The 72,089-nt window shown below is 45.1% G+C and overlaps 1 protein-coding gene across 3 annotated transcripts; it reads right to left on the minus strand.

The window, feature by feature from the left end:
* Positions 1-23,432: 23,432 nt before the first annotated feature.
* On the minus strand, positions 23,433-26,713 carry LOC119278166 (4-sulfomuconolactone hydrolase-like). Of its 3 annotated transcripts, none has more exons than XM_037559515.1 (11): positions 26,442-26,712; positions 26,289-26,360; positions 25,560-25,639; positions 25,345-25,444; positions 25,210-25,263; positions 25,023-25,100; positions 24,541-24,638; positions 24,360-24,448; positions 24,228-24,250; positions 23,943-24,064; positions 23,433-23,834 (listed from the first exon to the last, which is right to left on the minus strand). In XM_037559515.1, exons 1-11 carry the CDS (start codon positions 26,670-26,672, stop codon positions 23,678-23,680), a joined length of 1,104 nt encoding a protein of 367 aa, XP_037415412.1. In that variant the 5' UTR covers positions 26,673-26,712; the 3' UTR covers positions 23,433-23,677. The 3 variants fall into 3 exon arrangements, with proteins under 3 accessions (XP_037415412.1, XP_037415413.1, XP_037415414.1); XM_037559517.1 differs by having other exon boundaries at positions 23,693-23,834; positions 24,391-24,448; positions 26,442-26,713; XM_037559516.1 differs by lacking the exon at positions 24,228-24,250 and having other exon boundaries at positions 24,391-24,448; positions 26,442-26,711.
* Positions 26,714-72,089: the final 45,376 nt, after the last annotated feature.

Below are 72,089 nucleotides of genomic sequence, written 5' to 3' on the forward strand. Positions count from 1 at the left end.
TACAAAAAGAAAAAAAAAGAAAAAAAGAGAAAGGCCAAAAAAAAAAGGCCAAAGAAAAAAAAGAAAAAAAGAAAAAAAAATAAAATGAGAGAAAAAGAGAGAAGGGACAATGCTACTATCTCTTTATACACACTTGTGCTTCAAAATAGCACCATGATCTTCATGTTAGAGAGTCTCATATGTTGTCACTTTCATATACTAATGGGAATTTTTCATTATAGAACTTGGCTTGTATATTCCAATTATGGGCTTCCTCAAAAGTTCCCTAGGTCTTCGTGAGCAAGCAAGTTGGATGCACCCCACTTAGTTTCTTTTGTTGAGCTTTCATATATTTATAGATCTAGTGCATCCGTTGCATGGAAATCCCTACTCACTCACATTGATATCTATTAATGGGCATCTCCATAGCCCGTTGATACGCCTAGTTGATGTGAGACTATCTTCTCCTTTTTTTTGTCTTCTCCACAACCACCATTCTATTCCACATATAGTGCTATGTCCATGGCTCACGCTCATGTATTGCGTGAAAGTTGAAAAAGTTTGAGATTATTAAAGTATGAAATAATTGCTTGGCTTGTCATCGGGGTTGTGCATGATTCAATACTTTGTGTGATGAAGATAGAGCAACAGCCAGACTATATGATTTTGTAGGGATAACTTTCTTTAGCCATGTTATTTTGAGAAGACATGATTACTTTTATTATATGCTTGAAGTATTACTATTTCTTATGTCAATATGAACTTTTATTTGGTATTCATTTGGATCTGAACATTCATGCCACAATAAAGAAAATTACATTATGAATTATACTAGGTAGCATTCCACATCAAAAAATTCTTTTTATCATTTACCTACTCGAGGACGAGCAGGAATTAAGCTTGTGGATGCTTGATACGTCTCCAACGTATCTATAATTTTTGATTGTTCCATGCTATTATATCACCCCTTTTGGATGTTTATGGGCTTTATTTTACACATTTATATCATTTTTGGGACTAACCTACTAACCGGAGGCCCAACCCATATTGTTGTTTTTTTGCCTATTTCAGTATTTCGAAGAAAAGGAATATCAAACGGAGTCCAAACGGAATGAAACCTTCGGGAGCGTGATTTTTGGAATGAACGTGATCCGGAGAGCTTGGAGTGCAAGTCAAGAAGCTCCCGAGGACCCCACAAGATAGCCCCCCCTCGTAGGGCGCGCCCCCCTGTCTCGTGGGCCCCTCGGGCAACCACCGACGTACTTCTTCCTCCTATATATACCTACGTACCCCGAAAACATCCAGGAACACCACGAAACACAATTTCCACCGCCGTAACCTTCTGTATCCGTGAGATCCCATCTTGGAGCCTTCGCCGGCACTCTGCCGGAGGGGAAATCGACCGCGGAGGGCCTCTACATCGACATCCTTGCCCCTCCGATGAGTTGTGAGTAGTTTACCATAGACCTACGGGTCCATAGTTATTATCTAGATGGCTTCTTCTCTCTTTTTGGATCTCAATACAATGTTCTCCCCCTCTCTTGTGGAGATCTATTCGATGTAAACTCTTTTTGCGGTGTGTTTGTCGAGATCAGATGAATTGTGGGTTTATGATCAAGTTTATCTATGAATAATATTTGAATCCTCTCTGAATTCTTTTATGTGTGATTGAGTTATCTTTGCAAGTATCTTCGAATTATCAGTTTGGTTTGGCCTACTAGATTGGTCTTTCCTGCCATGGGAGAAGTGCTTAGCTTTGGGTTCAATCTTGCGGTGTCCTTACCCAGTGACAAAAAGGGTTGCAAGGCACATATTGTATTGTTGCCATCGAGGATAACAAGATGGGTTTTATATCATATTGCATGAGTTTATCCCTCTACATCATGTAATCTTGCTTAATGTGTTACTCTGTTCTTATGAACTTAATACTCTAGATGCAGGCAGGAGTCGGTCGATGTGTGGAGTAATAGTAGTAGATGCAGGCAGGAGTCGGTCTACTTGTTATGGACGTGATGCCTATATACATGATCATGCCTAGATAATCTCATAACTATGCGCTTTTCTATCAATTGCTCGTCAGTAATTTGTTCACCCACCGTAATACTTATCTATCTTGAGAGAAGCCTCTAGTGAAACCTAAGGCCCCCGGGTCTATCTCTTATCATATTTGCTTTCAATCTACCTTTATTTGCATCTTTACTTTTTGCATTTATATTACAAAATACCAAAAATATATTTATATTATCATACTATCTTTATTGGATCTCACTTTCGCAAGTGGTCGTGAAGGGATTGACAACCCCTTTATTACGTTGGTTGCGAGTTCTCAGTTTGTTTGTCTAGGTGCGTGGGACTTTTGAGGAGCCTCCTACTGGATTGATACCTTGGTTCTCAAAACTGATGAAAATAGTTACGCTACACTTGCTGCATCACCCTCTCCTCTTCGAGGAAAACCTACACAAGCTCAAGATGTAGCACTGCACACGGAAGTTTCTAGCATGAATAATATTATGATCCCTTTAAGCCTGGGTGGCATTCCATAGGAAAAATCACACGGGTACTCCGGGATTTCCCAAAAACAGACAAATTGGGTTCCCCAGGTGCCTCAACCAATCCACCCGGATGTAAATTAAAGTTGCCACCTTAATGTTATCCATGATTAAATAACTCTCAACTTCCATGTGTGAATCACGATCCAATCCCCGTCTACGAGCATGGCTAAGCAATAAATAAGCATAACGTATATTCCCGGGGTGATCAAACGGTATTAGGTTCCTACCTCAAGTACTACAACCAAATCACATGTTCCCAATCCTACTCATGCAAATATTTGAGGGGCAGAACTAATGCATGGTAAAAACTAGGTATAAAATAGTATGATATAAGTATAACTTGCCTTGCTGACGACCTGCAAACTCTAGAGATTCGTAGTAACAAGATTCGCACTCCGAGTAATCTAGCATAGATAAACAATAGCATACACCCTACAAAAAAAGACACATCCGTGACATTTTGGGCTGAACGAAAAAAAAAACTGTCATGCTTATGACACATCTATGACGATAATTGTGACAAAACTCGGTATCAAAATAGATGTGGTGGGCTCCTACTTCTATGACAAAAAATCATGACAGAAAATGGGCTTTTCGTCTTGGGCGAGCCGGAGACGCAGCTGCATGACATTCTTTGGGCCGTCCATGATGAAAAAAACCGTGGTAGAAGCGAGGGCGAGGAAAATTTCGGGGAGTTCCCGGTTACGGTGGGTGGTAGGGGCCGAGCGATGCGCGTTTCTCTTGTACACGTACGCGCGTGTGTGCGAGGCGTTGGCTCTAACTGAACCCGAGCGAGGCGTTGGGCTCTAACTGAACCCGAGCGATTGCACTGCAGGCTATGCGTTACTGAACCCGAGCGATTGACCGATGGCTGTTAACTGAACCCGATCGAGCGATTCCTTCGCTACTGCTGCTAACTGAAGCCGATCGATGCTGCCTCTGGATAAACAGTGAGCGTTGTGGGGGGGGTTGGATGAACAGTGAGCGGTGGGGGTGGATGAACAGGACCCCGATCGATCGAGCCGGTTGGGGCTGGATGAACAGGACCTCGTGGAGGGCTGGATGAACAGGACGACCCCGTGGAGGGCTGGATGAACAGTAGACCATAGAGGGGTGCCCGTGGAGGGGTGGTTGAACAGTAGCTGGTGGAGTAGCGCATGGTGGAGGCTGGATGAACAGGAGCCCGTGGAGGCTGGAGGAGGTCGACGGTAGCCCGTGGAGGCTGGAGGAGGTCGACGGTGGAGATGAACAATATCCCGTGGAGTCCCGTTTTGCGGTACGCCACACCCCTCCCAATGAACAGGACCCCCGTTTCGACCGTAGCGCTCCAACACAAGTCCGTTTCGTCTGTTTTGCGGTACGCCACACCCCTCTCGATCAGCAGGACCCCCGTTTCGACCGTAGGAGGTCCGTTTCCTCTGTTTTGCGGTACGCCAGACCCCTCCCGACGAACAGGATCTCGTTTCGAACGTGGCCGGTCGAACACAAGGCCAATTCCTCCGTTCTGCGGTACGCCAGGCCTCGTTTCCATCGTCTGTTTCGTCCAAGCCGGTTGGCTCCCACGCGTTCCATTGCCTCCCGATGAACACGACGGATTCCGTTGCCTCCCCATGAACACGACGCATTCCGTTGCCTCCCCATGAACACGATGATGATGCGGTTTCTCTGTTCCGACCCAGCCATGTACACGAGCCTTGGCCATACGTATGCGCGAGTAGGCATTCGAGACCCCGCCCGTATGTATGTACGTGGCCGTATTTTCTTTCTTGCACCCTGGCAGTTGTACGTACGTGTACATGCGACGTGCGCGCCTCTACTATGACACGTGCGCGCCTCTACTACGACACGTGCGCGCCTCTACATCGACCAGTATGTATGTACACGTTCGCGACCAGAATGACAACGCTACGTACGCTTCGACCAGGTGGGTCCCGACTGTCAGGCACTTCCTTGCGTGCGAAGATGTAGCTGGTGGGTCCCAGCAGTCAGGGGGGTGAATCGTTTTTTTTTTGCTCGGACGCACTTCCTTGCATGAGAAGATGTAGCTGGTGGGTCCCAGCAGTCAGGGGAAAACATTTTTTCACGAAATACGGTGGCCTGTCCGGTGGGTCCCCGCTGTCAGGTGGAGGAATAATTATTTTGCGCTTAATAAGGAGGCACTTCCTTGCTGCGGCTGTGGACCCAGCCGTCAGCCTCTCCACGTACAGTCCACGTCCGATGGAAGCCGTTTCTTGACCACGTTGACCACGCCGCACCGAGAGCACCAGGGCGGTGGACGACGGTGAGGCCTAGGAAGAGGACGACGCGGAGCCGGGGATGACGTGGCAGTGGATGCCCACGCGTAGAGAAGTATGAGGGTTCACTGGTTCGTTGCGGTGTGAGGCTGCCGTCGCCGCAGAATAACAGGGGGTGTGGGTGAGTAGAGGGATAGCTTGGTCAGCAGTGGGAGTAGTAGGGGCGGTGAGGCCTCTGTGGCATCACAGCCGGCCACGGGAGGCAGGAGCACGCGGCACGACCGGCGCTGGTTTGGGCGGCTGGAGCAAGAAGACCAGAGGTTGAAGAAGCACTACGGCCGTTGGATGGACATCGTACGGTCACTGGAGCTAGAATCGTTCATATTGACTAAGTTGACAAAGCCCTCCGTCCCCGTCAACTTAGTTGGCCCACAAGTCATCCTCCCACTATGGTGGGTCCCAGGTAGCAGGGGGTATTCATTTTTTTGTGCGTAATAAGGAGACACTTCCTTGCGTGCGAAGATATAGCTGGTGGGTCCGACCTGTCAGCGGGGGGAACATTTTTTCGTGAAATACAGAGGCCCTTCCGGTGGGTCCCAGCTGTCAGGTGGAGGAATCATTATTTTGCGTGTAATAAGGAGGCATTTCCTTGTGTGGGGACATGGACACAGCTGTCAGCCTCTCCACGTATAGTCCACGTCCGATGGATGTCGTTCGTTGACCACGTTGACCAGGCCACGCAGAGAGCACCATGGCGGTGGACGACGGAGAGGCCTAGGAAGGGAATGACACGGAGCCGGGGAAGACTCGGCAATGGTTGCCCACGCGGTGGGGAGTACGAGGGTTTACTAGTCCGGCTGCCGTCACCGGAAAATAACAAGAGGTGTGGGTGAGTAGAGGAATGGCCTGGCCAGCAATGAAGTAGGGTGGGGCGGTGCGGCCTATGCGGCAGCACAGCCGGCCACGGGAGGCGGGAGCAGGCAGTCCCACTGGAGCTGGTTTGGGCGGCTGGAGCAAGAAGATCACATATTGAAGAAGCAGCACGGCCATTGGATTAACATCCAACGGTCACTGCTGCTAGAATCGTTTGTGGACTAAGTTGACAAAGCCAAAGTACACGTCAACCTAGTAGACCCACAAGTCAGCCTCCAAATCTATCCCAAACAGCATACAGTCCAAAATTTCTAGCCAGATTCAAATTAATTTTAAATCTAAATATACCTTGATTTAAATTCAATGAAATTTTACTAGCACAAAAACAATGAAATTTAAAATATCAAAATCCGAAAGAAAACTGTATTTTGGAACTAATTGCCTGTTTGCTGTGTTTTTTTCATTTTACAGCCCATTTATTATTACTTGTAGCCCATTTCTTATTACTTATAGCCCATTTTCTGGGCAAAATGCATCCCTCCTCGTCTTGAAAGATTCCCGGCCCAGCAGGGCGTAGAAAAGCAAGTAGGCCTACGTTGGTTATTCTGCAAAAAACAAAATAGTTGGCTAGCCATTTTCAGAAAGGAAAGAAACAAACTGGGCTGGTCATGTGCTAAACATTTGAAATAAAAGCCTGGACTAGACGGGCCACGGGTCCCGCACAACCCAGTTGATACCCTTCTCCGTCCCAAAAAAACAAAATTACTGCGCGCGCTGCTGATACGTCTCCAACGTATCTATAATTTTTTATTGTTCCATGCTATTATATTACCCCTTTTGGATGTTTATGAGCTTTATTTTACACATTTATATCATTTTTGGGACTAACCTACTACCGGAGGCCCAGCCCATATTGCTGTTTTTTCCCTATTTTAGTATTTCGAATAAAAGGAATATCAAACGGAGTCCAAACGGAATGAAACCTTCGGGAGCGTTATTTTTGGAACAAATCTGATCCGGAGAGCCTGGAGTGTAAGTCAAGAAAGCTCCGAGGGCCCCACGAGATAGGAGGGCCCCCCCCCTGTAGGGCGCGCCCCCCTGTCTCGTGGGTCCCTTGGGCGGCCACCGACGTACTTCTTCCTCCTATATATACCTACGTACCCCGAAAACATCCAGGAGCACCACAAAACACAATTTCCACCGCCGTAACCTTCTATATCCGTGAGATCCCATCTTGGAGCCCTTGTCGGCACTCTGCCGGAGGGGGAAGCAACCATGGAGGGCCTCTACATCAACATCCTTGCCCCTCCGATGAGTTGTGAGTAGTTTACCACAGACCTATGGGTCCATAGTTATTAGCTAGATGGCTTCTTCTCTCTTTTTGGATCTCAATAAAATGTTCTCCCCCTCTCTTGTGGAGATCTATTTGATGTAAACTCTTTTTGCGATGTGTTTGTCGAGATCCGATGAATTGTGGGTTTATGATCAAGTTTATCTATGAATAATATTTGAATCTTCTCTGAATTCTTTTATGTATGATTGAGTTATCTTTGCAAGTCTCTTCGAATTATCAGTTTGGTTTGGCCTACTAGATTGGTCTTTCTTGCCATGGGAGAAGTGCTTAGCTTTGGGTTCAATCTTGCGGTGTTCTTACCCAGTGACAGAAAGGGTTGCAAGACACGTATTGTATTGTTGCCATCGAGGATAACAAGATGGGGTTCATATCATATTGCATGTGTTAATCCCTCTACATCATCTCATCTTGCTTAATGCATTGCTCTGTTCTTATGAACTTAATACTCTAGATGCATGTTGGATAGCGGTCGATGTGTGGAGTAATAGTAGTAGATGCAGGCAGGAGTCGGTCTACTTGTTATGGACGTGATGCCTATATACATGATCATGCCTAGATAATCTCATAACTATGCGCTTTTCTATCAATTGCTCGACAGTAATTTGTTCTCCCACCGTAATACTTATGCTATCTTGAGAGAAGCCTCTAGTGAAACCTATGCCCCCCGGGTCTATCTCTTATCATATTTGCTTTCAATCTACTTTATTTGCATCTTTACTTTTTGCATATATCTTATAAAATACCAAAAATATATTTATCTTACCATACTATCTTTATTAGATCTCACTTTCGCAAGTGGCCGTGAAGGGATTGACAACCCCTTTATTGCGTTGGTTGCGAGTTCTCAGTTTGTTTGTGTAGGTGCGTGGGACTTTTGAGGAGCCTCCTACTGGATTGATACCTTGGTTCTCAAAACTAAGGGAAATACTTACGCTACACTTTGCTGCATCACCCTCTTCTCTTCGAGGAAAACCGACGCAAGCTCAAACGTAGCAACTGCTGGGTCCCTACTGTCATCCTTAGCATGTACAGTCATCTCCTTATTCCTCTCGGTTGTTGACCATGTTGACAACACCGGAGGGCAGCGCCTAGGCGAGCGAACCGAGGCGGAGGAAGATGGTGAGGCCTCGGACAGGAACGAACAGGAGACGGGGAAGATGCGTAGAGTTTTAGGGTGCGATGTGGCCATGATGCGTGCGTGGCAGCACAGCCAGCCATGGGAGGCGGGAGCAGGCGGTCCCGCCGGCGCTGGTTTGGCTTTGGCGGCTCAAGGAAGAAGAGACTAAAGAAACACGATAGACATTGAATGTCAATCCAACGATCAAGGTTGGCACAATCGTTTGTTGACTAAGCCGACACCAACTAGCATACTTTTTTATATATAGGGAGAAAAGATAAATTGGGCTCGTTGGCCTGATAACATTCCCGAAACTGCGACCGTTCGATCTTGTGTTGCAACTAAAACTGCGAGGAAAATGTGTTTGTCTACCGTCCTCCTCACATGGAATGTTCACCACATAAGTGACTAGCACCCTTGGTTTTTTCAACCGAGAGGTCTTGGGTTCGAGTCCCAGGAACTCTCAATTTTGTCCTCCATCCTTCCTTGCAAAAAAAGGGAAAGAAAATCAAAGACTTGGGAAGGCGTATAGAACAAGCTAGTGTACCAGTAAAGAGATGTTGCCGAGTTTTATAAAAAAAGAGAGATGTGCTCATGTAGCTGGTTCGAATCCAAACCTAGACTATGACTATATATGGTGCTATGCTACTCTGCAAGTAATGAAACTGACATATCCAACATTCGCTTCTCCTCTTATCTACTTACTCTGCCTAGCATCAGAAGCTCTGGCCGCAGCAACCATGTCCGCTGGCTGCTCGTCCACCTTCTCTTCAGCAGGCAACAACCAGATATGCGCCAAGTCGCCACCCGTACCATCGCCTGTGGGTCTCATCACACCCCTGCCGGCACGCACAGCGCAGCCGATTGCTCATCGCAACCTATTGCCGTTGGTGTGGTGCCACTGCTGCAAATCACGCAGAGTCATCCGTCGCGTCTCAACCACAATCCTCAACCCTGGCCGAGTCTTCTACAAATGCCCGAATCACGGGGTAATAATATGTTTAAGTGTTGTTCTGCTGCTTTTAGTTGCTGATTTTTTTAATAGTTTGGTTGATGATCTTCCAATTTGATTCGTGTAGAAAAGGGAAGATTCATGTGATTTGTATTTCTGGGAAGTTACTGATGTGGGGGAATGCAACTACGCTGATTATTTGGTTAGCCAAGGAATCCCAATACCAGCAGGTTGGGGTGTTGGACAAGTAACTGAAGGAACGACGAAAGAGGAAGATGTAGAGTAGAAGGTTAAAGATGCAGTTCGTCTGGTCATGGCCAAGCAACAGCTGCTCAATGGCCTTGACAGCAATGAGGAGATGAAAGAGCTTGTGAAGATAATGGGCAAAATCGATGTGCTCTGTAGGATGATTGTCTCTTTATTTGCAGTGTATGTAGCACTCGTGAAGTATTCAGTGGCTATGACATGAGCACTTTGCTTAAACTAGTAATGAATGAAACTTGTATAGCAGGCTGGGCGTAGTGTTGTGAACATCTAATGATTTCTATTAATGGAAATCAGGGGGTATCCCCTTTTGCTCATAAATAAATAAATAGCAGAGGCCCTGTCGGGTCAGCTTTGTTCTCATTCGAAGACGTCGAGCAAATTGCAGTCCAAAAACAAACTATGCCATCAAATTCAAGTTTCACAGCCAAATATGAGTACAACTAAACAACAATGTCATCATGTTTTAGTTGTCATACAATCACCAAACACAAATCAGCATACATAACAAGTGATGTTCTCATAGCAAAATACTAAACCACATGTTCATCAGGTTTCAGTTGTCAGAGCAAACACAATTTCACATAGTAGATAAAAAACGTCTTCTGACAGGCAAATACGACAAAAGCAAGGTAATCATCATCCGCAGCAGCAGCGTCAACATCTTTGCCATGTGTATCAGTCTGAATTGTAATTCCCCACGGTGTCATCTTCTTCTTCGTCCTCGACGTCCTCGAACATTGGCTTCTTCTTGATCAACTCTTGTATGTCCATAGCATGACAGGCAATCTTTTCGCCGGCATCATTGACGTGATGGTTCTCAAAGATATTAGGAACATCTATGTTATCTTGTACATCAGGAGTAGTGTAAGCATCATCTTGTTGTGCAACTTCATTAAACGAATTCCTCTGCTCAAACCTTTGCAATACTCTCCAGTCATCGCTACGTGCAAATGTGTCTTCCAAGAAAAATATTTGTGTTGCTTGATTTGCCAAAATAAAAGGCTTGTTGGTCTGGTACGCCACCTTGACATTGATGGATTTGAAATAATCATCAGCTCTGGGTTTTGCGATCCTGGAAAACATGTTATACCAATGACAGCACAATAGAACCACACACCGATGATCCTTGAAACTGGACATATACTGCAACTGAACAATGTCTGTTATGTTAGCATACATTTCAGTTGTCTCTTTGTCATACGTATCCATGCTCATGATGGCACTGTTTTGTGTCTTCCTGCCTTCGTCTCGTGCAAGGGTGTTGTAGCACACATCTCCAACAACGCAAGATTCATAATGTCTTACCCGAGTATCAGGACCCATTCCTAGTGAGTAAAGGGCATCATCAACTGCCTGCCCATCCTCCCGCATCTTCTTAACCTATGGTTAGAAAATAGACAAGTTGATCATCTTATGTACTCAATATATTAAAAAAACTAATAGTGCAATTCAAAAGCTTACATGTCTCTTGAACCATTTCGCGAATCCTGCCATAACCAATTTGTCAATGTTTCTTGGATTTTGCAGCAGTAACTCCTTTTTGTAGATGCTGCACAACATAGTGATCGCATCAAACATCTAAATATATAAGAATGCGCTGCAAGTTTAGTAGATTACGATGTATAAGCTGCAGTACCGCACTTACTTGATATAAGGTAGTATCTCGGGACGGTTATTCAACACATACCAAACCATTTTGTCCAAATCTTTAGGTTTGTCCTCTTGTCGACTCTCTCCTGTAACTCGAACAGAATAAACGAAAATATTGAGCCCGGGGATTGTCTTCACCCACCTCTTTGCTAAGCTGATCAGCTGTTTCAATGTATTTTGAGCGGAATGTCAATGCTTCTATAGCAATGTAGGCCTCTGCAATGGAACCCTCCGGCCTAGCTCTGTTCCTAACATAGCCCATGAAAGTGCCTAGCCGCCTTTCAATAGGGTACATCAAGCCATACTGTACTAGACCTCTAAGTAGTGCCTCATCAGGTAGATGAATAGCCAAATGCACCATCACATCAAAGAAGGCTGGAGGATATATCTTCTCAAGGTCGCATAGGATAGTTGGTATCTTGTCTCTAAGATGCTCCAAAGCATCTATCCTGATATTTCTACTGTGGAGTTCCCTGAAGAATTGTCCCAACTCTGCAACTGCTCTGTATAAGTCAGGGCGGCCCAATCCTCTAAGGATAACAGGTAAAACCCTTTGAAGTAGGACGTGGCAGTCATGAGTTTTCAACCCTTGTACCTTGTTTCCATCTGCACTGACTCTCCTTTCAGGGTTGGAAGCAAATCCATGTGGGAATCTCACACGTGACAGGACCTCGCAGAATTCTTTTCTTTTTACCTTGTCCAAGACGTACACAGCTGGTGCCATATCCCGTGGTTTACCTTCATCTTGCACCTGCAAATCCTGTCTGATACCCAGATGAAATGAGCTACTTTTTTCAAACGATCGACTACAACCCAGATAGAGTCATAGACTAAACGAGTCATGGGTAATCAGTGAAAAAATCCATGCCAAGCTTATCCCACTTCCATCCGGGTATCAGCAATGGTTGTAGCAATCCTGCTAGCTTCTGATGCTCTGCCTTGACTCTCTGACATACATCACATACTGCTACATACTCAGCAATATCCTTCTTCATTCCTGTCCACCAGAAACTTTCCTTCAAATCCCGATACATCTTAGTGCTGCATGGGTGAATCGAGTATGGTGAATCATGGGCCTCCTGCAAAATCAACTTCCTGATCTCGGGGTCATTAGGCACATATATGTGATCCTCAAACCATAAAGTGTCATGCTCATCCTCATGAAATCCTTTTGCCTTTCCTTTACTCATCCTTTCCTTTATCTCGGCGATCTCCTTGTCGGTCTTTTGGGCTTCTCTGATCTTACCCAAAGAGTAGAGTGAATTTCCAATGCTGCAACATAACCTCTCGAAACTATCTCCAAGCATAACTCTCGAAGATCATCTACTAGATCCTTAGGTAATCCTCTCGTTATGAGCGTGTTAACATAACTCTTGCGGCTCAACGCATCTGCTACGACATTGGCCTTTCCGAGATGATAGTGCAATTTTATATCATAATCCTTGATGAGCTCCAACCATCTCCTTTGCCTGAGGTTCAACTCCTTCTGCGTGAAGATGTATTTCAAACTCTTATGATCAGAGTATACATCACAATGGTTTCCAATGAGAAAGTGTATCCATGTCTTCAGCGCATGCACTACGGCTGCTAACTCCAAATCATGTGTAGCACAATTCAGCTCATGAGGTTTAAGCTGTCGTGAGGCATATGAAACAACTCTTCCTTCCTACATAAGTACAGCTCCAAGTCCTCGTCATGAAGCGTCGCAATATATTCGGTAATCCTTATGTTGGTCTGGGAGAATCAGCACTGGGGCTGTAACCAAGCGTTTCTTCAACTCCTGAAAACTGGCTTCACACTCCTCAGTCCATTTAAACTTGGTGTCTTTCTTCAATAACTCCGTCATGGGCTTTGCAATCCTGGAGAAATTCTTAATAAACCTTCGATAATAACCTGCGAGTCCAAGAAAACTCCTGATCTCCCCAACTGATGTGGGTGCCACCCATTTAGTGACAGAAGTAACCTTGGTAGGGTCTACTGCTATTCCTTCTCCGGATATTACATGTCTGAGAAATCCAACTTCCTTTAGCCAAAACTCACATTTGCTGAACTTGGCATACAACTGATGTTCTCTGAGCTTCTCAAGAACTAAACGCAAATGCTCCTTATGCTCCTCTTCATTCTTTGAGTAGACCAATATATCATCAATTAACACCACGACGAACTTATCCAAAAACTCCATAAACACTTTGTTCATCATATTGATGAAATAGGCAGGTGTGTTAGTCAGACCAAATGACATAACGGTATACTCATATAGCCCGTACTTTGTGGTAAAAGTTGTCTTAGGTATATCCTACTCTCGGATCTTCAACTGGTGATAACCTGATCGAAGATCGATCTTAGAGAGAACTTTAGCTCCTTGCAACTGGTCAAACAAATCATTGATCATCGATAGTGGATATTTGTTCTTGGTCGTCACTTCATTCAGCGCATTATAATCAACAACCATCCTTAAAGATCCATCCTTTTTCTCCACTGGAAGCACTGGGGCTCCCCGAGGTGATGAACTTGGTCGAATGTAACCTTTCTCCAGTAACTCCTTTATCTGCATTTTAATTTCCTCCAGATCCTTTGCGGGCATCCGATACGGTCTCTTTGATATTGGTCTGGTGCCTGGCAATAGCTCAATCAAAACTCAATGCCTCGATCCAGTGGCATGACTGGTAACTCCTCCGGAAATACGTCGGGGTAATCCTTCACCATTGGTATTTCCTCCTGTACAACTCCTAATAAGGAATTCACCTGAGTCCCCCTCGGCGCATGCCGGGATACATACTTGATCCTCTTTCCTTCTGGGGTGGTGAGAAAAATTGATTTACTAGCGCAATCGATGTTTCCTTCAAAATTGGATAGCCAATCCATTCCTAGTATCACATCCAATCCTTGTGACTCCAGAACAATTAGGTCGGTGGGGAAAACATGTCTACCTATGGTTAATGGCAACTGGTAGCATCCCCTACTAGCCATATACTCCGCTCCTGGGGAACTTACTAACATAGGTGACTTAAGGGCTACGGTTGGCGGGTTATACTTATCCACAAATCCCCTTGATATGTATGAATGCGATGCACCAGTATCAAAAAGAACAAGTGCGGTAAATGAATTAATCAAAATCTTACCGACAACGGTGTCGGGTTGATCCTCAATCTCCTCCATGCTGACGTGGTTCACCTGACCTTTGGTGAAGGGGTTGGGCTTCTTGGCAGAACCTCCATTGCCATTTCCATTCTTAGCTTCAAGACATTCAGTGGCATAAAGTCCGGTCTTCTGGCACTTGAAATAGGTAATGTGGCTCAGATCCCTCTTGGCTGGCATTGAAGGGATGGAACGGTTTTGGCTGCTGCTTCCTCCATTCCCATTGCCATTCTTGGGGCCACTGTGGTTGTGCGTACTTGCTCCATTGTGCGTATGTCCTCCATGGTTATGGCCTCCATCATTGTGGTTATGTCCTCCTGAGTACGGGGATTAGCAGGGCTTCTGCTGAGCTCCTGAAGTGTACCTCCCCTGTCCATACATTCGCTTGCAATTATCAATCTGTTGCTGCTTGCCTTCAATCATGAGAGCCCTATCTACCAACTCTTGGTAGTTGTTGACTGTTGCCACCATAAACTGCATGCTCAGCTCATCATTCAGTCCCTCTAGAAACTTCTCCTGCTTAGCGGCATCTGTGGCTACGTCATTAGGGGCATAGCGTGCTAACTTGCTAAACTCATCCACATACTAGCCCACTGTACGTCCTCCTTGGTGCAAGTTGCGAAACTCGCGCTTCTTCATGTTCATAGCTCCTGCTGAGACATGGGCAGTGCGGAAAACTTGCTGAAAGCCTGAAACTGATCCCATGTAACAGTGTCAATGGGGTAAGTGGCTGTGAAATTCTCGTACCAAGATGTTGTGGGTCCATCAAGATGATGTGTGGCAAAACGCACTCTCTCCGCATTTGTGCATCCTGAAGTGGTCAGCTCTCTTCCAATCTTGTGGAGCCAATCTGCAACAATCGGCTCGGTGCTACTAGAGAACATCGGCGGATTTAACCTTAGAAAGCGGGCTAGGTGATCAACAGGGGGTGGTGGTGGTGGGTTGTTTTTGTTGTTGTTGTTGCCTTGGTTCTGGTTCTGAACTAGTATCTGCATCAAGGCATTCTGCTGCTGGATCAACTGAGTGAGCTCCGGTGGGAAGGCAAATCCATTGTCACGTCTCAGAGGCATCTGATGGGTTAGAAGGGGTGAGAAAATAGAATAGAATGAGGTCTAAGAGATATTCACTACCCATATGCTCATGAGACAAACACAATCAATTTCACTCCATTCAATAGCACACAAGATCACACAATCGGTCTAACCTATGATTACAAACTCGATCGTTGCTAACTACTTGGAGGGAAATACTACTAATTACAATGGTGGTCATCTAGAAATTTTCATCAGAGGAAGACTCCATGATATCTGCTCCAGCTTCGTCAACGTAGTCGTCATCGTTGTCATCATTTGCATCACTATCCGTGTCGATGTCGTCCAGGATGATGTATTCCTCTAAACGGATCCCCATTGCTCACTTGATATTCTCCACTGATATTCCCATCTTCCTCTTCAGGTCTTCATGCTTCTCCAGTAGTACGGCAATATCTTCCTTGTATCCATCGCGTGTAGACTTGAGTTCCTCTTCTAGATTGCTGTTTCTCTTCACCAGTTTCTTGATCTTCTTCATCTGGATAATTTGTTGATTCTCCTGTCGACAAAATGATCTCCCATCTCTTGAATGTAGGCTGCAATTGATCCATCCCTCCTGGTACGAATCATCTCCCGTTTGTCATCTCGGCGTCCACATATCTGGTAAATGGTATTCTCCAGCTCCTTGTGATACACCTCACATATGCGTTCAAAGGTGATATGTGCTGCCATGCTCTTTCCTATACTACAGCTTGGTGCATCCAGGTAGAAATCAATAGGCTCCGTTGTTGGCGCAAATGTCCTCCCAAGTACCCAAACTTTGATCTTCCAGCACTCCTCTTCCGGTACCGATGTAGAGAAAGTCCCCGTGAAGCTTGGTAGTCCGATGTTCAAATACTTAGTGACTTCCTTCAAGTGTTTTCCGAAAGGGGTGTCGTCATCCGGCTGAGTGAACTTGTTCCTGGGTTCTGCCATCTATAGAGTGGAAAGAGATGAGAATTAGAAATGAGTAGAGAAGAGAAATCATGTGGCTCATTCTAGTGGTTGCGTCCTACAGTCAGTGTGTGCTCTGATACCATCTTGTAGCGACCAGACCTCAAACGGTCAAGTCTCTGTGCATCAGTGTCATCCCTAGATCGGTAATGCTGACACGCACAGTACTTGAGGAATTATAACAGAGTTTCAATCACACACTTATTACATCGAGTCCTCATAAACAGTATGATTACACAAAAATATCATGGCTGAAGGCCATCTAAACTAGATAACTGCGGAAGCTTCGAAGGTAAATGAGTCCACCAACTCCAACGGCATAGCCGAGTGCAAAACAACGACTTATTGCACCTTATTCGTCGTCTGAGTAGTCTGCAACATGAGACGTTGCAGCCATGTAGGTCAGCACATTGAATATGCTGGCAGAGTTACACTATAAAGCAATGAAATGCAAGAACTATATCTACATGCAATATTTGGCTGGTGGAGGTTGTAAGTTTATGATTTTTGCTTAAAGCTAATTTTTTCCTACATCAAAGGAATAAATTTATTTAACTAGTCCCAAGTTGCCCATTATTTGAGAAGGTAACCCCAACTCCAATCCCAATTAAAAATATCATTATTAACCCAAATCAAATTAATTAAAGTAACATGTTGAGATCACATCAATAGATTCGAGTACTAGATACTCAAGATGTGCATAACCGGGGACACAGCTAACCATGATTAGTTTATACACTCTGCAGAGGTTTGCGCACTTTTCCCCACAAGACTCGACCGCATCCATGATCGGATGATCGAGACATAGTCTTTCTGAAGCATTAACTCTCTACTCCGGGCGGACCGGTTGATACGTCTCCAATGTATCTACTTTTCCAAAGACTTTTGCCTTGTTTTGGACTCTAACTTGCATGATTTGAATGAAACTAACCTGGACTGACGCTGTTTTCAGCAGAACCGCCATGATGTTGTTTTATGTGTAGAAAAGAAAAGTTCTCGGAATGTCCTGGAAATCCACTGATGCACTTTTTGGAATTAATAAGAATTTTTGGCGAAAGAATTAATGCCAGGGGGCCCACAGCATGTCCATGAGACAGGGGGGCGCCCCCCTCCCTAGGGCATGGCCTCCTATCTCGTGGGCCCCCTGGACCTCCACCGACGTCAACTCCAACTCCATATATTCACGTTCGGGGAGAAAAAAATTAGAGAGAAAGTTTCATCGCGTTTTACGACACGGAGCCGCCGCCAAGCCCTAATCTCTCTTGAGAGGGCTGATCTGGAGTCCGTTCGAGGCTCCGGAGAGGGTGATTCGTCGCCGTCGTCATCATCAACCATCCTCCATCACCAATTTCATGATGCTCACCGTCGTGCGTGAGTAATTCCATCGTAGGCTTGCTGGACGGTGATGGGTTGGATGAGATCTACCATGTAATCAAGTTAGTTTTGTTAGGGTTTGATCCCTAGTATCCACTATGTTCTGAGATTGATGTTGCTATGACTTTGTTATGCTTAATGCTTGTCACTAGGGCCCGAGTGCCATGATTTCAGATCTAAACCTATTATGTTTTCATGAATATATTTGTGTTCTTGATCCTATCTTGCAAGTCTATAGTCACCTATTATGTGTTATGATCCGACAACCCCGAAGTGACAATAATCGGGATACTTCTCGGTGATGACCGTAGTTTGAGGAGTTCATGTATTCACTATGTGCTAATGCTTTGTTCCGGTTCTCTATTAAAAGGAGGCCTTAATATCCCTTAGTTTCCGCTAGGACCCCGCTTCCACGGGAGGGTAGGACAAAAGATGGCATGCAAGTTCTTTTCCATAAGCACGTATGACTATTTACGGAATACATGCCTACATTACATTGATGAATTGGAGCTAGTTCTATATCACCCTATGTTATAGCTGTTATATGAGGAATCGCATCCGGCATAATTATCCATCACTGGTCCATTGCCTACGAGCTTTTCACATATTGTTCTTCGCTTATTTACTTTTCCGTTGTTACTGTTACAACTACTACAAAAACCCAAAAACATTTATCTTTACTTTTGCTACCGTTACCTTTATTATCATACCACTTTTGCTACTAAACACTTTGCTGCAGATACTAAGTTATCCAGGTGTGGTTGAATTGACAACTCAACTGCTAATACTCAAGAATATTCTTTGGTTCCCCTTGTGTCGAATCAATAAATTTGGGTTGAATACTCTACCCTCGAAAGCTGTTGCGATCCCCTATACTTGTGGGTTATCAGGACTAATTTCTGGCGCCGTTGCCGGGGAGCATAGATCTACTCTCTGAGTCACTTGGGATTTATATCTTCTGATCACTATGAAGAACTTGAAAGATGCTAAGACCAAGATTTTGCCCTCAACTACGAGGGGAGGTAAGGAACTGTCATCTTGCTCTGCACTAGATTCTCCTTCCGTTATTAGTAGGCTTGCGACACCTAAACCTACTACTGCTATGAATTCTGATATGTCGCATGTTATTGATGATGCCACTTCTGCTATGCATGATGAAACTACTTCTGTGCGTGATACTACTTTGCCATTAGGTGAATTTCTAGATGAACAACTTGCTAGAGTTAGGGGGAATGAAAATATTGAAGAACCTATCATTGATGATGGTAATGATGAAGGTTCCCCCAATGATTATGTATTACCTGTTGTTCCTAAGGGTTATGTTATGAATGAAGCAGCTGCTATGGAAATTCTTGCTTGCAATGATAGAAATGATCTTAAGAAATTATTAGCTAAATGGAAGCAACAGTCTCTTAATGCTAGAATGAAACCCGATCCTGCTTTTGCTACTTCACCTATCTGTGTTACTGATAAGGATTACGAATTCTCTGTTGATCCTGATATTATTACTTTAGTTGAATCTGATCCTTTTTATGGCATTGAATCTGAAACTGTTGTGGCACATCTTACCAAGTTGAATGATATAGCCACCCTTTTTACCAATGATGAGAAGTCTCGCTATTTATATATCCTTAAGATATTTCCGTTCTCATTAAAGGGTGATGCTAAGACTTGGTATAATTCTCTTGCTCCTGGTTGTGTGCGTAGTCCCCAGGATATGATTTTTTACTTCTCTGCTAAATATTTCCTTGCTCATAAGAAACAAGCTGTCTTGCAGGAAATATATAATTTTGTGCAAATCAAAGAAGAGAGTCTCCCACAAGCTTTGGGGAGGCTTCTTCGGTTACTTAATGCTTTGCCTGATCATCCTCTTAAGAAAAATGAAATACTTGATATCTTTTATAATGGACTAACCGATACTTCCAAGGACTACTTGGATAGTTGTGCTGGTTGTGTTTTCAGGGAAAGAACAATCGATGAAGCTGAAATATTATTGAATAATATGTTGACTAATGAAAATAATTGGACTCTTCCCGAGCCAGTTCCTGAAGTAATTCCTGAACCAATTGGGCCAACTCCTGAGCCTATTCCTAAACCCACTTCAAAGAAGAGAGGTGTTTTATTTTTCAGTCCTGAAGATATGCAAGAGGCAAAGAAATCAATGAAAGAAAAAGGTATTAAAGCTGAAGATGTTAAGAATTTACCTCCTATTGAAGAAATACATGGTCTTAATTTACCGCCTGAAGAACCACATTGTCTTGATAACCCGACACAGGTAGTAAAGGTAAATTCTCTCTATAGATATGATAAAGTTGAAATACCCTCTACTAAATTTCATAGCCCATGCTTAGATGAATTTGACGACTTTATGGCTAGACAAGAAAGTTTTAATGCTTATGTTGGTAGAGAGTTAAAGAATAATGCTTTCGAGATAGGACTCGTAGGTGATAATCTGGCTAGAGTTAAAGATGAACTTCACCGCGTTAGCAAATATGCTTCTATGGTTGCTACTCAAGATGAGCAAGTACTTCAAGCTCAAAATGATTTGCTTGATGAATTAAATAATAAAAATGACTTTGCTATTAGAGTGGCTACTAGAACTGGTAGAATGACTCAGGAACCTCTGTATCCTGAAGGCCACCCTAAGAGAATCGAGCAAGATTCTCAGAGAAATAATTTAGAGGCACCTAGTTCTTCTGAAAAGAAGAAAAAGAAAAACGATAGGACTTTGCATGCTTCTAGTGAACCTGTCGTAGACACACCTGAGAATCTCAATGATATTTCTATTTCTGATGCTGAAATACAATCAGGTGATGAACATGAACCTAGTGATAACGTTAATGATAATGTTCATATTGATGATCAACCTAGCAAAGACAATGATGTAGAGATTGAACCTGCTGTTGATCTTGATAACCCACAACCAAAGAATCAATGTTATGATAAGAGAGATTTTGTTGCTAGGAAGCACGGTAAAGAAAGAGAACCATGGGTTCAGAAACCCATGCCCTTTCCTCCTAAACCATCCAAGTTAAAGGATGATGAGGATTTTGAGCGCTTTGCTGAAATGATTAGACCTATTTTCTTACGTATGCGCTTAACTGATATGCTTAAAGTAAATCCTTATGCTAAGTATATGAAGGATATCATCACAAATAAAAGAAAGATACCGGAAGCTGAAATTTCCACCATGCTTGCTAATTACACTTTTAAAGGTGGAGATCCGACGCTTTGCTGGATCCAGGCTGCGTGTGGGCCGTGGCCGCCGGGTGGATTCATCATCCCCACGCGAGCCGCCTTGGCTTGTTCGGCAGCCGCGCGCTCCGCCGGCTCCGCCGCCGCGAGCGCCGCCCTCTCCCTGGCCTTCTTGGCCCTGTTGCACCTATCGGCGGTGACGGCCTCCGGGCGCTACACTTCCGCCTTCCAGTCGACGTCGGTCATGCCCGGGGGATTGGACGGTGGCGCCCTCTACTTCATCTGCTTCGGCTGGGCGACGGCGGCGGCTGTGGGATCCATTATGGCGCGGGGATCACGTACTTCTTCGACGGCATGGCGGACGGCTTGGAAGGGAGGAGGCGGAAATTAGCGGGAGGAATGGAGAATGAGAGGGAAGCCGAGGGGGGAAGCGGGAGGAAACGGTGGGAAAAGGGCCTTCTCTCGCCGACAGAGCGGCCCCACGCCCCTTTTCGCTTCTACCGACGCCCCCAGGCGACACCCGGGCACATGGGTTCGGGGCGGGATCGTCGGCTCTGGATTTGGCCCAAACCAGCGCTAACTGAGGTCCTGGGGGCGTGACTGAGCCGATTTCAGCCACCGGCGCTAAAAATTCGCCTGGGGGGCTGCTGGGGGCGCGGCTGGAGATGCTCTAATATGAGCGGAGATCAAGGGGGGCAGCCCCTCGATGCGATAACCATTCAACCACGTGGTGGTGCCTGGGGTGCATGGTCATTTTCAATGTTGTAAACACTAGTGTAGAAATAACTATCTCCAATGTTGTATCCGAGGCGCAGGGTCATTGTTAAATTTTACTTCCTTAGAGCTCTAAACCGGGCACCCCGGCAGACCGCCCGATTACTGTCCGGTCACGAAATTCCGACCCAGCCGTGCACCTCAAACAGGCCTCAAACGCCTGAGATGACTGACACCCCTCATATCTAGACCAACATGGGGCGGATATGGGCCGCCCAGGCGCGCCCGCCAAGTCAGACTCGGCCCATGATGGCCCACTCGAACCCACATATATTCGTCCCCATTCGCTCGCCGGACCAAACACTAGCCACTTCACACTCCTCTCCCCTCCACTCCTTCCACCACTCGAGCTCACCTCCGGCGATTTCTGACCGTCTCCTATATGGCGGGCAGCGGATTTGACTCCGACCAATCCGGATCCGTCGACTAGGGTGTCATCCCGTGTGGGTTGGAGGAGGCAATGGCGGTCCGCATTGCACTCCGCTTCTCTCGGGAGAACAGCGGTCGGCCGACAGAAGGATCTGTCCGGCATGACTCCATGACGTCGGTTCAATGGGCGCTCGGGTCGGTTCGATCATCGTTGTCCCGGCAACCGGAAAATCTCTCCTTCCCCATCACGAGTTGGGCAGACTATGAGTCCCACTGGGAACGGGCGTACCGCCGTGGGAAGGAGAGGATAAGGGCCGTCGAGGCCCATATAGTGGCGGAAATGGCGGTGACACGGGCGGCCGCAGAGGAGAAAGCCATCCGCGCCCGCATTGTGAAGAAACGGCAGCAGAGGAACACGCGCACCCTCGCCCTAGAGCAGAATCGGGCGGTCTGTGCCATGGCCGGATTGCCACAGAAGGAGGAGAAGGGCAACATCAACAACGAGGACATATCCGGCTCGATCCCTACTGCGTCTTCGACCGGTACTTCCGCGAGAAGGATGGCAAGGGCGCCGGGAAGGGCAAGGGCAGCATGGATGATCGCCACCATAGCCAAACATGCCAAATTTTGGTAGTCCGATGGCGTGTTAGTAGTGATGGAGTAGTGGGACGATGTGTGTAAATTCATCGACGTAGTTGCATGAGTTTGTATGGATTGAAGATATGATAATTAAGGTGTTCGGGTGTGAGAAGGCAAATTTGAGACTTGACTGGTCAGTGTCCGTGGACATGACTGGGGTCGTCCACACGCGTTTGAGAGGCCGGATATGCAAAGCTCGGCCATAGATGCTCTTAGTATCGAAGTCTTGTCGAGACCAAGTCAACTGTAAAGATGGATCATAACAACATTTTAGGTGTAGATGTTTGCTGTTTGCCGCCCCTAGTCATACACTTGATCATCCACATGTGGTGAGTTAGTCGTTATAAGTGAAGCAAATATTAAAGAGTATTCCCAAAAAAGAATATTAAAGAGTAAAGTGTATTTATCGTGAAGTGTGACCTTTTTTTTTATATAATCTTACTCCTGAACTCTTAAGTCCAAATGGCAAATGACAAATTAAGGCATTGCTTCTTGGCCGTGCGTAGGCAGTGCATGGCACGAGCCAATGATTTGGCTAGCCGTTTGAGTTAACTGAAAATATCTCCAGAGTAAAGAAAACGTACGTTTGCACCTGAAAAGTTAATTAAATTGTGTCCAGAAAAAGTGGAACCATGGAGAACACATGCTAAGCTGCAACAGGAATTGTGCCATAAAATTTGCAATTAGGGTCGCAATACTAATCATCCATCTCATCAACGTACTAATAATGCTGTAATGGAAACATGATATTCATGTAGCAGTAGCACACGTACGTCTTTACACGAACCATGCCAGACTTATCACGGCAAAACCAGCAGTGTTCAGACACAAGTACTCGGCACTAAAACTAACGTTTCCCACAGCTTCTTCCATGGGTTTTAAAAAAAGTAAACTATTACCCATTACCGGTTTCATTTTAAAAAAAGGAAAATTCTGGTCTATTTTTGTGATACAAGTCTTTATTTTTCATATACTATGTACTCTTGTGGGGGAGCAGAAAAGGTTCGCAGTAGGAAGAACTATTGAATTTATTAAACCTCTGGAGAAGGGGTACACACTTGAACATGACTGTCAAACTGCACAATACCAACCAGATAGATCCTTCCCCCTTTCAAACAAGGATGTCTAAACTGAACAATACCAAACTGAGCCGCAACACTGTCATGCCTGCCATGCCACATCTCCCTCATGGAGTAACCCATGCACCTTGAAACAGTTGGCTTACTGTTTTGCCTAAAATCCACTCCAGATCTGAAGACGAAACGGCGACCTTGCCAGCAACATGAGAGATTGCCTCCTTTGCTCCTTTGTAGCCACATTCAGGAACGACGTAGGGGAAGTCACTGCAAAAAAGAATCCCAGGACATACCATCACGCTCATGGGGGTATAGACGTATAGTGAAAATAGTCTGATGCAATGAAACTCCCATTGATGCGCTGATTGAGCTCACCTTCCCCACATTATTCGGTTAGCTCCATAGCTGGAGATCACCCGAGAAAGAAGCTGAGACGTGTCCTCATACGGATAAGCTTCTCTTGTGATCCGGAAAAGAGCACTGTATTTGACGTAAACCTGTTGAAGTCAAGTAATGCGTCATTGCATCAGTGTTAACAGGGTGACACTGAACAGAAGAACCGAACACAGTACTGTAGCCAAGCAACTTCTGTTCATTCAGGCACCAGACATCATTCTATCTCTTTGGCTTAATTCTTAGTACTAGAAACTGAATACTAGCCTTGACATATAATGGAAATATTCCTGCATAAAAGAAGATGAATACTTGAAATAGCCAACTTACGCAAGATTTCTTTTTCAGAAACTATTCATAATCATGCAAGAATATAAACTAGAGTAGTAGTTGAGTTACCTGTACAAGGGAACAGAATTAAGAAAGGTACCTGTGGGAATCTGGATAAGTTTAGAAATGAAGAGAATGCCTTTTCTTCATCATCATTCCTGCATGTAGATGCAGAAGAAGTTAATATAGACGACAACATGGTCAGAATTACATTCTTCCAGTTTATGAACAAGCAAACACACAAACTTACGTTGGTGGTTTGCAGAAAGCCATATGATCAAATATAACAGTAGTTGCAGGATAATCCGTACACAGCTCCTCTATTTCCTGAATATATGAACTGATCCCCTGCATGAACAAACAACAAAAAAGAATAGGAAAATATCAAGTTCATGGAACAGAAGATATGTATTCTTCTTCGAAGTAGCAAGGGATTTACATTTCGGTGGATACTAATACATAACTGTAACTAGCTTTTAATATTACACCAGTTCTAGCTGCTTAGTGACACAACCAATGATCTCAAGTGTGCAATTTTTCTGGCTGGAACCTTACAGGAGCCCATGATGTGAACTTATCTTCTGTCAAGCTGTTAATTGTTTTTTGTAGTTACAAAGTTTATTACCACTAGCAAATTTGCAGCAGAAACGCATAATACGAAACCTAAAATTCAATTGCAGCCATTACATATTTTGAGTACACATGCATATAGCATAGGAATGCTTCTTTTACCTTCATCACCATTATTCCAACTGGTGCTCCAAGTTCTCCAGCCTTAGCAAACAATGACCTCCCGACCTCATTAGTCATCTATTATTATGATAAATTTTGTGTTCACAGTCATATATGCTCGTAAAGCAAAATTCAGAAGTACAAGAAAGCTGCTTCTGCAATGATGCATAGTTGCTCATTTGCAAACCTTTTGACCTGAAGGCCATAAATTCGGGTTGAAACGGACAGCACGGCATTTTTCCTGGAGAGAAGCAAATGAAATAAATGTTAGAAAGTAGGATGGACATTTTTTTTATGCTCAGAAAGTTCAAAAAGATTGTACTTGCACAATCAGATGTTCAAGCTGTTTAATGCCGCTTCTGTCATCCGCGGGATTTGCGAGGCAGCAACCAATAAATTTTGATGGATACTTCTTCAACACACTACAGAGAAAAATTATAAGGCTGAGACATATCAAAGCGGGAATTCCACTAAACTTTTCATATAGATACAAATCATATGACTAGTTCAGTTCATATGGATGCAAGAAAAGTTTACCTAGTTACTAAAGAGTGGTCAAACATATGATTGATAGGTTGAACAATGAGTGCGCCATCAACTCCAGCTTCATCCATGCACTAGGGGAAAGAGAAACAAGTTCAAAATAATAATCTGACCGGCATATTAGTCTGAAGTCTCAACAGTTTAACAAAAGAGAAGTGACGGGATAAAATATGAAACACATGTTGGAATAAATATTTGCAATACACATGTAGCAGTTAAGAAACAGAGGTCCTGTCGATACTCGATACACAGAAATTGGGAAGGGGGCATTGGGTGTTTCTTTTCCTCGTTAAATTCACAAGCTCTAAATAGCTAATTTAGTGCATCTCTAGCCGATCAATTTAACTCCTTATATGCCTCCTTATACTAACTCCATATAATTTGAGGAGTTAAACAGTGGCTGGAGGACCAAACCGAATTGTCAAATTTAACTCCCTATAGCTTACATTTGGTTCACGCATTCTGTCAAACACTTACAATGCAGCACTCAACGCACACAAAACCTATGGAACAAGAAAAAGAGGGCACCTCAGCACCCTATGGTCTATGCATTTGTTCAGCCAAATAACCAGTACCACGCAACCCTGCCCCAATTATCAGAGAAAATTAAATCATTCCAGGACGCGGTCTACTATCATCATATATTCATATCCATCTACTGACTACTTTCTTTCGATGAACCATCCAAAGCTACTTCCACAAGCAAAGAGGAACAGTGGAGACCTCGAGCAAGAAGTCCACGTCACCCCGGAGCGTCGGCTCCTGGCCCGGGAAAAAGGGGTAATCCTCGGCAGCCTGCACGCGCACACAACCACATAAATCTCATCAGCAATTGGGAATTGGTGTACGCCCGTCCGTGGGGGTGCCTTTTTTTACCTGCAGCGGCGAGGCCCAGACGTGGAGGTGGGAGTCCACGACCTTGCAAGAAGCGGAGCCGGCCTTGCCGGAGGCGGCCATGGCGGCGGCGCAAATGGCGGTTGTGGAGGAGATGAGCGGCCTCCTCCTCGTTGTCGCCGGTGTGGGTAGGATAGATGATAGGAGAGTGCGGGAGGTGGTGGCTAGCGGGGACAGGAATCTGCACGGCGCAACCGCTGCTGATGAGGCCATTAAAGACGAGGGATGGTGGTAATCTATGCTCTGGTCTGGTGTGGTGTCACGTTTTATGTGGGTGTGGTGTTTTATTTTCTTCTTTAAAACACAAGCAAACTTGAAAATGCTGAATGGAGCTCGGCCTGAATTTGAAATGATCAAAATTCATATTTGTATGTTTCATAAATATTTTTAAAAAATACACGTATATTTTTTTGCGAGAAAATACACATAGTACTTGACATAACGTACAAGTGTGTAAATTTTCAGGACGAAATAAACTAAAATGAGTGCTACATAAAAAACAAGTTTGCGGCTTTTTAGTACATGCACTGTTTCATCCTAAAAGTTCATGGTTTTTTTTTCACAACTTGCATTTCAAGGTATTTCATCCTGAGATTTTCTATTTTTTTTAACTGAGAAATTCAAATTTTAAATTTTTCAAAATTCCGGCCTCCAAAACGTCCTACTCAAACAAAGCACTACTTTATTCATACTCCCTCCGTCCGAAAATATTTGTCATCAAAATTAATTAAAAGACGTATCTAGAACTAAAATACGTCTAGATACATCTCTTTTTATCTATTTTAATGACAAGTATTTTCGGACGGAGGGAGTATAAGAAAGAAGCACATGTAGTTTTACATAACGGGTTTTGTAAGATAGAAAAATAATAACCCTAAACCCCAACGAGTTGCGACGAGAACCACCCAAGCCGAGAAAAACATCGTTGCAGTGTCGCGCTTGCCGAGAATCGCGCATACCCTAGGTCGGTCGCAATGAATTAACTGTTTAACTGGTTCGCTCGCTCCACTCGACCACTCGCTAGCTCGCCAGCAGTAGGAATGTAGATAGTACAGCTAATTCCAACGAATATGAATGCGGATATGAATTTTTGGTCAACTGGATATCCGACGGATATGGTATCTGTGGTATTCGATGGATGTGAATTATCTGATATGGTATCTGTAATTATCCGATGGATATTTTTGACATGGATTATACCAAAGTGTCCCATGCCTTCCATGCCACTACCTCACATGACATTTATATTGCCTCCCATGCTTCCCATGCCACCTCCCTCCCATTATGCTCATCAAACCACTTATGAATCCTCCCATTCGTCCCATTGCACCTCCCAATGCACCTCACATGTCGCCACCCATCACACCTCCCATGCCGCCACCCATCGTGTTCATGTTCATCATCATCATGGACTTCCTCGCCAACATTTGATCTTTACATAGCTCAACATAAGCCTTTTGCTTAGCGTCAAGATCACTTGCGTCCATGAACATGATTTTTTTCTTCTTTCTCCTCGGCCGCCTTGAGATCCTCGGTCGTCGCCTTCCTCTCATCTAGCTCCACCTTGTGTTGCTTGGTCGCCGCCCTCTTCTCCTCAGCGGCCGCTAGTCTCTCCTCGGTAGCCGCCTTCCATAGCTCGGCTGCAGCCCTCTCCTTTATTTCCTTCATCTTCAAGAGCCTCTTCTCCTCGGTGTGCTCCTTTCTTGCAATGATGATGACTTCCCATCCTTCTTTCACATCATTATCTCCGGCATTTGTTCACCTTTCTTTGGCATTTTTATTTTCGTATGGCCTTCTCGGCTTAACCACCGAGTAAGGGGTGGGGATCCTTTTCCTTTCCTCCCTGCTTGATGCATTGTCATCATCATCATGCACACCCAAACTCTTTCGCTTGTTTGGAATTTCATATACTTGTTGGTTCTTCCACTTCTCTTCATTCTCAAGCTCGGTCCAACAATGGTGCAAAGTAAAGGGCTTCCGTTTCTTCTTCTTGTCCCCATTCTTTCCTCGACCACGAAACAACGTGTGAGCCATGTTGAGCTACAATTGAAAGGAAGCATAAATGAGAAAGAGAATCATGATCTATGTACTACAATTTAGGGCAAGCATGATCTATGTACTACAATTAAGAGCAAGCATGATTACCCTATCGTCATTGTTGGTACCACTTGGATTCATGTGCTCAACATTTTTCAAGCAACCAGACCACTTTTGACAATCCGTGAAAGTCGTGGATCATTGCTGATGATGTGATGCGGTTAATCGATCATATCCACTTGTGTTGTGTGCATTGAAGAACTCCTTCATACGTTCCCAATATGTGATCATTGCACTACTGCAGGATGCTGCTAACGCGGCACTATGATCAGAGACCCTTCGAAGAAACTGTGTGCGATGCAATAATCGCAAACAGTGATGTAAAAACCGTCAAAAAATATGCAAAAAGTTTGCGATGACGGATGCATCAAACACGGTTCAGAATTTAGTTGCGTGTGAGATGAGGGGCATGCGGTTCAGTTCAATGAAGTGTTTGCGATGAGGCGGAAGAACAGAAACGAGCAGCCAGATGAAGGTGTGTGCAATATACAGCATACGGTTCACTTGGATGAACTGTTTGCGATTGATGAATTCATCGCTAACGGGTTACCTAGTGCGGTCCGTATGTGTTGTGATATGCTCTATCTGCAGAACATCTATGCTCCGTGTACAGAAGAACAACATATATATACTTGTAACATGACATGATTGCAATACCAAATTAAACATCCAATTGCGTTATATAACAAATACCATAAATATTGCAAGGTTCAAATTCAAAGATTACAACGCCCAAATTCAAACATTGCAAACATCGACATTTCTACAAAAGGATCAGCCGCTGACAAGTCAAGTATGGGTTTGACACAATGACTACCAATTGCTCTGCCATATGCTCTTCCAAAACGAAGTTTAGCTTTTTTGGAGCCTCTTCACTGGTACGCGTCGGTGCTATACAAACGGTTTTAAACCCCTTTCCGCGACGGCATTTGGAACTATCGCCAAGTGAGTGTGGGCGATAGGGGGGTCCTTCCCACACGACCCAGAAATCATCGGGGATAGGCCCTCCTGGGACACCAAATGAGTTCGTGTGCGATCGGGTGACCCATGGAAACCCAATCATTTTCGTAGGTATGTACATCCCACACGGTGAATCCAGAAAACATTTCCGTAGGTATGTACATCCCACACGGTGAATCCTAGAAAAATATTTCTGTAGGTATGTATATCACACACAGTCAATCCAAGGAATACATTTCCGTTCTTATGTACATCCCACACAGTCAATCCAGGGAAAACTTTTCCGTTCGTATGTACATCCCACATAGTCAATCCAGGGAAAACGTTTCCGTTCGTATGTACATCCCACACAGGTTTATGTATAGGCTCGTGTGTGATACGTGTAACTATCACACATGCTCTACCTTGGTTAACCATTTGCTTTTATCAACTACATCACACACGATTTGATGAAAAAAACTGTGTGGCATTGGGCTATCCATCACAAGCGCTTTTACTTCTAAAACCATTTGCAAAGTTTCATGACCCATTTGGCAGATTTATTATTTAACAATTAATAATTCCTGTATTACGGAAATTCACATTTCATATCGAACAATTGTTTGCCAATTTCATATCAGGCACATAGATATATTTTAACATCACGGTACGATAGCTACCGAAAAACAGCATAGTACAGCATATAGATAGTTCAACTTCATAAGAACAATATTAGAACAATATATTAATTTCCCTAATCGAGATCATCCAGACTCACCTTATCCACCTCTGCTTTCAGTTCAATAAGAACCTATTTTGCACTGGCCAACTGAGAAAGTGCCTCCTCCTTCGCCAACACCATCTTAGCAAAGTCTGATTTAAAAAATCTGAGCTCATTCTCCACCTTCCTCTTTTTATCGCGCATCTTCAAATATTCTTCAGCGTTGACAACACTATCTCTAAGCATACCTCTGTTCTCTTCCTGATACATGCTCCAAAGCTTTGCTAGGCACATCTTCAAAGACTATGGCCACTCTTGATCAATCCACTCCAAGTAAGAACACTTCCGTTCATTCTATAATATTTAAAACTAGATCAGTAATAATTGTAGGGAAAATGGGTTTATAGCAACATAGAAAATCACCAATACTTATTTTGAAAAACTGAAGAAACGGGTTAATTATGACATATCTTCTCAAAAAGATCAATGTGCAAATGAATTAATTGCTACTGACACAACAACCAAATTCTGAAACATCAGAAGCTATAATTAACTACAACAACGCTACAAGTTCTTACTCATGTACTATAAATAATAAATTGAACATTTTAAGAGGAAGGTAAATATAAATGCAACAACATAGCGACAATATTTGGATGACAACAAATTGATACTAACAGATGTGTACATGCACAAATTTAGTAACATAGAACTAATAGCGCAGGCGTCCACTATGTATGCCAAAACCGGTGTAAAGACAACTGTTGCTACTCCGGTGCCCTGCACTGGCGAGCTGATGTAGCGGAAAAAAATCAGGGACCCGAACTCCGGAGCACCTAGTTGCTCCGACGCCCAGTTCCTTTGTGCCATAAAGATTTAGTATTTTACTGCTTGGCTACTCAGATGTGTGGACAAGTTGGCTCCACAAACTGCTGAAGCGGTGCCAAATAATATTCTAATGGCACCGCTGATGAGATGCAACATTTTTAGATACTAGGTACAAACGGTGACACTGTCTTAGGATGCGTTTGGTTGAAGGTGTGGTATGAATGGGTTGGGACCGTGATAGTGTCTGAATCACATCTAACAAATGATTTGTAACAATGAAAGAGGGTCGAACCTTCTCTGCACATGCCAGAAACTTTCTCCCACTGTCCACAGATTCAAACACAACTAGCTTCACGCATGGAGATTGATGATGACAATGAGTAGACAGATCTTCAGCCACCCCTCTCCATTCGTTGCAACTGATGGTCCTAGGGAACTATAAGAGGAAGAAATGACTCAAATCGACTGTCGGGTAAAAATCCTTCATTCAAGTCACAGCCCGAGAGAGAGAAGAGAGGCATACCCAGGTGGTGAAGGAGTCGTCATCAGAGGAGGAACCACTGGAGAGGTCTTTGAAGAGGACCATGGCGACCCCGGCGGTAGGATGCGGGACGGCGAGAGCGAGGAAGCAAGTGAGGAAGCGGCTATAGCTTAGGAAGGAAGGAAGGAGGAAACAGGGGAAATGTGACTTGTGGTCGGGGAGAAAATGGGATGGGGAGGGGGAGGGTAGATATTTCGGCGGTAGGCCAAAAAATTTGAAATGTGGAGGGAAACTTTGCATACGGTGCCGCCGAAAACCATTCACTTTGAACGATAGTGTGCATCGCAAATGATTCTTCTGCTTAACATGCATGGGATGAGTTTGATAATTGAAATTTTGGTGGAAATTTCCCCGCGTACGTCATTGCATAATTTGACATCGCTTGCTAATTTGGGCACACAAAATAGCATATAGCACACAGATCAGACTTACTGAATCGAGCAATTTAAGTAATTAAACAGAGACAGTTCACCTAAACATTGCTCTAACAAAAGACCAGCATTAAAAACAAAGCCTAAGTACGAATAATTTTAAAAAATCCGCCGCCGCGCCGGCCTATGCATCACCGGTGTGAGATGAGATGTCGATTACTTGTCCTGGCGATATGCCGCCGTTGGTCGAGTCCGCGTCCCCCCTGCTGAAGTCGACCGCGTCCTCGTCCTCGGCGCCGCCCTCAAGGTTATAGTACTTGTAGTAGTGGCTGCGCCAGAGCTCGCGTTGGTACTCCACCGTCGATTCCTCGATGGACAGACTCTTCTCTACCTCGACCTGGGCCACACGCAACTCGTCCTCCCGATGCTCCTCGATCTCCGCCGCCTCATGCATCTCCAGCTCCCGCTTGACGACCTAATGAGGAAGCATGTGCTCCATGGCCACCGCCGCCTTTTGGGACGTGGGTTGCATGCTGGATGCCGAGGTGGCCTGGAATATCTTGGCTTGGATGGCCTCGACTCGGGCCAGGGCGACATCGGCGACACGGACGGCAGCTCGAGCGCTCTTGGCGTTTGCAGTCATCGTCGCAGCAGCAGCTGCAGCCGTCTCAGCTGCTGCAACTGCCCTGTCGGCTGCCACAAACGCCCTCTCGGTGGAAGCGGCCACGCTCAATGTGGATGCAGCGGCACTCTTGGTGTAGGCGGCCGTGCTCTCGGCGAAGGCGGCGGCGCTCGGGGGGGGGGGGGCGCGGCCATCGTACGGGCCTTCACGAAGCGTTTCCATGGGGTCATCTTTGCAAGAAGGGGGTGCAGGGATGGGCATCAGGATCTGTGGATTCGGGGGTTGCCGGCACGGGAGCAGACGAGCCGGCGAAGCTTAAGGAGGAAGACTTAAATAGACCCAGAATTTTCCATCGCAAACGATTCCTACAAAACAATTGTATGTGAGGTTGTAGATATTTTTTTATTAGCTGTGAAAGACGAATTTGGAGTAAAGTGGCAACAGATGGTGTTTTAAATATACGAGAAATATTTTAGTACTAATACAACTGTCATGTCAAATTTTGGAAAATTTTGGGGATCATTCGACCTTTAAAGACATTAAGTGATTTTCTAGCCATTTAATGACAGTAATTGAAATTTGAACTACATGTACATGCAGTAGCTAACCAAAACGGTTTGAAAAGTCATATTTTGTGTACTTGTGTATGATTTAATTCCACGTGCAGTAAATTGGAAGGAATTTTTCAAACATATTGGTCTAACGGCTATGACAGAATTCAGCATGGAGTGCCATGTCATTTAAATTCTAAAAAATTAAAAACATAAAACCTTGCTTGAGGTAATGTCATACCACCAAGATGACATGGTACAAAAATTGACCTGTTTGACAAAAGTTTGGACACACACCCCTCACAAACCGGAGCAACTCACTAGAAGTCTCGTGGTTCCGAGAGGGAACAATGCATGTTTGCTGACGAACGGCAGATAGCTTCCTCTTACAACCTTCAAAAAATTTCTACGTGTAATGTGCACTGATACTAACTGTCATGTGAAAATTTGGAAAATTTGAGGGTTCATTTGACCTTTTAAAGACATTTAATTGATTGTCTAGCCATTTAATGACCGTAATTCAAATTTGAACTAGATGTACATGCAATGGCTAACCATAATGGTTTGAAAAATCATGTTTGTGTACTTCTGTGTGAGTTAATCCATATGGAGTAAATTAGAAGGAATTTTCAAATATATTGGTCTCACGGCATGGACACATGCATGGAGTGCCATGGCATTTTAATTCCAAAATATTAAAAAATGATCAGGAAAACATGAAACTTTGCTTAATGTAATGTCATGCCACCAAGATGATGTGGTACAAAAAATGGCCTATTTGACGAAAGTTTGGACACACACCCCTCACAAATCGGAGCAACTCACTAGAAGGCTCGTGGTTCCAAGAGGGAACAATGCATGTTTGATGATGAACGGCAGATAGCTTCCTCTTACGGCCTTCAAAAATTTTCTACGTGTAATGTGCACTGATACAAACTGTCATGTGGAAAATTGGAAAATTTCAGGGGTCATTTGACCTTTTGAAGACATTTAAGTGATTTCCTAACCATCTAATGACCGTAATTCAAATTTGAACTAGATGTACATGCAACGGCTAACCATAACGATATGAAAAATCATATTTGTGTACTTGTGTGCGAGTTAATTTCATGTGCAGGAAATTAGAAGGAATTTTCAAGCATATAGGTCTCACGGCATGGACACATGTACATGCATGGAGTGACATGGCATTTTAATTTCAAAAAATTAAAAAATGATCAGGAAAACATGAAATCTTACTTGATGTAATGTCATGCCACCAAGATAATGTGGTACAAAAATTGGCCTGTTTGATGAAAGTTTGGACGTACACCCCTCACAAACCGGAGCAACTCACTAGAAGGCTCGTGGTTCTGATAGGGAACAATGCATGTTTGATGACGAACGACAGATAGCTTCCTCTTACGACCTTCAAATTTTTCTACGTGTAATGTGCACTCATACAAACTGTCATGTGAAAAATTGGAAAATTTCAGGGGTCATTTTTCCTTTTGAAGACATTTAAGTGATTTCCTAGCCATTTAATGACCATAATTCTAATTTGAATTAGATGTACATGCAATGGTTAACCATAACAGTTTGAAAAATCATATTTGTGTACTTGTGTGCGAGTTAATTTTATGTGTAGTAAATTAGAAGGAATTTTCAAACATATTGGTCTCACGGCATGGACATATGTACATGCATGGAGTGTCATGGCATTTTTATTCCAAAAAATTAAAAAATAATCAGAAAAACATGAAACCTTATTTTATGTAATGTCATGACACCAAGATGATGTGGTACAAAAATTGGGTTGCTTGATAAAAATTAGACACACACCCCTCACAAACCGTAGGAGCTCACTAGAAAGCTTGTGGTTTCGAGAGGGGACAATGCATGTTTGATGACAAACGGCAGACAACTTCCTCTTACGGCCTTAAATTTTTTTCTATGTGTAATGTGCACTAATACAAACTGTCATGTGAAAATTTGGAAAATTTCAAGGGTCATTTGACCTTTTGAAGACATTTAAGTGATTTCCTAGCCATTTAATGACTGTAATTCAAATTTGAACTAGATGTACATGCAATGGCTAACCATAATGGTTTGAAAAATCATATTTGTGTACTTGTGTGCGAGTTAATTCCATGTGCAGTAAAGTAGAAGGAATTTTCAAGCATATTGGTCTCACGGCATGGACACATGTACCTGCATGGAGTGTCATGGCATTTTTATTCCAAAAATTTTAAAAATGATCAGAAAAACTGTCACGACCGGTTTTTCAATAAAATACTTATTGAGAAAATCGATCTTTTGATCCCAGTATAGGAAGAGTTATCCTTAGTGGTAGACAAATACTTAAAATACAGAGGACCAATAGCATTAAATATATTACAGGGTTGAGCTGAGGCTGCTAAACAATTTATTACAAACACGCCAATATCATACATAAGGGCAGTTATGACACAGGGGTGTGGTGACATGCTACTAGCTCGAGAAAAAAGTGGTGGTGGATAACTTGACTCCTAACTGGCAGCTCATCGAGCGTCGAGGTGAGGCTCGATGAATTTATTTCTAGGGTAGCGGAAGCGGATATAATACAGTGACCAAATCCAAGATCGCACGGGACTGACTAGGACTCCTCTAGGCGTCGGACTCGCTATCGAACTCTTCATCCATGAGATCGCCTTCATCAACATCTGGCCAAATCAACAAGCCAGGTGAGTACTTTGAAAGTACTCGCAAGACAGTCGGACAAAAGATATAACAAATGTATGCATGAATGCGTCTTGAGCAAAAATAATGATGCTCATCCAAATAAAAATGCACGACATGGTAAGTAAAACAAACAACTGAAAACCGATCGGGTGTCTGGAGCGACGCCTCGAAAGGTAAACAAATGAAAATCATGCCGCAGTCGGGCGTCTAGGCGACACCACATAAAGGACTTATATTGAAAAGTAAAAGACAAGCGTGCCACAGTCGGACGTCTGAGCGACATCGCAGAAAGGGCTTATATCAAAAGTAAATAACAAGCGTGCCAAAGTCGGACGTCTGAGCGACATCACAGGAAGGGCTTTTATTGAAAATAAATAACAAGCGTGCCACAGTCGGACGTTTGAGCGACATCACAGAAAGGGCTTTTATTGAAAATAAATAATAAGCGTGCCACAGTCGGACGTCTGAGCGTCATCACAGAAAGGGCTTTTATTGAAAATAAATAACAAGCGTGCCACAGTCGGACGTCTGAGCGACATCACAGAAAGGGCTTATATCAAAAGTAAATAACAGGTGTGCCACAGTCGGACGTCTGAGCGACATCACAGAAAGGGCTTGTATCAAAAATAAATAACAGGTGTGCCACAGTCGGACGTCTGAGCAACATCATAGAAAGGGCTTATATCAAAAATAAATAACAGGTTAGTCCATCCACAAGAATAAACTGTTAACCTGACTTAACACTCATGTGATTCACCGGAGTTGTCACTGAGTCTGACATTTGACGAGATAAGATGATCACAGTACTTGGACATGTACAAGATGATTCAAAGGATTTTTGACTCTGCAGAGTTTGTACTAACTGCCCACAGCCAACGGATTTCCGTAGTCACAAAGGACTAGTTCCGTTTACGGTATTTCAGTAGAAACACATCTAACTAGTACACACCCATTCCACCTCACGATGCCAGGAATCACCCTTGACAACGTCCAAGAAAAACTTTGAGACTCGGAGGTCACAACCTCGAATAGCATGGGATCAAATTTTTGTATGCGCGCTCTAAGGGGTGCCCCCCTCTCGGTCCCAACCGGAAACACCCATGCCCCCTGACCGGATGACGGGCTTTAATCCAGGGCCATGGAACCCTCATCCCGGCCTATCTATTTGGTGTGTACCAGGAAAACGGTTTGCAACTTACTAAGCCATATTCCTTGCGGAAAACATGTGGTAGCACAGGGAAGGAAAAGAATGGGAATGTGACTTGATTCACGTTGACACTAAAGTCAAATAGACTGGCATAAGACTGGCATGCCACAACACTGCCATCTTACCCATTTTCATGCCATCACATGGCCATGCAAACTTATATCCAACAACATATGGATTTCCGAAACTCACTTGCTTCACCTTTGCATGAATTATAACATTTAACGAACTATTCATAAACATGCCATGATACTACTAAATGCAAACATGCAACAACCACTCATTATATCAAGAGTTCAAACATGCTTGCCTGGTTCGGAGTAGTCGGAGTCTAACTGGGTGAAGTTCGCAGCTTCGTCACCTCCTCCGGTATCTACGGTATAAGAAAAATACGTACGTAACGTAAATACCGCGAGGTGCACAAAAGTATTCCAAATATTTCTCAAATAGATCTGATAAAAAACTAGATAAAATTTTAAAGAGGACAAAAAAGGAATCAAACAAAAATCCTTCTCTGTTTAAAAGTTATAAGGGTTTTAATTCAGGGACCTTTCTGTAATGAAACAGAAAACTCTCAGGGGGCTGAGCAGAAAAGTCCAGAAAACGATTCAGATTAGAAAGCGCATTTGCCAGAATACGCTTTCAGAAAATGGTTCAAAAAAAGAACAGAGAGGCTGGCGGGCGGGTCCCACCCGTCAGGTTTGAATATTCAAACGAGGGAGATGGGGCTCGTCAACGCCCGAGAGCTGCGGTGGTCGCCGACGGCGATTCACGGCGAGGCAGGGGGATTGGGTGGTACCTCAGTGTTCAGTGCATCCTTCCGCGTCGGTGGGTGGTGGTGGTGGTCGCCGGCGAGCACCACGTCGACGGCGGCCCTTGCTCCGGCGGACGGTGGTTCGGGTAGTCGTGGGCCTCGTCGGAGAGAGCTACTGGGGTCAAATCAGAGTGGGGGTTAGTCTCCTAGAGGTGTCATGAGGCTACGCGCAAGTCTAGGGCGGTGGAGGAGCTCTCACCAGAGAGAACGTTGCCGGAGCCCGAAGCGGACGGAGGTGGCCGGAGTTGAGGAAGAAGGGCCCCTCGAGGCTCTTCCAGTGGCTGGGCGGGGTCTGGTGAGGTGGTGGAGATGTGCGGGGTCGAGAGCGAGCTCGGAGGCGCTATTTATAGCCGGCCCGAGGCGGTTGCCGTGAACGGGATAAGTCCGGCGAGCGATTACGGCGGCGCTGTGGCTGGACGGTTGGTTTAGGGGCTTGAGCATCATCTAGACGGAGTACTGATTCCATCTCGGTACCTAACTCAGCAAGGCAGGGGTGGTTACGGCCTGTCCCCAACGAAACGGCCGTACGGCACGTCGGCGGCAGAGAGCGTGCCCTGAGCGTGCCAGGCCTCGGCGACGATACTGCAAGCGTGCGCTGGCAAGGGAGACGGCCACGCGGAGCTCCCAGGTGGCTTGGGCGGTGCCGAATGGCGTTGTGCCGCAGGGTGCCCCCTGTCGGCCGCCACGGGAGATTATGCCACCGCGGAAGACGACGGCGCAGGCGGGCCAGGGTGCCACCGACGCCAGGAACCAGCCAAGTGCGCATGCGGCACTCCAGACAGGGAGGAGGGGCCGTGCGCAACGCGCCAGGCGCACAGTTGACAGGTGACTGAACACTGACGAAGAAACGACACTGAACTTTCTGAAACTCTCAATTTTTCTGAAAATGCATAGTAACAGTGCTGGCCAGGTGTTTGACAGAATGATTCTGGTATGTGGGTGGTTCTCCTTGAGCTGATTTATGGTGGGGTGGCCTCTCATTGCATCTAGGGGCTGCCTGAATTTTGGTGGAATTTTTGGAGAAGAGGAGATATGAATTTCACCAAATTTGACAAATCTGGTCCAAACTTGCAGAGACTGAAATTTGAAAATTTTGAAAAGAAGAAGAGTGGATCTTGATGATTCTAGGTTGTGGGTACTAAGGACTATCCAGAAGAGTTGGTTTGAGATCAAAACTCAAAGGAAATTAGGCACTTCCTTTGTAGAGCATCTAGGCTTAGAAATAATGGCAGAATTGTTTTGAGGAGAAAAACAAAAGGATAAAAATCCAAAAATGGATTTAACTTGTTGGGACAGAATGTTTGGATTTCCCTAAAGTGGAAGGAGGGGTTTTTGGGAGAATTTTACCACAAGAGGCATGGTAAAAACAAGAATGGATCAAAACCAAAGAATAGCCCAAAACCAAAAAGGTTTCTTTTTGAAGAAATTAAATCCAATAAATGCTTTTGAGAAGAAAAACTCAAAAGAGAGATTTTTAAGAAGGGTTTAAATGACCTTCTTCAAACCAAGCAGGGCTTTTGCTGCAAACAAAAACAACAAAATTTTTGGAGTGTCACAGCACCTACCCCCTTAGGAAAAATCTCGTCCCCGAGATTTTAGCTGGTCCTCAAACAGGTGTGGGTGCTCTGTCCGAAGAAAATCCTCTCTTTCCCAAGTTGCTTCATTCTCGGTGTGATTGCTACACTGAACTCTGAAAAACTTGATGGTTTTCTGTCGGGTCCTCCTTTCAGACTCCTCTAATATTTTTATTGGGCGCTCCCGATAGGTGAGGTCTGGTTGCACGTCTATGTTTTCATGTGATACTTGCTTCTCTGGGTTGCTCACGTACTTCCTCAACTGCGAGATGTGGAACACGTTGTGGACATCAGATAAATCTTCGGGTAAGTCTAGCTGGTAGGCTACCGTGCCCCTTCGGGCCACTATACAGAATGGTCCGATGAATCTTGGTGCTAGCTTTCCCTTAACCTTGAATCGTTGCAGACCCCTCATAGGAGAAACTCTTAGGTACACAATCTCTCCGGGTTCAAAACTGATTTCCCGATGCTTTTGATCGTAATAACTCTTTTGTTGACTCTGAGCTGTCTTGAGTCGATCCCTAATCATCTAACTTTTTCCTCAACCTTCTTGAGCATATCTGGGCCGAAGATATGGTTGTCTCCGGTCTCTGACCAATTTAGCGGTGTACGGCATCTTTGCCCGTACAGAGCTTCAAATGGTGCCATTTGCAGGGTGGCTTGATAACTGTTGTTGTATGCGAACTCTGCATACGGCAAGCTTTCTTCCCAACTAGTTCCGTAGGTGAGAACACACGCTCTCAGCATGTCTTCTAGAATTTGGTTTACGCGTTCAGTTTGCCCATCAGTCTGGGGGTGGTATGCAGTACTGAATGCTAGTTGGGTTCCCAGTGCCTGTTGTAGGTGATCCCAAAATCTAGAGACGAACTGTGTGCCTCTGTCAGATATGATAGTCTTTGGGACTCCATGCAGGCATACGATACGGGCAAGATAAAGCCGGCCAAGCTTCTGTGTGGTGTGAGTTGACTTCACTGGAATAAAATGTGCTACCTTAGTTAATCTGTCGGTGATGACCCATATGGCATTATTTCCGTGTCGTGATCGAGGTAGCCCAACAATAAAATCCATTCCAATCTCGTCCCACTTCCACTCGGGTATCTTGTTTGGCTGTAATAGTCTGGCTGGTTTTTGGTGCTCGGCCTTGATACGTTGACAAGAATCACAGCATGCAATGAATGTGGCTATGTCCCTTTTCATACCGTGCCACCAAAAATTTTCCTGAAGGTCTTTGTACATTTTTGTCCCTCCAGGATGGATTGAATACGGAGCGATGTGACTTTCAGCTAGAATCTGCTGTTTGAGGTCCTTGATATTTGGTACACAAATTCTTTCTCCGTACCACAATATTCCTTGCTCATCTACGTTGAATTCTGAGGCCTTGCCCAAACTCACTTTCCTTTTTATGCCATCAATGCTGGGGTATCCATGCTTAGCCTCCTTAATCTTTTCCATCAGGGTAGGCTGTATTTCCAAATTCCACACACTGCCTTCTGTGATCATTATTAGGTTGAGTTTGGCAAATTCCTGTTGAAATTCTGGCCTCAAATTTGGCATACTGTCGTTGCCCGAGCTGGGGTTCCGACTAAGGGCATCTGCTACTACATTTGCTTTTCCGGGATGATAGTGGATTCCAACATCATAATCCTTCACTAACTACAACCAGCGTCGTTGCCGTAAATTGAGTTCCGGCTGTGTGAAAATATACTTAAGGCTCTTATGGTCTGTGTATATTTCACAACGATTTCCAAGTAGAAAGTGTCTCCATTCTTTGAGTGCGTGGATGACTGCTGCCAATTCCAAGTCATGAGTAGGATAATTTTCCTCATGCTTGCGAAGTTGTCTGGAGACATATGCGACTACCTTGCCTTCTTGCATCAATACACATCCGAGGCCCTTCCGGGATGCGTCACAATACACCTCAAAATTCTTGTGTATGTCTAGCACAATTAATACTGGTGATGTCATTAATTTCCTTTTTAGTTCTTGGAAACTTTTCTCGCAAGCTTCCGTCCATTCAAACTTCTTGTCTTTCTTGAGTAGCTGCGTCATTGGCTTTGCTATAGTGGAAAATCCTTCAATAAATCTTCGGTAGTAACCTGCCATTCCCAAGAAACTTCGCACGTCCATTACGCTGGTTGGTGGTTTCCAGCCAAGTACGGCCTTGACCTTTTCCGGGTCTACTGCAATACCTTCTTGGGTCAGTACTTGGCCCAGAAAACCCACCTGTCTTAGCCAAAATTCACATTTGCTGAACTTGGCGTACATTTGATGTTTCCTGAGTTCTCCCAGTATAATTCTGAGATGTTCGGCGTGCTCTTCTGGTGTCTTGGAGTATATTAGAATGTCATCTATGAATACCACAACAAACTTGTCCATATACTTCATAAATACCTTGTTCATGAGGTGAACAAAATATGCGGGAGTGTTTGTTAGCCCAAATGGCATTACTGTGAATTCATACAGTCCATATCTAGAGGTGAAGGTTGTCTTGGGAATATCTTCTGTTCGCACTTTTAATTGGTGGTATCCCGATCTCAAGTCAATTTTTGAGAAGACTTTGGCCTGAGCGAGCTGATCAAATAAATCATTTATTTGGGGCATTGGGTATTTGTTCTTGATTGTGACCATGTTAAGAGCTCGATAGTCTATACACAATCTCAGTGTTCCATCCTTTTTCTTGGCAAATAAAATTGGAGAACCCCAAGGTGAGGAATTGGCTCGTATGTATCCTTTCTCTAATAATTCTTTTATTTGCTTCTTCAATTCTACCAATTCGGATGGTGCCATTCTGTATGGTTTCTTGTAAATGGGAGCGGTTCCGGGTGCTAACTCAATGTTGAATTCTATCTCTCGGTCTGGTGGCATGCCTGGTAGTTCTTCTGGAAATACGTCTGGAAATTCACACACTACTGGAACCTTGTTCAACTCAGAAATATCCACCTTGTTTAATCTCGGTTGCCGAGGTATTTGTCTCTCTTTGGCTGAAATTTTTATTGTCTTCCCGTGATGGTGTGTGAGAATTACATTCCGGTTGAAGCAGTCAATAAAACCTTTGTTGGTGGTTAACCAATCCATCCCTAGGATGACATCCAGTCCTTTACTTTCCAATATGATAAGATTGGCGTAAAACTTCAATCCTTCGAATTCAATAACCACACCTTGACAGTAATTCTGGGTCACTTGCTTAATCCCAGGGGACTTGATGATCATGGACTTTTCCAGGGGAAGCATCGAAAAATTATTTTGCAAAGCAAAACTCTTTGAAATGAATGAGTGAGAAGCTCCAGAATCAAACAAAACCATGGCAGGTATTGTGTTGACAGGGAACGTACCGAGTACGATATCTGGGGCGTTCTGTGCTTCCTCTTTGGTCACGTGGTTCAGATGACCCTTCCTGTGGTTGTTATTGGGGTTCAAATTGTTTCGCTTGGGCGCTGAATTATTGCCACCATTGTTAGGCTTTGGGGTTGAGTTCCTTGGCTTGGGGCACTGCTTGGCATAGTGCCCTTCTTCTCCACAAGCGTAGCAAGTGACGCCTGGGCGATATGTGAACTCCTTGTCCCTTGCATGGAAATTCTTGATTGGGCGTGAATTATTCGTCGTGGGTTTATGTGTCCCAACTTTTTGAAATTTTGTCTTGCTTCGGGGGTTGCGCGCAAAAGTAGACTGGTCCCTTTTGCGTTTGCGGAAATCTTCTAAGCTGTGTCGCTCATTTTCCAAGGTAATTGATGGGATTCGTAGTAATTTCAAAAAAATTCCTACGCGCACACAGGATCATGTGATGCATAGCAACAAGGGGAGAGTATTGTCTACGTACCCAACGCAGACCGACTACGGAAGCGATGACACGACGTAGAGGAAGTAGTCGTACGTCTTCTCGATCCAATCGATCAAGTACCGAAACTACGGCACCTCCGAGTTCGAGCACACGTTCAGCTCGATGACGATCCCCGGACTCCGATCCAGCAAAGTGTCGGGGAAGAATTTCGTCAGCACGACGGCGTGGTGACGATCTTGATGAACTACAGCAGCAGGGCTTCGCCTAAACTCCGCTACAGTATTATCGAGGAATATGGTGGCAGGGGGCACCGCACACGGCTAAGGAATAGATCACGTGGATCAACTTGTGTCAACTTGTGTGTTTAGAGGTGCCCCTGCCTTCGTATATAAAGGAGGAGAGGAGGGGAGGCTGGCCGGCCAAGGGGGGGAGGCGCAGGAGAGTCCTACTCCCACTGGGAGTAGGATTCCCCCTCCAATCCTAGTCCAACTAGGATTCCTCGGAGGGGAAAAGAGGAGGAGGGGGCCGGCCACCTCTCCTAGTCCTAATAGGACTAGGGGAAGGGGGGCGCGCAGCCCATCTAGGGCAGCCCCTTCTCTTTTCCACTATGGCCCACTATGGCCCAAATAGCTCCCGGGGGGTTCCGGTAACCCTCCCGGTATTCCGGTAAAATCCCGATTTCACCCGGAACACTTCCGATATCCAAATATAAGCTTCCAATATATCAATCTTTACGTCTCGACCATTTCGAGACTCCTCGTCATGTCCGTGATCACATCCGAGACTCCGAACAACCTTCGGTACATCAAAATGCATAAACTCATAATATAACTATCATCGTAACCTTAAGCGTGCGGACCCTACGGGTTCGAGAACAATGTAGACATGACCGAGACACGTCTCTGGTCAATAACCAATAGCGGGACCTGGATGCCCATATTGGCTCCTACATATTCTACGAAGATCTTTATCGATCAGACCGCATAACAACATATGTTGTTCCCTTTGTCACCGGTATGTTACTTGCCCGAGATTCGATCGTCGGTATCCAATACCTAGTTCAATCTCGTTACCGGCAAGTCTCTTTACTCGTTCCGTAATACATCATCTCACAACTAACATATTAGTTGTAATGCTTGCAAGGCTTATGTGATGTGTATTACCGAGAGGGCCCAGAGATACCTCTCCGACAATCGGAGAGACAAATCCTAATCTCGAAATACGCCAACCCAACATCGACCATTGGAGACACCTATAGTACTCCTTTATAATCACCCAGTTACGTTGTGACGTTTGGTAGTACCCAAAGTGTTCCTCTGGTAAACGGGAGTTGCATAATCTCATAGTCATAGGAACATGTATAAGTCATGAAGAAAGCAATAGCAACATACTAAACGATCGTGTGCTAAGCTAATGGAATGGGTCATGTCAATCAGATCATTCTACTAATGATGTGACCTCGTTAATCAAATAACAACTCATTGTTCATGGTTAGGAAACATAACCATCTTTGATTAACGAGCTAGTCAAGTAGAGGCATACTAGTGACACTTTGTTTGTCTATGTATTCACACATGTATTATGTTTCCGGTAAATACAATTCTAGCATGAATAATAAACATTTATCATGATTATAAGGAAATAAATAATAACTTTATTATTGCCTCTAGGGCATATTTCCTTCAGTCTCCCACTTGCACTAGAGTCAATAATCTAGATTATACTGTAATGATTCTAACACCCATGGAGCTTTGGTGCTGATCATGTTTTGCTCGTGGAAGAGGCTTAGTCAACGGGTCTGCAACATTCAGATCCGTATGTATCTTGCAAATCTCTATGTCTCCCACCTGGACTAGATCCCGGATGGAGTTGAAGCGTCTCTTGATGTGTTTGGTCCTTTTGTGAAATCTGGATTCCTTTGCCAAGGCAATTGCACCAGTATTGTCACAAAAGATTTTCATTGGACCAGATGCACTAGGTATGACACCTAGATCGGATATGAACTCCTTCATCCAGACTCCTTCATTTGCTGCTTCCGAAGCAGCTATGTATTCCGCTTCACATGTAGATCCCGCTACGACGCTTTGTTTAGAACTGCACCAACTGACAGCTCCACCGTTTAATGTAAACACGTATCCGGTTTGCGATTTAGAATCGTCCGGATCAGTGTCAAAGCTTGCATCAACGTAACCTTTTACGGTGAGCTCTTTGTCACCTCCATATACGAGAAACATATCCTTAGTCCTTTTCAGGTATTTCAGGATGTTCTTGACCGCTGTCCAGTGATCCACTCCTGGATTACTTTGGTACCTCCCTGCTAAACTTATAGCAAGGCACACATCAGGTCTGGTACACAGCATTGCATACATGATAGAGCCTATGGCTGATGCATAGGGAACATCTTTCACATTCTCTCTATCTTCTGCAGTGGTCGGGCATTGAGTCTTACTCAATTTCACACCTTGTAATACAGGCAAGAATCCTTTCTTTGCTTGATCCATTTTGAATTTCTTCAAAATCTTGTCAAGGTATGTGCTTTGTGAAAGTCCAATTAAGTGTCTTGATCTATCTCTATAGATCTTAATGCCTAATATGTAAGCAGCTTCACCGAGGTCTTTCATTGAAAAACTTTTATTCAAGTATCCCTTTATGCTATCCAGAAATTCTATATCATTTCCAATTAGTAATATGTCATCCACATATAATATCAGAAATGCTACAGAGCTCCCACTCACTTTCTTGTAAATACAGGCTTCTCCGAAAGTCTGTATAAAACAAAATGCTTTGATCACACTATCAAAACGTTTATTCCAACTCCGAGAGGCTTGCACCAGTCCATAAATGGATCGCTGGAGCTTGCACACTTTGTTAGCTCCCTTTGGATCGACAAAACCTTCTGGTTGCATCATATACAACTCTTCTTCCAGAAATCCATTCAGGAATGCAGTTTTGACATCCATCTGCCAAATTTCATAATCATAAAATGCGGCAATTGCTAACATGATTCGGACAGACTTAAGCATCGCTACGGGTGAGAAGGTCTCATCGTAGTCAATCCCTTGAACTTGCCGAAAACCTTTTGCGACAAGTCGAGCTTTGTAGACAGTAACATTACCATCAGCGTCAGTCTTCTTCTTAAGATCCATTTATTCTCAATTGCTTGCCGATCATCGGGCAAGTCAACCAAAGTCCACACTTTGTTCTCATACATGGATCCCATCTCAGATTTCATGGCTTCAAGCCACTTTGCGGAATCTGGGCTCACCATTGCTTCTTCATAGTTCGTAGGTTCATCATGATCTAGTAGCATGACCTCCAGAACAGGATTACCGTACCACTCTAGTGCGGATCTTACTCTGGTTGATCTACGAGGTTCAGTAGTATCTTGATCTGAAGTTTCATGATCATTATCATTGGCTTCCTCACTAACTGGTGTAGGTGTCACTGAAACAGTTTTCTGTGATGAACTACTTTCCAGTAAGGGAGCAGGTACAGTTACCTCGTCAAGTTCTACTTTCCTCCCACTCACTTCTTTCGAGAGAAACTCCTTCTCTAGAAATGATCCATTCTTAGCAACGAATGTCTTGCCTTCGGATCTGTGATAGAAGGTGTACCCAACAGTTTCCTTTGGGTATCCTATGAAGACACATTTCTCCGATTTGGGTTCGAGCTTATCAGGTTGAAGCTTTTTCACATAAGCATCGCAGCCCCAAACTTTAAGAAACGACAACTTTGGTTTCTTGCCAAACCACGGTTCATAAGGCGTCGTCTCAACGGATTTTGATGGTGCCCTATTTAACGTGAATGCGGCCGTCTCTAAAGCATATCCCCAAAATGATAGCGGTAAATCAGTAAGAGACATCATAGATCGCACCATATCTAGTAAAGTACGATTACGACGTTCGGACACACCATTACGCTGTGGTGTTTCGGGTGGCGTGAGTTGCGAAACTATTCCACAGTTTTTCAAATGTACACCAAACTCGTAACTCAAATATTCTCCTCCACGATCAGATCGTAGAATTTTTTATTTTTTTTACGATGATTTTCAACTTCACTCTGAAATTCTTTGAACTTTTCAAATGTTTCAGACTTATGTTTCATTAAGTAGATATACCCATATCTGCTTAAATCATCTGTGAAGGTGAGAAAATAACGATATCCGCCACGAGCCTCAATATTCATCGGGCCACATACATCGGTATGTATGATTTCCAACAAATCTGTTGCTCTCTCCATAGTACCGGAGAACGGTGTTTTAGTCATCTTGCCTATGAGGCACGGTTCGCAAGTACCAAGTGATTCATAATCAAGTGGTTCCAAAAGTCCATCAGCATGGAGTTTCTTCATGCGCTTTATACCGATATGACCTAAACGACAGTGCCACAAATAAGTTGCACTTTCGTTATCAACTCTGCATCTTTTGGCTTCAACATTATGAATATGTGTATTACTACTATCGAGATTCAATAAGAATAGACCACTCTTCAAGGGTGCATGACCATAAAAGATATTACTCATATAAATAGAACAACCATTATTCTCTGATTTAAATAAATAACCGTCTCGCATTAAACAAGATCCAGATATAATGTTCATGCTCAACGCTGGCACCAAATAACAATTACTTAGGTCTAATATTAATCCCGAAGGTAGATGTAGAGGTAGCTTGCCGACTGCGATCACATCGACTTTGGAACCGTTTCCCACGCGCATCGTCACCTCGTCCTTTGCCAGTGCCCGCTTATTCCGTAGTCCCTGTTTCGAGTTGCAAATATTAGCAACAGAACCAGTATCAAATACCCAGGTGCTACTGCGAGCTCTAGTAAGGTACAGATCAATAACATGTATATCACATATACCTTTGTTCACCTTGCCATCCTTCTTATCCGCCAAATACTTGGGGCAGTTCCGCTTCCAGTGACCAGTCTGCTTGCAGTAGAAGCACTCAGTTTCAGGCTTAGGTCCAGACTTGGGTTTCTTCTCTTGAGCAGCAACTTGCTTGCCGTTCTTCTTGAAGTTCCCCTTTTTCTTCCCTTTGCCCTTTTTCTTGAAACTAGTGGTCTTGTTAACCATCAACACTTGATGCTCCTTCTTGATTTCTACCTCCGCAGCTTTCAGCATTGCGAAGAGCTCGGGAATAGTCTTGTTCATCCCTTGCATATTATAGTTCATCACGAAGCTCTTGTAGCTTGGTGGCAGTGATTGGAGAATTCTGTCAATGACGCAATCATCCGGAAGATTAACTCCCAATTGAATCAAGTGATTATTATACCCAGACTTGAGTATATGCTCACTGACAGAACTGTTCTCCTCCATCTTGCAGCTATAGAACTTATTGGAGACTTCATATCTCACAATTCGGGCATTTGCTTGAAATATTAACTTCAACTCCTGGAACATCTCATATGCTCCATGACGTTCAAAACGTCATTGAAGTCCCGATTCTAAGCCGTAAAGCATGGCACACTGAACTATCGAGTAGTCATCAGCTTTGCTCTGCCAGACGTTCATAACATCTGGTGTTGCTCCAGCAGCAGGCCTGGCACCCAGCGGTGCTTCCAGGACGTAATTTTTCTGTGCAGCAATGAGGATAATCCTCAAGTTACGGACCCAGTCCGTGTAATTGCTACCATCATCTTTCAACTTTGCTTTCTCAAGGAACGCATTAAAATTCAACGGAACAACAGCACGAGCCATCTATCTACAATCAACATAAACAAGCAAGATACTATCAGGTACTAAGTTCATGATAAATTTAAGTTCAATTAATCATATTATTTAAGAACTCCCACTTAGATAGACATCCCTCTAATCCTCTAAGTGATTACGTGATCCAAATCAACTAAACCATGACCGATCATCACGTGAGATGGAGTAGTTTTCAATGGTGAACATCGTTATGTTGATCATATCTACTATATGATTCACGCTCGACCTTTCGGTCTCCGTGTTCCGAGGCCATATCTGCATATGCTAGGCTCGTCAAGTTTAACCTGAGTATTCTGCGTGTGCAAAACTGGCTTGCACCCGTTGTAGATGGACGTAGAGTTTATCACACCCGATCATCACGTGGTGTCTGGGCACGACGAACTTTGGCAACGGTGCATACTCAGGGAGAACACTTCTTGATAATTTAGTGAGAGATCATCTTATAATGCTACCGTCAATCAAAGCAAGATAAGATGCATAAAAAGATAAACATCACATGCAATCAATATAAGTGATATGATATGGTCATCATCATCTTGTGCTTGTGATCTCCATCTCCGAAGCACCGTCATGATCACCATCGTCACCGGCGCGACACCTTGATCTCCATCGAAGCATCGTTGTCGTCTCGCCAATCTTATGCTTCCACGACTATCACTACCGTTTAGTAATAAAGTAAAGCATTACATCGCGATTGCATTGCATACAATAAAGCGACAACCATATGGCTCCTGCCAGTTGCCGATAACTCGGTTACAAAACATGATCATCTCATACAATAAAATTCAGCATCATGCTTTGACCATATCACATCACAACATGCCCTGCAAAAACAAGTTAGACGTCCTCTACTTTGTTGTTGCATGTTTTACGTGGCTGCTACGGGCTTAAGTAAGAACCAATCTCACCTACGCATCAAAACCACAACGATAGTTTGTCAAATAGACTCCGTTTTAACCTTCGCAAGGACCGGGCGTAGCCATACTTGGTTCAACTAAAGTTGGAGAGACAGTCGCCCGCAAGCCATCTCTGTGCAAAGCACGTCGAGGGAACCGGTCTCGCGTAAGCGTACGCGTAAGGTTGGTCCGGGTCGTCTCGTCCAACAATACCGCCGAACCAAAGTATGACATGCTGGTAGGCAGTATGACTTGTATCGTCCACAACTCACTTGTGTTCTACTCGTGCATATAACATCAACATAAATAACCTGGCTCGGATGCCACTGATGTGTTTCGTAGTAATTTCAAAAAATTTCCTACGCGCACACAGGATCATGTGATGCATAGCAACGAGGGGAGAGTATTGTCTATGTACCCAACGCAGACCGACTACGGAAGCGATGACACGACGTAGAGGAAGTAGTCGTACGTCTTCTCGATCCAACCGATCAAGTACCGAAACTACGGCACCTCCGAGTTCGAGCACACGTTCAGCTCGATGACGATCCCCGGACTCCGATCCAGCAAAGTGTCGGGGAAGAATTTCGTCAGCACGACGGCGTGGTGACGATCTTGATGAACTACAGCAGCAGGGCTTCGCCTAAACTCCGCTACAGTATTATCGAGGAATATGGTGGCAGGGGGCACCGCACACGGCTAAGGAATAGATCACGTGGATCAACTTGTGTCAACTTGTGTGTTTAGAGGTGCCCCTGCCTCCGTATATAAAGGAGGAGAGGAGGGGAGGCTGGCCGGCGAAGGGGGGGAGGCGCAGGAGAGTCCTACTCCCACTGGGAGTAGGATTCCCCCTCCAATCCTAGTCCAACTAGGATTCCTCGGAGGGGAAAAGAGGAGGAGGGGGCCGGCCACCTCTCCTAGTCCTAATAGGACTAGGGGAAGGGGGGGCGCAGCCCATCTAGGGCAGCCCCTTCTCTTTTCCACTAAGGCCCACTATGGCCCAAATAGCTCCCGGGGGGTTCCGGTAACCCTCCCGGTATTCCGGTAAAATCCCGATTTCACCCGGAACACTTCCGATATCCAAATATAAGCTTCCAATATATCAATCTTTACGTCTCGGCCATTTCGAGACTCCTCGTCATGTCCGTGATCACATCCGGGACTCTGAACAACCTTCGGTACATCAAAATGCATAAACTCATAATATAACTGTCATCGTAACCTTAAGCGTGCGGACCCTACGGGTTCGAGAACAATGTAGACATGACCGAGACACGTCTCTGGTCAATAACCAATAGCGGGACCTGGATGCCCATATTGGCTCCTACATATTCTACGAAGATCTTTATCGGTCAGACCGCATAACAACATACGTTGTTCCCTTTGTCACCGGTATGTTACTTGCCCGAGATTCGATCGTCGGTATCCAATACCTAGTTCAATCTCGTTACCGGCAAGTCTCTTTACTCGTTCCGTAATACATCATCTCACAACTAACATATTAGTTGTAATGCTTGCAAGGCTTATGTGATGTGTATTACCGAGAGGGCCCAGAGATACCTCTCCGACAATCGGAGTGACAAATCCTAATCTCGAAATACGCCAACCCAACATCGACCATTGGAGACACCTGTAGTACTCCTTTATAATCACCCAGTTACGTTGTGACGTTTGGTAGTACCCAAAGTGTTCCTCCGGTAAACGGGAGTTGCATAATCTCATAGTCATAGGAACATGTATAAGTCATGAAGAAAGCAATAGCAACATACTAAACGATCGTGTGCTAAGCTAATGGAATGGGTCATGTCAATCAGATCATTCTACTAATGATGTGACCTCGTTAATCAAATAACAACTCATTGTTCATGGTTAGGCAACATAACCATCTTTGATTAACGAGCTAGTCAAGTAGAGGCATACTAGTGACACTTTGTTTGTCTATGTATTCACACATGTATTATGTTTCCGGTAAATACAATTCTAGCATGAATAATAAACATTTATCATGATTATAAGGAAATAAATAATAACTTTATTATTGCCTCTAGGGCATATTTCCTTCAGTAATGGCCTTATCCACCAGTGTTTTAAAATTTGGGAAGGTGTGCACGACCAGCTGGCATTTAAGCGCGGGTGCTAGGCCTTCCAAGAATTTTTCCATCTTCTTGCTTTCAGTCGCTCTTCGTTGGCGTAGCGAGACAGCAGAGTAAATTGGCTGTTGTATTCTGACACTGTCATGGTCCTTTGTTTGAGGTCATCAAATTCTCTCTTCTTGATCTTCATAACACTTTTAGGAATGTGTGCCCCACGAAAACCTTCCTTGAAATCCTCCCAGGTTATTTCATTTTCGTTGGGGTGCATGTGTAGGAAATTTTCCCACCACAATGCAGCTGCTCCCGTGAGATAATGCGGTGCATATAGTACTTTCTCATGGTCTGAACACTATGCAATAACTAATTTTCTCTCCATGTCTCGAAGCCAGTCGTCGGCCTCAAGAGGTTTGTCAGTATGAGAAAATATTGGGGGACGCGTCTTTTGTAACTCAGATAACTTGGATTGCTGCTGATACTGTCCACGGTTATTTCCCATATTGATGAATTGGTTCATCATTTCCTGATGTTGTTGCTGACTCTATTCATAAAGACGACACACTTGGGTAAATGTTGTTTCACTGTCCTGCTGACTTGTCTGTCCCTGAGTGAAATTGTGGTTTGGTGGTGTGCCATAATTTTCTTCGGGCTGATTTGGCATGGAGCGCGTCCAAGGATGAGACATCTTTCACTCTGGGGATATATTTTGTGAAACTCGTAAGACAAGAAAAGAGTCGCAAAAGTCAATAAAATCACACATACGGGAAATTTTAAAAGCTCCAAGGAAAATACACTATTTGCGCGCGGAGAAGGACTATTACATATCTTACATGCGGACAGTAATTATGCAATACATCACTCAGGATATGCGTACATAATCCTGACATGTTATTGAGACTAGTGCACTTCTCCAGACCCTACATGATGCGCAAACAAACTACTTCTCACAACCTATGTACATATAAACATATCACACAAGTCGATGCATCGCATGGCGACTAAGCGTACTCAGTCGGAGATGGTGAGGATCTCCCTTGGCCTGCCGAGGGTGAGGCGCAGTGAGGCGGGGGACTCAACTTCCTCCTCGCTAATAGGTTCCATACGAGAAGCGCCGTGCTGAGCTGATGGAGCGGGTGCCATAGGTGGAGTAACATGAATATGAGTGGGCGCAATAGGTGGAGTAGCACGAATAGGAGTGGGCGCAATAAGCGAAGTAGCACGATTAGGAGTGGGCGCAATAAGTGGTGCAGAGCGAACGGGAGTGGGTGCAATTACTTGGTTGAACTCCTCAGTGGTAGGCAGACGACGAGCAGTTGCGAGAATGGTAGGTGAATGAGATGCTGAGGACAAGATGAAAGTCAGCGGTGGAGCAGTGTGCAGGAGTTCCCTCCTGTTGGAGGCACAGCCATGGACTGAGTCCATGCGGGCAGCAACAAGGTCGTCCACCATGCTATCGAAGGCTGCCTCCAGAGCTCGGAGGTACTCGACAAGCATCTCAAAGGCCTCGTCACGTTCTCCTCTGGGGAAAGCGAATGAGTAATGACAGGTGTAAGGCACATGGCATGGAAGGTAGCGGTAGTGACGGGTCTTCATTGCAGGAAGAACATCCCGGAGACGAGCTATCGCCTCACGGGCAGCCATCTGCATAGCATGCCTCTCTGTAGGCATGGCTCTCCCCAAGAACCGGAAGCAGCATATCTCGGCACGCCCTCCCTTGAGTTGCACCGCGGCCTGGTGCATGGTCAGCCTGTCATTGATCTTGTGTGGGTAGAGTGTGAAGACTGGGCGCACTGACGGCCCCATCGCGACCTGAACGACGAAGGAGAGGAGCTTGACGAACCCCTCAGGCACGTTGGCGAACATCTGTGACTCACAGTCGTTGCCAGCCATCTACAAAAGTAGGCAAAAATTCTGAACGATCAGATCATAAATTTATGTTGACTGTCAGAAAAATGACTACATTTGCAAAAACATGAATAGACTCTATCATGCTAATAACCAATTAGCGATCGCACCTAGTGGCTTCCTACAGTCAGCCTGGCTCTGGTACCAAGTTTGTCACGACCGGTTTTTCAATAAAATACTTATTGAGAAAATCGATCTTTTGATCCCAGTATAGGAAGAGTTATCCTCACTGGTAGACAAATACTTGAAATACAGAGGACCAGTAGCATTAAATATATTACAGGGTTGAGCTGAGGCTGCTCAACAATTTATTACAAACACCCCAATATCATACATAAGGGCGGTTATGACACAGGGGTGTGGTGACATGCTACTAGCTCGAGATAAAAGTGGTGGTGGATAACTTGACTCCTAACTGGCAGCTCATCGAGCGTCGAGGTGAGGCTCGATGAATTTATTTCTGGGGTAGCGGAAGCGGATATAATACAGTGACCAAATCCAAGATCACACAGGACTGACTGGGACTCCTCTAGGCGTCGGACTCGCTATCGAACTCTTCATCCATGAGATCGCCTTCATCAACATCTGGCCAAATCAACAAGCCAGGTGAGAACTTTGAAAGTACTCGCAAGACAGTTCGGACAAAAGATATAACAAATGTATGCATGAATGCGTCTTGAGCAAAAATAATGATGCTCATCCAAATAATAAAAATGCACGACATGGTAAGTAAAACAAACAACTGAAAACCGATCGGGTGTCTGGAGCGACGCCTCGAAAGGTAAACAAATGAAAATCATGCCGCAGTCGGGCGTCTAGACGACACCACATAAAGGGCTTATATTGAAAAGTAAAAGACAAGCGTGCCACAGTCGGACGTCTGAGCGACATCGCAGAAAGGGCTTATATCAAAAGTAAATAACAAGCGTGCCAAAGTCGGACGTCTGAGCGACATCACAGAAAGGGCTTTTATTGAAAATAAATAACAAGCGTTCCACAGTCGGACGTTTGAGCGACATCACAGAAAGAGCTTTTATTGAAAATAAATAACAAGCGTGCCACAGTCGGACGTCTGAGCGACATCACAGAAAGGGCTTTTATTGAAAATAAATAACAAGCGTGCCACAGTCGGACGTCTGAGTGACATCACAGAAAGGGCTTATATCAAAAGTAAATAACAGGTGTGCCACAGTCGGACGTCTGAGCGACATCACAGAAAGGGCTTGTATCAAAAATAAATAACAGGTGTGCCACAGTCAGACGTCTGAACGACATCACAGAAAGGGCTTATATCAAAAATAAATAACAGGTTAGTCCATCCACAAGAATAAACTATTAACCTGACTTAACACTCATGTGATTCACCGGAGTTGTCATTGAGTCTGACATTTGACGAGATAAGATGATCACAGTACTTGGACATGTACAAGATGATTCAAAGGATTTTTGACTCTGCAGAGTTTGTACTAACTGCCCACAGCCAACGGATTTCCGTAGTCACAAAGGACTAGTTCCGTTTACGGTATTTCAGTAGAAACACATCTAACTAGTACACACCCATTCCACCTCACGATGCCTGGAATCACCCTTGACAACGTCCAAGAAAAACTTTGAGACTGGGAGGTCACAACCTCGAATAGCATGGGATCAAATTTTTGTATGCGCGCTCTAAGGGGTGCCCCCCTCTCGGTCCCAACCGGAAACACCCATGCCCCCTGACCGGATGACGGGCTTTAATCCAGGGCCATGGAACCCTCATCCCGGCCTCTCTATTTGGTGTGTACCAGGAAAACGGTTTGCAACTTACTAAGCCATATTCCTTGCGGAAAACATGTGGTAGCACAGGGAAGGAAAAGAATGGGAATGTGACTTGATTCATGTTGACACTAAAGTCAAATAGACTGGCATAAGACTGGCATGCCACAACACTGCCATCTTACCCATTTTCATGCCATCACATGGCCATGCAAACTTATATCCAACAACATATGGATTTCCGAAACTCACTTGCTTCACCTTTGCATGAATTATAACATTTAACGAAATGTTCATAAACATGCCATGATACTACTAAATGCAAACATGCAACAACCACTCATTATATCAAGAGTTCAAACATGCTTGCCTGGTTCGGAGTAGTTGGAGTCTAACTGGGTGAAGTTCGCAGCTCCGTCACCTCCTCCGGTATCTACGGTATAAGAAAAATACATACGTAACATAAATACCGCGAGGTGCACAAAAGTATTCCAAATATTTCTCAAATAAATCTGATAAAAAACTAGATAAAATTTTAAAGAGGACAGAAAAGGAATCAAACAAAAATCCTTCTCTGTTTAAAAAGTTATAAGGGTTTTAATTTAGGGACCTTTCTGTAATGAAATAGAAAACTCTCAGGGGGCTGAGCAGAAAATTCCAGAAAACGATTCGGATTAGAAAGCGCATTTGCCAGAATACGCTTTCAGAAAATGGTTCGAAAAAAAGAACAAAGAGGCTGACGGGCGGGTCCCACCCGTCAGGTTTGAATATTCAAACGAGGGAGACGGGGCTCCTCGACGCCGAGAGCTGCGGTGGTCGCCGATGGCGATTCACGGCGAGGCAGGGGGATCAGGTGGTACCTCCGTGTTCAGTGCGTCCTTTCGCATTGGTGGGTGGTGGTGGTGGTCGCCGGCGAGCACCACGTCGACGTCGGCCCTTGCTCCGGCAGACGGTGGTTCGGGTAGTCGTGGGCCTCGTCGGAGAGAGCTGCTGGGGTCAAATCGGAGTGGGGGTTAGTCTCCTAGAGGTGTCATGAGGCTACGGGCAAGTCTAGGGCGGTGGAGGAGCTCTCACCAGAGAGAACGCTGCCGGAGCCCGAAGCGGACGGAGGTGGCCGGAGTTGAGGAAGAAGGGCCCCTCGAGGCTCTTCCAGTGGCTGGGCGGGGTCTGGTGAGGCGGTGGAGATGTGTGGGGTCGAGAGCGAGCTCGAAGGCGCTATTTATAGCCGGCCCGAGGTGGTTGCCGTGAACGGGATAAGTCCGACGAGCGATTACGGCGGCGCTGTGGCTGGACGGTTGGTTTAGGGGCTTGAGCATCGTCTAGACGGAGTACTAATTCCATCCCGGTGCCTAACTCAGCAAGGCAGGGGCGGTTATGGCCTGTCCCCAACGGAACGGCCGTACGGCACGTCGGTGGCAGAGAGCGCACCCTGAGCGTGCCAGTCCTTAGCGACGATGCTGCAGGCGTGCGCTGGCAAGGGAGACGGCCACGCGGAGCTCCCAGGTGGCTTGGGCGGTGCCGAACGGCGTTGTGCCGCAGGGTGCCCCCTATCGGCCGCCACGGGAGATTCTGCCGCCGTGGAAGACGCTGGCGCAGGCGGGCCAGGGTGCCACCGACGCCAGGAACCAGCCAAGTGCGCGTGCGGCACTCCGAACAAGGAGGAGGGGCCGTGCACAACGCGTCAGGCGCACAGTTGACAGGTGACTGAACACTGACGAAGAAACGACACTGAACTTTCTGAAACTCTGAATTTTTCTGAAAATGCATAGTAATAGTGCTGGCCAGGTGTTCGACAGAATGATTCTGGTATGTGGGAGGTTCTCCTTGAGCTGATTTATGGTGGGGTGGCCTCTCATTGCATCTGGGGGCTGCCTAAATTTTGGTGGAATTTTTGGAGAAGAGGAGATATGAATTTCACCAAATTTGACAAAACTGGTCCAAACTTGCAGAGACTGAAATTTGAAAATTTTGAAAAGAAGAAGAGTGGATCTTGATGATTCTAGGTTGTGGGTACTAAGGACTATCCAGAGGAGTTGGTTTGAGATCAAAACTCAAAGGAAATTAGGCGCTTCCCTTGTAGAGCATCTAGGCTTAGAAATAATGGCAGAATTGTTTTGAGGAGAAAAACAAAAGGATAAAAATCCAAAAATGGATTTAACTTGTTGGGACAGAATGTTTGGATTGCCCTAAAGTGGAAGGAGGGGTTTTTGCGAGAATTTTACCACAAGAGGCATGGTAAAAACAAGAATGGATCAAAACCAAAGAATAGCCCAAAACCAAAAAGGTTTCTTTTTGAAGAAATTAAATCCAAGAAATGCTTTTGAGAAGAAAAACTCAGAAGAGAGGTTTTTAAGAAGGGTTTAAATGACCTTCTTCAAACCAAGCAGGGCTTTTGCTGCAAACAAAAACAACAAAAAATTTGGAGTGTCACAAAAACATGAAACCTTGTTTGATGTAATGTCATGTCACCAAGATGGTGTGGTACAAAAATTGGTTTGCTTGACAAAAATTTAGACACACACCCTCACAGACCGGAGCAACTCACTAGAAGGCTCGTGGTTCTGAGAGGGAACAATGCATATTTGATGATGAACGGCAGATAGCTTCCTTTTACGGCCTTCAAATTTTTCTACGTGTAATGTGCTGTCACATCCCTAGTCCTGGTATGCAGTAGGCTAGCCCTTCATGTGTGCATCATGTTTAACTTCCAAATGAACTTGAAATGGGGGATGTTCAAACCCTAGCATAAAAAGGAATTCACTAGGTTCACCTGAAATATTCTCAGTAAGTCCAAATGGCTTTCAAAAATGTTCATCATTTCTGTTTATGACTGTAAACAGTAACCGGAGGTGTTGCACATTTTTCCATGACATATTTGGTCACTGGATTAAATCATATAGTATTTGCAATTGGGCATTTAAATGCTATATATTATTTAATGTGCTCAATTAATTCTGAACTTAAGTGTGGGCTGTTAGGAATAATCCCAACAGAGCCCACAATTATTTGCAGGATTTTTGGAAACGTTTTAGTATTTTTAGAAAAGCCCTAAATTTTACAGAAAATATAAAACAGGAAATAAAACAGAGCAACCTTACCTGGACTTACCTTGAGGCCCACCAGGGATACCAGCCCACCTGCGCGGCCCATTACTATGCAGCCCAGCTGCCAGTCATCTTCCTTCCCCTCGCCCCGAAGCAGTTGCGTGCTGGACGCACGCGCGTCGACGCCGGCCACCTCCTGCTTCGCGCTGGAGGCCTCTCCTTCGTCCTAATCCACGTCTGGCGATGCCATGCACCCTTCTGGACCTCTCTCACTCTCTCCCGTGCTTCTCCCCTCCTCTTCTCTCTTTCCCTCTCGCGCCCGAGCGCAACCACCGCCGCCGCTCGTAGTTGCCGCGGCCACCGCTTCCTCCTCGCCCGTCTGACGTGCCCGAGAGCTCCACCTCCGCCTTCTACGCCTCCTCGATGAGCCAAGCAACCGGGGACGCGCCGTATCGCCGCCATCGACATTATCTTCAACCTCGGGCACCGCCGATCGCCGTCGCCGATACGTCGTCCACAACCCGTCCCCGAGCCCGCTGAGACCATCGTCCAACTCCCTGTGAGCTCCTCCGTCGCTACCCACTCTTCCCCGCGTCAATTACTTGTCGTAGCCACCGTCCCCTTGCTAACAGCAGCCGTTGCTGCACGGGCTCGTCGTCGGCGAAGCCCCGATGACCATTTGGTCACGGCGTGCATCCGTTGTGCTCGCCGCGACTTGTAGAGCATCGCTAGCGCCTTGCCTCGCTCCTTTGCATACCGTAGCCGCGTCCCTGTGCGCACCCGATCTCCGGCGGCCGCAAAAGAGCTTGCCGCCGTTAGCTCCGGCCACCCCAGCTACTTCCGCTTGTTGCTTTGGATGCGCCTCACTCCCAGGAACCCGTAGGAGCAAACCACGCGTCGAATGGTGCTCCGTAGCGAGCACACGGTGCATCTCGCCGTCGGCCATGGTCGTCGTCGGCGAAACTCCGATGGCTGACGTGGCACGATTAGTTTAGGTACTAATCGCGTTTAGTTAGTGTTCCGTGTTGTTGACACATGGGCCCCACGCCCTAAATAACCCCAAGTTCTATTTCCTGTTTAGTTCAGATTAACTCAGCGGGACCCACGCGTCAGAGTTGACCCAGCTGACATGGCCGTTGACCTGGCCCACCTGTCAGCGTCACTAACTAGCCCGAGTCACTGACCAGTGGACCCCACTGGTCAGGTTTGACCTGGAGGCGCCCAGTTGACCTGCTGACATCAGGGTGATGTCATGTTGACGCAACATGTATTTTCTGGATTTAAGTTTATTCAGGAAATTCCAAAAAATACCTAAAACTTCTAAAATTCATATAAAATCAACCGTAACTCCAAATGAAATAAGTTATATATGAAAAATGATCAGAAAAATCCAATCTATCCATCTGTACCATTTTCATGCATGTTAAAACAAGTTATGACCACTGTTTAGGGCAAATCAAATAAATGGCATATGAATATCCACATATGGAGTTTGAATTTGAACCTAGGGTTCAAACCAACTCCATTTAACTTGCTGCTAGTTGCATTAGCCCAAACCACAGCATATTGCCATCTCATGATCATGCATCATATTGTGCATTGCATTGATTGTGTTTCTTCTTTGTTTGTCGGTGCTTGTCCCCTCTCGGTAGACGATGTTCCGACGTTGTGATCGTTGACACTGATGAAGACTCAATGTTATCTTCAGAAGTGCCAGGCAAGCAAAACCCCCTTGTTCATTCCGATACAATCCCACTCTCTCGCTCCTGCTCTCTTTTACTGCATTAGGACAACAACGATTCAACTGTTACATGATGCGGTAGTTGAACCCCTTTCCTCTAAATGACCTGTCATTGCCACAGTAAATAGATGAAACCCACTAGCATGAGTAGGAGTTGTTTGAACCCTGATGTGCCTACTCATTCATGCTTGTTTGTCATGCCTGCTACTGCTTAGAGTTGAGTCAGGTCTGATTCATCGGGGATGAATTGGAGGTGTGTAAACATGTCCTACTGTGTGTGAGCTAAGTGTGTGAACACGATTTGGTAGGTAGCGGTGAGAGGCCATGTAGGAGTACATGGTGGGTTGTCTCATTGCAGCCGTCCTCGGGAACTGAGTTCTGTGTTTGTGATCCATGGACAGTTACTACCACACATTGGGTTCCGATAACTCGACCCCTCTCAACTAATTAATCAACATGATCTCTGTCCAGGAGTTGCAACTAGTTTCTGGTGTTCGTAGGTAGTGCTAGTAGTCTACCAAGTGGCACCCGGTACAGGTGGGCTTGGGATAGACTAGGCACAGTGGCCCAGTGTACCAAGTGGCACCCGGATGGTGGGCTTGGGAACCCTGCACACATCATTTGGGGCCGTGAGCGACACCCCGGCCGGATCTCCTTGCGGATGGAACCCGAATAGGCGATAAACCTAGACGAGCGACTTGTGTGGTTAGTCAGGTCATGGCCGACACCCTCGCTGGGCTTCCGCTTGAAGGTTGCCGAGTACATGTCGTGTAAACGACGGTAAGAGGTGAGAGCGTGTGTGAAGAAGTACACCCCTGCAGGGTTAATATGATCTATTCTAATAGCCGTGTCCGCGGTAAAGGACTTCTGGGTTGCCTGTACAGTTCATAGACAAGTGAAAGTGGATACTCTAAAATGCGCAAGATAAGTGTGAGTGCTATGGATGGCGTTCTCGTAGGGAGACGGGAGCGGATCCATAGTGGTGTATTGATATGGTGAATATGTGGACTCGTGTGCGCCACCTCAAAAGAGTTACTTACAGTCGTAGTTCAGGTTAGCCACCGAGTCAAAGCGGGCTTGCTGCAGTTAAACCCCACGATCCCCTTTGTTGATAATGATGCATATGTAGTTAGTTCTGATGTAAGTCTTGCTGGGTACATTAGTACTCACGTTTGCCTATTTTACGTTTTTGCAGAGAGACTTCAGTCTCACTAGTAGTTCCACGTGGACTTCGACGTTTAGCATGTTACCTCAGCTACGATCTTGAGCCCTTGGCAGGATCTGGTAGATAGTCAGGCTTCTCAGCCTTTTTGATTTGTAGATGTCTGTACTCAGACATGTTAAGCTTCCGTTTGTGCTTTGACTTGTATGCTCTGAATGTTGGGTCGTGAGACCCATGTTGGTAATATCTCGCTCCTCGGAGCCTATTGAATAATACTTTGAGTCGTAGAGTTATGTTGTGATGCCATTTTGTATTTGCACATATCGAGCATATTGTGTGTATGTTATTGAGATGCTTGGTATGTGTGGGATCTGACTATCTAGTTGTTTATCCTTAGTAGCCTCTCTTACCGGGAAATGTCTCCTAGTGTTTCCACTGAGCCATGGTAGCTTGCTACTGCTCCGGAACACTTAGGCTGGCCGGCATGTGTCCTTCTTCGTTCTTGTGTCTGTCCCCTCGGGGAAATGTCACGTGATGAATTCCGGAGTCCTGTTAGCCCGCTACAGCCCGGTTCACCGGAGTCCTGCTAGCCCAGTGCTACAGCCTGGATTCACTCGCTGATGACCGACACGTTCGTTGTTGGGTCATGTATGCCTGTCCCTGTAAGTTAGTGCCACTTTGCGTTCACGACTAGCCATGTTAGCTCGGGTTCTTTGTCATATGGATGCTAGCGGCACTATCATATACGTGAGCCAAAAGGCGCAAATGGTCCCGGGCCAGGTAAGGTGGCACCCGTGGGAATACCGTGCGTGAGGCCGCAAAGTGATATGATGTGTTACATGCTAGATCAGTGTGACTTAGGATCGGGGTCCTGACAGCTTTGGTATCAGAGCTTGACTGTCTGTAGGATTACCAAGCCAAACTGGTCGAAGTTGAGTCTAGAAATTCTTTAGTTATATAAGGGAATTGATTGTGGATGGGAACGTAAGGCTCTTTTTACTCCTTATACCTCATGCCTTCTGATCCGAGTCATCCTATCTTTCCTACGGGGTTAAGGAACTAGGCTTTCTCTTCTTTCTATCAGGATCACGTGTTACTAATCCGTAGACCTATATGATTGATGGTTCTAAGCTTGAGTTCAGTTCCTACTATCTTCTGTATGTTCATAGTTGATCTCAAAACCTTGATATCATGATGATCGAGTGGTTATGCCACCTTTTTGTAGGATGTCTCAAATCTTTTGAGCATTTACAGCCGTTATGCTATCCGAGTCATCCCAGGTTTCTACAATATTCTGATGCATTTGCAAATTCCTTCTTCCGTTCCCGATGTCCTCTCTGGCCAGGTTAACCACACTAGACGGTGAGTTGAGGTACTCTATTGCCTTGACATATATGTTGGAATTATGATTATGGCCCTAGGTGTCTTGGAGTATTACCTAGTAATCTAGCCATGTTTGAGTTCTCAGTGTGATGAATCTGGCCATCATTCTCGAGAGCATCCTGTGATGCCACTTAGTAGTAGGTATTCTATTCCTGGGTTTTCGAACCAAGATTCACCCTACTTACTTCATGTTGATAGTGTTGCTAGTTCCTTTAGGTTATTAGTAACCTTTGCATTAGTCCTTGAGGTCCATGATAAATCGTTCTTCCAAATACCATGAACTACTTATGGCAGTAGTTCCTCGTCGAACCGAAAGATCACAATCAGAGTGCTCTTGAAGAGTTCTCGATTCTATGATGTTACTCTGCCAGTTCTACCCTTCTGCATGGGTTATTCGGAAGAAATATGATGAGCTTTGCTCGACATATTAATCTATGCATCCACGACTCAGAAAATCATATGTTCCTTTGAGTTGTCCCTCTTTAGTTGTATTCCGACCCCCGTCTATCAATTGATAGTCAGGAGTAATTGTGCCTCGTGTTCATCGATGCCTGTTATTCTTGTGGTCCGTCAAGCCATTCTATTCCAGAGTGACTAGGAGAAACAAACTCCAGTACCTCATCCATATCCAGGATTGGGTCAAAGCAGTTGTGTTCTGCAGATCAAAATGCTAATCTAGCTCTTGTTCTGTTCTACCTTGGAGTATTACCATCTTTATATCAAGAATATCATGGGAATTGCACACCATCCTATGAACTCTTGACACAGTGATACTTCTCGCCATAATTTTTCATTCCTCGGTTTCGTGTTGTCGCAACCGGAACGCCGACAAGTGAACTATGATGTGTGAAGTCAATACTCCTAGCAACCGTGTTGCTTGGTAGTTAATGGACAACAATCTCATCCTTAGCGTGTTGATTATTGAATCATCACCCTGGGGTTGATCGTGCTACCTAGTCCTTATTTCCGGTGCACTCCTCGATCAATGAGTTAGGATTGTGCCAATCCCTCGCTTATTTGATCATATCGTCTTGCCCTGAAAAGCAAGATTGTTCTTGAGCTTAGAAGCATATCGGTGGTTCGTGATTTTCCGATTATCTTCTTGGAAGTATCACCAGGTTATCACCTGACCACTATGTTGAGCTCGTGATCAAGTTGGTTTTCGAAACCACCCTTTCTCCAAGAATCCGTGTTGGATACCCCTGAGCTAGTTGGTTAAGCTAAACGACAACTTGGAGAGTTGGAAGATAAAAGCTTACCTAACTTAGTTCGTTTCAAAGGGATATCTTGGTGTTGGTGTGTTAGTTGAAGAAAGATGATATCTTCATCGATTGGTCCCTGTGATCAGTTGTTGGACCTATTGTCTTATAAAAACTTTGATTTGAGTATGGGCTATCGTCAAATCGAATCAGAACCAACGATGTTCGTAATGTTGTCTTACTCGCGGTTGATCCCTCGAGCTTACACCACTACATCCTTTGCTCTGACCAGTGCTATCACCTTGTTCACATAATTATGGAATTCCATTTATATGGAAACCTGGATGAATTGTTGTTGAGCCCATTGACAACATCCTTGTCTTTTCCATAATTTTGTCGAACATCCAGCTAGTATCGGAAACTTCTATAAGCATTATCTTCATGTCCCGTGCATGAAGCACATGCCCGGATGAAAGAAGTGACTTCCTCTAATTCATGTGCATTTGATGCAAGTTGCCGCCGTGGATTCGAGAAAGTCAATGTTGCTTTCTTTGGAACCATCCCAAGTCAGTCATGTATATGTGCAAAGTATTCTGTGGTTTGGAGACTTGCAACCCTCATTCTATATGTATTCCTAGCACACCAAGCCACTGATTGATTTGTTCAAGGAGAAGATGTTCCTTCTTAAGAGCAAGACTTATACAAGGACTTCGATGTCGTTAATGATGGCTCCCCGCCTGAACTCGGTAGTGTTTCATCATAAGACTACTACGTGGCCATGCTTGTCTGCGATAGTGTGTCCACATGTGTGTAGCAGAACCAGCTCATGTTTTGGAGCTTGCTATCGTAGTCCATTTTCCTGAGAATCTCGCAACGTCATCTATTCGGTTTGTGTTGCAAATTTTCTTTTCCAGACATGCTGTCTAAAATGTCATGTTACCAACCAGATCTGAATCTCAGGCAGATATGATGGTTGGAACTATTCCAAGATCTATGATGTAGGTCCCGACAAGGTTGATGTTGGCTGACACACCTAGCCGGAAGATTTATCATTGTAGTATCTTGAATGAGTAATTTGCCCATCTTCTCTATAAGGATTTCATGTGACTTTTCTAGAAGTGTTCCTTATAAATCCTTTCTCTTCCGAAGTCTGACCTATACTTGAGGGCCACGATAATGCTTTAGTTATGACTGTGGTATGTAGAACATCAAGGAGAACATTAGAAGCGGAGTGCTAAATGTCTCTCGGTCGATCGTCCAGATTTTGTTTCCTTGGCCTCGCTAGGGTGAAATCTGATAAAGTGTTATCTTCCTTCGCATCGGCATCCTCCATCACCATTCGTCATGGTAGTATGTTGTGTTGATAGGATCCTTGACACGGATGTTGGTAAGACCCTGATGAATATGGAAATGCTCAAGTTCTTGAGAGCACGCTCAGTCACTAGGTTATATCCCCGGTATCCATTGGATTGTGCCTTCCGTTTACCGAGTTGTCTTATAACTCTAGTTTCCTTTCCAAACTGAGTATGCCACTCTTTCGAACTCTTCCAAATGATCATTTGTGATTTGCCTTAAGCCGGTATAAAGAGTTCCAATGATCTTTGAATCAAAGGTAATTCTTTTTGCCACTTAAGGGATGACTCCACGAGTCACCTCCTCTAAAATGTCTCGTTATGGTATCATGGCAATTCAACTCCTTGCTACGTTGACAACCATTCACCACCCTCATAAGTGTGGAATTGTTGTCTATCTAGTGAACCTTCGTCATCCGTTCCACTCCATTCCTTAGATGTATGCTTCGTGTCTCAGCTCGAGAGATGTTGCTATGACTCACTTTGTGAGTTGATCCTAAGTTGATTGGTCTTCGAGAAGATCGATTCTTCTGGAGTTGTCCCTTTCCTCTCGTTGTCATGTTAGATGGAGATCTCAGAGCAAGACGTCGAGACAAGGATGGTGGTGGAATCAACGTTCTTATGAAGTGCACCTTGGATCATGACGATTGTGTTAGTTTGCATTCCCCTTCATCTTACCCTACGCTTGAATCTCAGGACGAGATTCTTGTTTAGTGGGGGCGAGTTGTCACATCCTTAGTCCTGGTATGCAGTAGGCTAGCCCTTCATGTGTGCATCATGTTTAACTTCCAAATAAACTTGAAATGGGGGATGTTCAAACCCTAGCATAAAAAGGAATTCACTAGGTTCACCTAAAATATTCTCAGTAGGTCCAAATGGCTTTCAAAAATGTTCAGCATTTCTGGTTAATACTGTAAACAGTAACCAGAGGTGTTGCACATTTTTCCATGACATATTTGGTCACTGAATTAAATCATATAGTATTTGCAATTGGGCATTTAAATTGTATATATTATTTAATGTGCTCAATTAATTCTGAACTTAAGTGTGGGCTGTTAGGAATAATCCCAACAGAGCCCACAATTATTTGCAGGATCTTTGGAAATGTTTTAGTATTTTTAGAAAAGCCCTAAATTTTACAGAAAATAGAAAACAGGAAATAAAACAGAGCAACCTTACCTGGACTTACCTTGAGGCCCACCAGGGATACCAGCCCACCTGCGCGGCCCGTTACTATGCAGCCCAGCTGCCAGTCATCTTCCTCCCCCTCGCCCCGAAGCAGCTGCGTGATGGACGCACGCGCGTCGACGCCGGCCACCTCCTGCTTCGCGCTGGAGGCCTCTCCTTCGTCCTAATCCGCGTCTGGCAACGCCACGCACCCTTCTGGACCTCTCTCACTCTCTCCCGTGCTTCTCCCCTCCTCTGCTCTCTTTCCCTCTCGCGCCCAAGCGCAACCACCGCCGCCGCTCGTAGTTGCCGCGGCCATCGCTTCCTCCTCGCCCCTCTGACGTGCCCGAGAGCTCCACCTCCGCCTTCTACGCCTCCTCGACGAGCCAAGCAACCGAGGACGCGCCGTATCGCCGCCATCGACATCATCTTCAACCTCGGGCACCACCGATCGCCATCGCCGATACGTCGTCCACAACCCGTCCCCGAGCCCGCTGAGACCACCGTCCGACTCCCTGTGAGCTCCTCCGTCGCTACCCACTCTTCCCCGCGTCAATTACTTGTCGTAGCCACCGTCCCCTTGCTAACAGCAGCCGTCACTTCACGGGCTCGTCGCCGGCGAAGCCCTGATGACCATTTGGTCATGGGCGTGCATCCGTTGTGCTCGCCGTGACTTGTAGAGCATCGCTAGCGCCTTGCCTCGCTCCTTTGCATACCGTAGTCGCGTCCCTGTGCGCACCCGATCTCCGGCGGCCGCAAAAGAGCTTGCCGCCGTTAGCTCCGGCCACCCCGGCTACTTTCGCTTGTTGCTTTGGATGCGCCTCACTCCCAGGAACCCGTAGGAGCAAACCACGCGTCGAATGGTGCTCCATAGCAAGCACACGGTGCATCTCCGCCGTCGGCCATGGTCGTCGCCGGCGAAACTCCGGTGGCTGACGTGGCACAATTAGTTTAGGTACTAATCGCGTTTAGGTAGTGTTCCGTGTCGTTGACACATGGGCCCCACGCCCTAATTAACCCCGGGTTCTATTTCCTGTTTAGTTCAGATTAACTCAACGGGACCCACGCGTCAGAGTTGACCCAGCTGACGTGGTCGTTGACCTGGCCCACCTGTCAGCGTCACTAACTAGCCCCAGTCACTGACCAGTGGATCCCACTGGTCAGGTTTGACCTGGAGGCGCCCAGTTGACCTGCTGACATCAGGGTGATGTCATGCTGACGCAACATGTATTTTCAAGATTTAAGTTTATTCAGGAAATTCTAGAAAATACCTAAAACTTCTAAAATTCATATAAAATCAACCGTAACTCCAAATGAAATAAGTTATGTATGAAAAATGATCAGAAAAATCCAATCTATCCATCTGTACCATTTTCATGCATGTTAGAACAAGTTATGACCACTGTTTAGGGCAAATCAAATAAATGGCATATGAATATCCACATATGGAGTTTGAATTTGAACCTAGGGTTCAAACCAACTCCATTTAACTTGCTGCTAGTTGCATTAGCCCAAATCACAGCATATTGCCATGTCATGATCATGCATCGCATTGTGCATTGCATTGATTGTGTTTCTTCTTTGTTTGTCGGTGCTTGTCCCCTCTCGGTAGACGATGTTCCGAAGTTGTGATCGTTGACACTCATGAAGACTCAATGCTATCTTCAGAAGTGCCAGGCAAGCAAAACCCCCTTGTTCATTCCGATACAATCCCTCGCTCCTGCTCTCTTTTACTGCATTAGGACAACAATGAGTCAACTGTTACATGCTGCGGTAGTTGAACCCCTTTCCTCTGCATGACCTGTCATTGCCACAGTAAATAGATGAAACCCGCTAGCATGAGTAGGAGTTGTTTGAGCCCTGATGTGCCTACTCATTCATGCTTGTTTGTCATGCCTGCTACTGCTTAGAGTTGAGTCGGGTCTGATTCATCGGGGATGAATTGGAGGTGTGTAAACATGTCCTATTGTGTGTGAGCTAAGTGTGTGAACACGATTTGGTAAAGGTAGCGGTGAGAGGCCATGTAGGAGTACATGGTGGGTTGTCTCATTGCAGCCGTCCTCAAGAACTGAGTTCTGTGTTTGTGATCCATGAACAGTTACTACCACACATTGGGTTCCGGTAACTCGACCCCTCTCGACTTATTAATCAACATGATCTCTGTCCAGGAGTTGCAACTAGTTTCTGGTGTTTGTAGGTAGTGCTAGTAGTCTACCAAGTGGCACCCGGTACAGGTGGGCTTGGGACTGACTAGGCACAGTGGCCCGGTGTACCAAGTGGCACCCGGATGGTGGGCTTGGGAACCCTGCACACATCATTTGGGGCCGTGAGCGACACCCTGGACGGATCTCCTTGCGGATGGAACCCGAATAGGCGATAAACCTGGACGAGAGACTTGTGTGGTTAGTCAGGTCATGGCCGACACCCTCGCTGGGCTTCCGCTTGAAGGTTGCCGAGTACATGTCGTGTAAACGACGGTAAGTGGTGAGAGCGTGTGTGAAGAAGTACACCCCTGCAGGGCTAATATGATCTATTTGAATAGCCGTGTCCGCGGTAAAGGACTTCTGGGTTGCCTGTACAGTTCATAGACAAGTGAAAGTGGATACTCTAAAATGCGCAAGATAAGTGTGAGTGCTATGGATGGCGTTCTCGTAGGGAGACGGGAGCGGATCCATAGTGGTGTATTGATATGGTGAATATGTGGACTCGTGTGCGCCACCTCAAAAGAGTTACTTGCAGTCGTAGTTCAGGTTAGCCACCGAGTCAAAGCTGGCTTGCTACAATTAAACCCCACGATCCCCTTTGTTGATAATGATGCATATGTAGTTAGTTCTGATGTATGTCTTGCTGGGTACATTTGTACTCACGTTTGCCTATTTTACGTTTTTGCAGAGAGACTTCAGTCTCACTAGTAGTTCCGCGTGGACTTCGACGTTTAGCTTGTTACCGCAGCTACGATCTTGAGCCCTCGGCAGGATCTGGTAGATAGTCAGGCTTCTCAGCCTTTTTCATTTGTAGATGTCTGTACTCAGACATGTTAAGCTTCCGTTTGTGCTTTGACTTGTATGCTCTGAATGTTGGGTCGTGAGACCCATGTTGGTAATATCTCGCTCCTCGGAGCCTATTGAATAATACTTTGAGTCGTAGAGTTATGTTGTGATGCCATGTTGTATTTGCACATATCGAGCATATTGTGTGTATGTTATTGAAATGCTTGGTATGTGTGGGATCTGACTATCTAGTTGTTTATCCTGAGTAGCCTCTCTTACCGGGAAATGTCTCCTAGTGTTTCCACTGAGCCATGGTAGCTTGCTACTGCTCCGGAACACTTAGGCTGACCGGCATGTGTCCTTCTTCGTTCCTGTGTCTGTCCCCTCGGGGAAATGTCACGCGATGAATTCTGGAGTCCTGTTAGCCCGCTACAGCCCGGTTCACCGGAGTCCTGCTAGCCCAGTGCTACAGCCTGGATTCACTCGCTGATAACCGACACGTTCGTTGTTGGGTCATGTATGCATGTCCCTGTAAGTTAGTGCCACTTTGGGTTCACGACTAGCCATGTCAGCTCGGGTTGTTTGTCATATGGATGCTAGCGGCACTATCATATACGTGAGCCAAAAGGCGCAAACGGTCCTGGGCCAGGTAAGGTGGCACCCGTGGGAATACCGTGTGTGAGGCCGCAAAGTGATATGATGTGTTACATGCTAGATCGGTGTGACTTAGGATTGGGGTCCTGACATGTGCACTGCTGATACAAAGTGTCATGTGAAAATTTGGAAAATTTCAGGGGTCATTTGACCTTTGAAGACATTTAAGTTATTTCCTAGTCATTTAATGACTGTAATTCAAATTTGAAATAGATGTACATGCAATGGCTAACCATAACGGTTTGAAAAGTCATATTTGTGTACTTGTGTGCGAGTTAATTCCATGTAAAGTAAAGTAGAAGGAATTTTCACACATATTGGTCTCACGGCATGGACACATGTACATACATGGAGTGCCATGGCATTTTTATTCCAAAAAATTAAAAAATGATCAGGAAAACATAAAACCTTGCTTGATGTAATGTCATGCCACCAAGATGATGTGGTACAAAAATTGGTCTGTTTGACGAAAGTTTGGACACACACCCCTCACAAACCTGAGAAACTCACTAGAAGGCTCGTGGTTCCGAGAAGGGAACAATACATGTTTGATGACGAACGGCAAATAGCTTCCTCTTACAACCTTCATTTTTTTTCTATGTATAACATGCACTAATACAACTGCCATGTGAAAATTTGGAAAACTTCAGGTGTCTTTTGACCTTTTGAAGACATTTAAGTTATTTTTTAGCCATTTAATGACCGTAATTTAAATTTGAACTACATCTACATGCAATGGCTAACCATAATGGTTTGAAAAATCATATTTGTGTACTTGTGTGCGAGTTAAAAAATCATCAAATGATGTAAATATCCGGTGTTCAAAAAATAAAACGTAAAATTTGGCAAGACAACCGGCTCCACATGATTAGCACTCTATTTCGCACCTCGAGGTTTGGAAGGTGAGTGGTGGGCTTTATTAATCAGACACGATTATGCATTGGGAACTGTCGTCTATTATGTTCACACACAGATTTTGCTACGGGAATTGTGTGTAATTCAAACTAAAGTACTCGTAAATTCCGGTGACCGGCGACTATTCCCGTCGATCTAGATTCCGGCCGCCAATAAATACTACCTTGCTCACGTCGTCCCGCCTGCATTCTCATCTAGATCCTCCCCTTGCTCGCTCTCTCTCTCTCTCTCTCTCTCTCTCTCTCTCTCTCTCAAATCTCTGCCATGGCACCGCCGATCTGCCCACGCGCCGACGAGAAGTCGCCACCCCCTGAGGATGCTCACTCGAAGAGCACCGACGAGGACACCTACATGCCGCTGGACGAGGTTGCATCGGACCCCCAAGTTTGGAATTGTTTTGGGGCCAGTACGCTCTTTGTCTTTGGAAGTCGCTGCCGCCGGCTGAGAAAGCCAGGCAAGTGGCTTTCAAGAAGGAGATGGCGGAGGAGGATGCCAGGTACCAGGTGAGGGAGTCCTGGACTAAGGGGTCCTCAGACAGCTGGACTATATACTTTGGCCGGACTGTTGGACTATGAAGATACAAGATACAAGACTTCATCCCTTGTCCGGATGGGATTCTCCTTTGCGTGGGAGGCAAGCTTGGCGATTCGGATATGTAGATTCCTTTCTCTATAACCGACTTTGTACAACCCTAGTCCCCCCGGTATCTATATAAACCGGAGGGTTTAGACTTCTAGGGTTTAACCACAACAATCATAACCTCATAGGCTAGACTTCTAGGGTTTAGCCATTACGATCTCGTGGTAGATCAACTCTTGTAACACTCATATTCATCCAGATCAATCAAGCAGGAAGTAGGGTATTACCTCCATAGAGAGGGCCCGAACCTGGGTAAACATTATGTCCCCCGCCTCCTGTTACC

This window comes from Triticum dicoccoides, chromosome 3B, assembly GCF_002162155.2.
Source record: "Triticum dicoccoides isolate Atlit2015 ecotype Zavitan chromosome 3B, WEW_v2.0, whole genome shotgun sequence".
In the NCBI taxonomy this organism is placed as follows: domain Eukaryota; kingdom Viridiplantae; phylum Streptophyta; class Magnoliopsida; order Poales; family Poaceae; genus Triticum; species Triticum dicoccoides.

What these genes read in the sequence shown, in the direction of transcription:
- LOC119278166 (XM_037559515.1), bottom strand. Translation starts at nt 26,672, where the DNA reads ATGGCCTCATCAGCAGCGGTTGCGCCGTGCAGATTCCTGTCCCCGCTA. An exon ending in GACCACTCTTTAGTAACTAG is followed by an intron (nt 25,445 to 25,559) that starts GTAAACTTTTCT and finishes TTTTCTCTGTAG; the next exon opens with TGTGTTGAAGAAGTATCCAT. An exon ending in AATTCTGTTCCCTTGTACAG is followed by an intron (nt 24,251 to 24,359) that starts GTAACTCAACTA and finishes TCTTTTATGCAG; the next exon opens with GAATATTTCCATTATATGTC.